The 61,549-nt window shown below is 42.5% G+C and overlaps 2 protein-coding genes across 2 annotated transcripts; both read left to right on the top strand.

The window, feature by feature from the left end:
* The first annotated feature begins 1,793 nt into the window (after positions 1-1,793).
* Positions 1,794-27,873, top strand: LOC103699261 (dynamin-2A-like). Its single transcript, XM_008781304.5, has 22 exons — positions 1,794-2,393; positions 2,580-2,630; positions 2,738-2,858; positions 3,081-3,188; positions 5,100-5,161; positions 5,430-5,547; positions 5,702-6,044; positions 6,973-7,120; positions 10,933-11,034; positions 11,124-11,243; positions 11,947-12,030; positions 12,167-12,294; positions 15,064-15,148; positions 15,351-15,489; positions 15,855-15,931; positions 16,038-16,094; positions 22,340-22,487; positions 22,597-22,760; positions 23,446-23,559; positions 23,642-23,709; positions 25,621-25,793; positions 27,247-27,873. The coding sequence occupies exons 1-22, from the start codon at positions 2,256-2,258 to the stop codon at positions 27,495-27,497; spliced, it is 2,799 nt and encodes a 932-aa protein (XP_008779526.3). The 5' UTR covers positions 1,794-2,255; the 3' UTR covers positions 27,498-27,873.
* Positions 27,874-47,197: 19,324 nt separating this feature from the next.
* Positions 47,198-50,563, top strand: LOC149768342 (uncharacterized). Its single transcript, XM_089929033.1, has 9 exons — positions 47,198-47,335; positions 47,464-48,249; positions 48,654-48,827; positions 48,916-49,160; positions 49,239-49,442; positions 49,545-49,637; positions 49,724-49,825; positions 49,912-50,229; positions 50,330-50,563. The coding sequence occupies exons 3-9, from the start codon at positions 48,662-48,664 to the stop codon at positions 50,411-50,413; spliced, it is 1,212 nt and encodes a 403-aa protein (XP_089785159.1). The 5' UTR covers positions 47,198-47,335; positions 47,464-48,249; positions 48,654-48,661; the 3' UTR covers positions 50,414-50,563.
* The last annotated feature ends 10,986 nt before the right edge of the window (positions 50,564-61,549 follow it).

The following is a 61,549-nucleotide window of genomic DNA, read 5'->3' as shown; positions in this document are numbered from 1 at the left end:
GCTATGGTCCATCAGGCTTCCATATAATTAACTCACCAGTTCCTGTTACCGCTAGTTTTTGGATGGTAATATTTTGATGCACCTGTCAATCTATAATGGGTTTGACCATTTTGAATGAGAGTCTGTAGTAATCAGGTTAGATTTTGATTCAAGAGTAACTCAGTTATTAGTGAATCAAAACTTAATTTGGTCTCTAATAGATGTGTAATTGAAGCGAGCCAAGTCGAGCTCCGCTTCAATCAAGCTTGATTTGTGTATCATTGCTTCGAGCTTAATTTTGAAGCCAAAAATGTTGATCAACTTGATAATCCAAATTGAGCTAAAATTAATTCAAACTTGAATCAAGCTCGATTAAAATTTCAATTATAACTAGATTCAAGCTTGAAGCTTGAGCCCGAGTTAACATTTAATTGATTCCAATAACAGATTTCTGATTAAACCCTTGATCCAACAGTATATCCATAATTCTATGCATACAATATATATGATTGTAAATACATCGAGCTTTGTCCAACTAAACTCGACAAATTCAGGGTAATTTATGACCACTTTAAAATTAATTTCGAGGGTGCTTTACCTGTTTAGTTTTGAGTGACGGAGTTCAATTAGAGCCCTGAGCTCATGGATCCGAGAGAAAAAAGGCGCAATAAGCGAACAAGAGTTTCATCGCTATTCACGAATCATGACACCGAGTGCAAACCGATCCTTTTGCTGTCTGCTTTCCGGTTCTCTGCCCTTTTTCCTAATGCACTATGGGATGACTGATGAGTCCATAGGTCCGTCCACGCATCATCTTAAACTAGCTTTGCTTTATATTTACTATATTGGGTAGGGGGGGATATTATTTTTTTATACACTTATTTTTGTCTCTGCGTACGTTATGAAAGTATTCATGTTGTCTTCACATACCTAATGAAATGAATATGAATAATTTGAGATTAGGCCAAGTTGCTAGTGAGCAGGTCAAGTCATGACTGGTTTCAACTTGATCTATGAACGGCAAGAAATAAATCGAGCTTGACATTTAACCTATATTTGGTTGGGTCCTTCAGTGGGATAGTTTAGGCCAAAATTTGAGGCCCATGCTTGTTTCTTTTGATTGGATCCTTCGACACGTCCGTCGTCAGTGCCAAACTCAGAACCGTATGGGAGTGCATTATCTATGCGAGACATGTGTTGGTTGCCGACTGGATTCTCCTCAAGAGGGACTCGACCAAGGTAATAGAATGGATTCGGGGTCGGAGTTGTGCTGCTGGTGGAAGGCCGCTGCTTCTCGACATCTACAGACTCTTGGAAGAGTGCGGCTCCTACTGGGCACATATGTTTACAGGAAGGCAAATGTGCTGTTGACTAGGTTGCCTTTTTCGCGATTCACCATTTTGAAAGCTTCATCTGGAAAAACCTCGTGAATGCGCCTTATCTTTTGTACTATATTTTTTTTCTGATTTCATTGCCTACAGTCAAGTCCGTCGTATGAGAGGCGCCGTCATAAAAATAAGCAAAGTATGCGAATTCCACAAACAAAACGGAGTCCGGGTCTACAACGTAGAGACCGCATCCGCTTCAAACATGGATTGGGCTCCACCTTGCCACTTTCGGTCGGTTGGGCTGGTCAAGGGCAATCCCAGCCGGAGGATGTCGATTTGATGATTAGATATCGGTTAGCACATTCAAACTCAAAAATCGGAAAACCCTACCTCATGCATGATCTCTCAGAGGGTAAAACTGTAAATTAAGGACAGTTTCAGATTCCCTCTTCGCGAAGCGACCGAGAGGCGCCCCCGCACCATAAAGTTTGAAACCCCGTAAACGACCGGCCTCCGACTAGGTAGTCGTAGGCCTCCAGTCTTATTAGGGGGAGTGTGTGTGCGTGCCGTTTAATAACCCCTCCTCACGCTCTCTCTCTCTCTCTCTCCGTCTTTACGCCCCTTCTTTTCCGCCCCTCCCCCTCCCCCTCCCCCTCCGTTCAATCATCGCCCTGCCGTCAAGGAGACCCCTTAGGTCGGTGCGATTGCGCGTCGGTGACCCGACCCCTCTCCCTTCTCCTATAAATTCCTCCGATCTCTTCCGTTCTCTGTCGTTGGCCCTTCTTCTTCATCGAGGTCGTCCGGCCGGCGATCTCGTTGGAATTCCAGATCCGGATCTTTTTTCCCCGATCGGACTCCTCCCGGGGCCGTTTCTTGGAGGACCTAGGTCGGCGCTCGGATCGGATCGGTGTTCCCTGAGATCTAGATCTTCTCTCGTCTTCAGGAATCATGGAGGCCGTGGAGGAGTTGATCCAGCTATCGGACTCCATGATCCAGGCGGCGGCCCTCCTCGCCGACGAGGACCCCGATGAGCCCTCGTCCAAGAGAACCTCTACCTTCCTCAACGTCGTCGCCCTTGGCAATGTCGTAAGCCCGCTTCTGACCCTACTTGCCCCCATCTTTCCCTCTTTAATTCGTGGTTACGCTTTCTTGAAAACCTAAAACTCTAAAACATGGGGTGCTTTCTTGATGGATTCGGTTGTTCTTCTCTTCGTCTGAATTATGTTTAATCTTGTTGGACATCTCGTTCTCATCGCTCTAAGATGTTCCCAGGGCGCTGGAAAATCTGCAGTCTTGAACAGTTTAATCGGGCACCCTGTTCTGGTGGGCTTTCTTGGAAATTAACTACCAAGTCTTTATTTTGTTTCCTTATGTTAAATCTTACCTATGAATGTGGCCTGTATTGATTGGTGGTTGTCATCTTGGTAAAGCCAACGGGAGAAAACGGTGCCACTCGAGCGCCCATCAGTGTTGACTTGCAAAGAGATGGTTCGCTGAGCAGTAAATTGATCATCTTGCAGATAGACAACAAATCTCAGCAAGTTTCTGCAAGTGAGATATCTTATAGCCCTGATGAATGAACGGCTTTTATTTATGTACTCCTCGTGGTTTCTTTTCTTCTTTTAGTACTATCAGCTAATTAGATGCTTTCTTTTTTTCTTTTTTCTATTTTTTTTTTCTAACCATTCTACCGTGGTGACTTGATGAGCCTCTACTGCTGTGTTCCTGCGACTTGATTATGATAGCTGTCACACGTTTTTGTTTTTGCTTTAGGTGCTCTTAGACATTCTCTTCAGGATAGGCTGAGCAAGGGCACAGGAGTTCATAGCTCAGGAAAGAGCCGCTCGGATGAGATATACTTGAAGCTTCGAACTAGTACAGGTTTGTCGATCTTTTTTCCCCTCTCAGATACAGCTTTAGATGCCACTGACCTTGTCACTGTTGTATGCTTCTTAACACTGAAAATTAGTTTTTACAAACTTATGCCTTTTCTATTCACTTTCATGAAAATATGGAGGTTTTGATAAGATTTTTTTTTTTTTTTTTTTTTGGGGGGGGGGGGGCATGAGAGAGAGGGAGAGAGTAAAATTCAAAATCTCTAACTTACCATGACTATAACTATTGATGATATCATGCATATTATTATGATCAACTGCTTGCCTTCTAATTTTCTTGTGTGGAGAGCAAAGATTATAACTCTCACCCTCATATCATAAGAAGCTTATCAAGTTCCATACTTGTCTGTGGCTTATTATTGTCTTTCCTGCTTTACCTCTGTTTATAACATTGTCAACAGCTCAGTCATGATGTACAAGTATACTTTGCTTATTTTTAAATAAAGAAGAAAGGTAGACAAAATATCGCTGCTTTTATGGCTGGTGTATATCAGAACCTGACTTACTTTAACACTATTAAGTCAACAGTTAATAGAGTTTTGTCAACTCAATTTTTTATGGAAACCAACAATATTGTTGGGCCCAATGGTTCTCTCACTGTGGGATTTGGATTGGGTTAGCTAGCCAGCCATCATACTTATTAATAGATTGGAAAATCCAGTGGTTGTTTCATCTTGGATGTTGCTGTTTTGATTGGTTAAGCCGTAAGGGTTATGTGAGTGAGTACCTGTTAGAGATCTTAGCAGTCAAGTTAAACTAGAAGATACGTGTTTGGCAACAGGGTGTTCTCACTTGATATCTTTAAATTTACATCTCAAGGCTGCTTTTAGGAGTCTTTTGGAGCTACAGTAGAATGACTATGGTTTTAATTCAAAATCTTAGAGATACATCTATTATAGAGATGATAGCAAACTGCATACTTAGCTTACAAGCTTTTGCCCCATCCTTCTTTTAATATTCATACAGTTTTATACCAATTGTTGTGGGTCAGTCCTTAAAACTTGACATCTCTTGCTTTATTCATTGTTGGACCTCAGCTTTATTTATTCCACATCAATAGTGATTTCTTCTAAATTTTTATTATGGATTTCTTTATCAATTATTGTAGTGTGCAAATAACCACCCAATTTCCACATCTGCATACTTTGTTTTCCCTCTTGAATGTCTAAATGGTTCATCTTATCCTCATTCATCCTCTGGTATCACCCCTTTTCCTTTGGTTTCTAGCATCTGTAATTACAAAAAAAATGTTGTTTTGCCAGACTTACTAGCAATATCACTTGATAATCCGTACCCCACAGCAAATTTTTCATCACTAGATCTGCTTGTAAGCTTGCCACTTAAATTTCAATCATCATTGCCCATCTTCATGTTCTTAAATTTCTGCTCTAGCTTTAAATGCACTAACTTTAGATATTTAGGAGGCCTCTTAGTGTGTTAATGTAATATGATTTTCATTGTCGAGACTAAAAGGAGGTGAACGCCAAATTGTAACTTTCAGAATATAATTGGAATAAAACATGAATACATGGAATGCAACTTGAGTGGGATTATAGGTAGAATGAACTATCATACTTTACTTGGGGAACGCTTGCTTCTTCAAACATATCTTTTTTAGATGGCTGTTTACTTGTGCACTTTGACCTTAATTAAACTCTCTGTGCTGGTCTTCTTTTCATGAGAAGGTGCATTAGAAGTAGATTTAAGTGCATGCTTTATAATTGCCTAAGACTACAAAACTTCAAAACTAATATGCAATGTTTATATTGCATTACTTGCTTTCAGGTGGTTGTTTGCTTTCTTTAATGTCACTGTTCAGCTGCGGCATACTTTGATTTCCATTAATTTTTCTTGTATTGGTCACTTCTACTGGCTAACTTGCTTTTCTTTTTACCAGCTCCTCCTCTGAAATTGATTGACCTTCCTGGCTTAGACCAGCGGGCCATGGATGAGTCCATGGTAAGTAGCTATAAACACTTACCTTCATTCCAATAGTCATAGATGTTGTTGGATAATTAGCTATCTTCCTACTGACAGCTGCTAAATTCTTGATAATATGTATGATATGTGCCGGATAAGAGTAATTGGCAGAATAGAAATCAAGCTGAATATAAGCAAAATAATGGTTTTGAATTTGCTTGATGTTCTTTCTGAACATCTGTTCTGGCAGCACTAATTCCTTTCTTGTCTGTATTGGGGGATGTGGTGGTAACTTTTATTGTTTCAGATCAGTGACTACGCGGCACATAATGATGCAATTTTGCTAGTTATTGTACCAGCTGCCCAAGCACCAGAAATTTCTTCATCTCGAGCTCTTAGACTAGCTAAAGAATTTGATGCAGAAGGTTAGTACTACTCTATAGCTAATTGCCCATCTCCACAGTTATAACAGTAATCCTTGGAATGATATTTATGTGAAGCTTGTTCGCTGATGTTTTTGTTTGTTGTCATCAATTGATTTTGTTGTCATTGTTGTTGTGGTGTTTCTGTGTGTTGCAGGGACAAGAACAATTGGTGTTGTTAGCAAAATTGATCAAGCAGCGGGAGATCAGAAAAGTCTTGCAGCTGTTCAAGCTCTTCTTTTGAATCAGGGACCACCAAGAACTTCTGATATGCCATGGGTCGCATTGATTGGACAATCTGTTTCTATTGCTTCAGCACAAGCTGGATCTGTGGGATCTGAGAATTCACTTGAAACTGCTTGGAGAGCTGAGAGTGAAAGTCTTAAATCTATACTTACAGGATCTCCCCAAAGCAAGCTTGGCAGAGTAGCATTGGTGGATACCCTTGCCAAGCAGATTCGGAAACGGATGAAGCTTAGGCTTCCGAACCTTCTTTCCGGGTAAATCTTTTTACAAGTTTTACATACTTTTAGCTGCGCAATAGTTTTATTCTATCAAATATTATTTTACACAGGTTAAAAAATTCCAAATGTTTGTCTGGAGTGTCAGGTGTTTGGATGAAAATTATGCTAGACAGATTAAATTCTCAGTATGCTTTTCATCTGTTCATCCTTATTTTCCATTTGATTATGAGTTACCCAATTTAAGAGGCATACTTGATTCACCATAACAAAAAGGTTATTTAATTGGCCCAACATCTTCAATAGACCTTTGTATTACTCTTCTCCCTAAAATGAAGCATTAACATGGTCTCGGTTTTTGGCTGTGTTAAAATTTCATCAAATGCGGTAATGCACAATTCCTATGTTGAGATGTGGACCATCCATGCAGTTTTGCACTTTTGCTATGTGGACACAGCATGCTGGTATTGATGGCACTTGGTAGTTGTTGTTTCAAGCACGTTGGAGATATGGACTGATACAGAAATTATCTAGTCTAAGGGTGTTTGTTCATATGCTGATTCTTGTATATCATGCCATCTTCGATATTTGAGGGGTCATTACATTTTCTCCTTTTAAGTGCATTACTAGCCTATGAGACTATTTTCCCTCCCTTGGTGGATGTGTTTCATTCTTGCAATATGTGACACTCTCTCTCCTCAAGCAACATGATTTCGGAGTAGAAAATTGCATTCCAGGTTTGTTGTTATAATTTCGATGATTTAAATGTGAGATTTGGCTTAATCTCTGCTAATTTACATCAATGTTGTAATTGATTTGCCTGCTCCAAGAGACAGTATATTTGTCAAGAATGTCACAGGCTGAAGTTGATCATCTCATAGATATTTTTGCTGGCTTACATTTCTTAAGTTGAGGGAAAGCCAAGTAAAATTTGAATAACCATCATTGTTCAAATGAATCTTTGCAGGTTACAGGGTAAGTCTCAGATAGTGCAAGATGAATTGGTAAGGCTTGGTGAACAAATGGTACAAAGTGCAGAAGGTACTAGGGCTATTGCTTTGGAGCTTTGCCGAGAATTTGAAGATAAGTTTCTTGCACACATTGCAGGTGGTGAGGTCAGTAGTTCCTTATGTTTGTGGTTTTATCCCGAACTTTTCTTTTTACGGCATATGAAACTGATATGCGGTTGCAAACCTTCTGGTAGGCTACATCATCATGCGCTTGCATTTCCTTATATCTTTTTACTTAGGAAAATAGGTTGGTGAATGCATATCTCACTACACCACATTGCCATTTGATTTAAGAATTAGGGTGCTTCCACATTCCAACTATGCTCTAACTTGACGGCATCTTGATTTGGAGATACCTCACTATAAGTTCTGGGCAACATGAGTAAATACTGAAGAAAATAGAGCAAATAACGGACATACGTAGCAATCCTTCTCCTGTAATGTGTGGTTGGCTATAAAAATCTTGCTTTCTAGTAAGTTTACATATTAGATCAGTTCATTATGACATGGAAGGTATTCTAAGCCACTTGTTACTAGTTCTGCTCAAGTGCATATAAATATTATTCTTATGGGCTGGGAACCTGATAGCTTCAGAGGAAGTGGGGTGCGCTCAGCTGGACATCTAGCTAGATTCTTGATTAGAATAAGACTAGAAAATTCGCAATTAGTTGAAAGAAATTAAAGGTTGAAAGTTTAATTGGGGGAAAAACCTTTTACGTGCACCTGAGGACCTATTTTTGTATAATATGGAAGTCACCGTTGTAAGTTCAGTTATGTTACAAATTAATAAATATTACTTATTCATAAAAATTCAATTCAAATATTGTGACAAGCAACTGTATCAAGTAATGAATGATCAACAGTCTCAAATTTAGAGATAAACAGTTCGGAACTTTTGATGAACAAACAATAAGGGCTGCAATCAGCATTTTTGACACTCCAAATGCTGCAATGACCCTGACAATCCTGACACATCTTGAGTAAGCTGCCTGGGATAAGTGAGCTGCTTGATCACGTGCTAGATGGCCTGTTTCATGCATGGGTCATTTGGTTGGTTGGGCCCAAGTAGGGTTATTGGAGGATGCCTAAGCCTAGGTGGATCTGATTAAAAGAGGAAATAGGCCTTTGGAAAGACCCCATTGAGAGTAAGGAGTGGATGGCTAGGTGGGGCAGCGAGCCTTTGTTCTTGCTTTTCTTTCCCTGTCTTTCTTCTTCCTTTCTTTTTTCTCTTTTGTTTCTTTTGTTCTCTCTCTCTCTCTCTATCTATCTATCTCTTGGCCTCTCCTTCCCTCCCTCCCTCCCCTTCATCTTGTCCTTCCTTAGTCCAGACCCTTGGTTGCTGCTTCCTTCATGCTGTTGTAAGATCAAATGGTCGTCATAATTCTGAACTGCTGGAGATGGCCCTGCTCAAGTCAGCTAGTTGGCCAGTCCTCTAGGCTGACTTGGGTAAGTTTGGGGCCTCCCAACTTGAAACACCGACTACAGGACATGATAAGGGCTATAGTTAATCTTTATTCTTGCCTGATCTAAACTCAGAAAAGAAAATGGGTAACCATCTAGAAAAAACTTAGTCATGAATCCTAAAAGAAATTCTAAGACTTAACAAAATATCATGCCTTCTAATGAGCTTTTCCACACCCATATTAGCCCCCATTCACCCTTAAACTTGATTTCCTTCTGGAATAACCTAAGTCATTGGTAAGGTGAATGTGTATTTGTATATGTCAAGTACTTCATATGATTGAGGTATAATCTCGAGGATATTGGAATGAAGAGGGTTTAGTGTGAGGAAACTACCATTTTGTTATGTTAGATTTGTGAAAATCTTTGGAGATATTTTATAATTTCAACTCAAGGATTTGTCTGGATTTTTTGTGGCTTTTTAAGATTGATTTCTGTTATTTTGAACTTTAGTACCAACTATGAGCAAGGATCTAGTGAAGTCGGATGAGCCATCTTCTATATAAGTTGAAAACACGAGTTCAATAGTTGAAAGCGGAATCGTTTATAATTAGGTATAGAACCATCTTAATCCGCTACTCTCTTCAACTTGTTTTTATTTTAATAATTTGAGCTTATTAGTGTTTATAGTATTGTGACAAATTGAAGTCTTTTCAGGCTCTCCTAGTCTATTACAAGCCTAGTTAATCTCCTTTGGTGCATTTGACTCTTAATGTAACCTGTAATCAAATCAGTAAGCCATGACAAGTTACAAGATTGTGAGGCCTTTGAATTTCATGGCCTTCAAGGGATCAATTGTGAAAGATACACATGCAGACTGCATGGTAATTATACTTTAGTAGTCCTCACGTGAAGGCAATAGTCTCACTATTGGAAAGATGACCCGGTCATTTGGATCTCCCTAGCAGAATGTTATGATTTCATCACACCTCAATTAATCAATGATGCTTATGTTCAATCAAATTACTACTTAAGGACTCAATCGATGGATATTCCAACAAGAAGGTCCAATGATCAGATTTGGTCCTTTTGGGTAATGAAGCATGCATGGAGAGCTTGTGAGAGTGCAACAAACTTATTCTATTCTGGTGGGTTATTTTTTTGTCGTAATTTAACAACTTTTAGTCATGCCTGAGGCTCGATAGAACCTTCATAGTTCATAATGTGTTTTTTTTTGAGTATTCATCTTAAAATAAAGTTTAGAGACAATGGCCGTGTCATTCTATTGGTGCAATAGTAGCTGTGACTGATAGCTACTGATAATCCTACAAGACATTAAGCGGCATATTTGCAACTACCATCTGGAAGGACTATCAAGAAAGTCTTTTCTGAGTGCACCCATTGAATGATTTCTGTTGGAGGAACAGGAGCAGACAGAATGGTGTCAATGGTGTCAATGGCTGCATTGAGATGAGGATCGCAAAGAGGGAACAAGTTGGTAAAACTGCAAATAGAGTGCTTGTTGATGATGAGACCAGTCAATGACCTTGACAACTCCTTTGTTGTTGCAGAGTAACATGTCAAAGTAGGCGCAGACAGACATTTATCTTAAAGTCATTTGATGATATTTGAATTTCTTTCTTGCTTAGCAGGATACTAGTGCTCTCAGATCATGTGAGCTAAGGGTATTTAAACATTGAGCAACAATGTTCTTCATATTTTCAGAAGCACCAGTGACTTTCTTTATTAGAATGTCTCTGAAGCGTTTTCTTGTTGGGTGGGACATTCTGGTCTTCTGCACCCTTTCTGTTATACTCCACTTTCAACACGTGCACTACAAGAAGAAAGTAATGAACACCTACACCATGCTGGTATGTCAAATATTGATATTTATTGTTCAATTCGACATGATAAGTGTCATACTTGAATCCGTGGTTAAGTATGCTGCAGAGATGAGGGATATTTCTGAGACGATCTGCACCTAGTTGCCTAATTTTGGTGCCAGTGCTGGAATGGATTTCATTGCAGGTGGCAACGTGGATTACTAAGGAAGGATCTGTGTTAGCAAAATAGATCCATCTTGCTACTAAGGTCTCCACATCTGAGGAAGTCCCAAATTAACCACATTATGGAATTGAAAGCTGATGAGGCTAGACCAGGCTATTTACCTGGTGTTAAAGGCTGTGGAAATCTTTCATTTGGGTCAGAGAATCATAAGAGAAGTTTTCAAAAGACCATAATGGATGGAAATTATTTATGCCTTTCAAGCATTACATTTCGGGAATTAAAGCTTGCACTGCTTTGTAACAACGAACAACATTTTAATGCTATATCCTTTGTATGGTACAAATATTTTGTTGTATTTGCTGGCTGTCTTGTTGCAGTTGTTTAGACAATACTTAAGGCATGTAATTCTCAAATGTCCACTAGTTGTCTAATTTCAGCAGTCGATTGATTTCTGCTCTTTGCTCTTTGCTCTTTGCTAGATACTCCTAATCCATTCATTTCATTTACAGGGTGCAGGTTGGAAAGTTGTTGCAAGTTTTGAGGGAAACTTTCCTAACAGAATAAAACAGCTTCCACTGGACAGACATTTTGATATCAACAATGTCAAAAGGGTAGCTTATATATATTTATTTATCAATGAGCTTTTTTTACTCTGATCACCAGTTTCTAATTGCTTCTTTTATCTGATTCTGCAATCTAGATTGTGCTGGAAGCTGATGGTTATCAACCATATTTAATTTCTCCTGAGAAAGGTTTGAGATCTCTGATAAAAGGAGTACTAGAACTTGCAAAAGAACCAGCACGTCTTTGTGTGGATGAGGTATTTAAAATATTTGTATGTAGCCCGTTTGCTTAGTTGAAAAATCTACAGTTACATGTTGAATTTCTTCATTGCATGATATACACAAGCCATCGTGCATGTTTGCATTCTACATAATTTCCTGCAACTTGTACATCTTGGATGTTGATGTTAGAATATATGTACTCTATCTTTCAAAGTATTAACTGGTCCTTGGTTGCAGTTCTGCTTTGTTACGAAATTTGTTCATTTGTACTTTACAGTGTTCATCAGCATGTTTCTCATTTCTGAGCACAGACAGGTCTTAGTAAGGATCAGTACCCTTATATGCTCATTCTGTTCTCGTATTAATCTTTATTGAAGTTCATTTCTGTGTTTTTTCACATCCTCTCCTTATCAGAGACTGAAGATGTCCTCTCTCTCTATCTAATGTTTGCTTATAGTTGCTTGCATTAATATCTTCAACTCTCTTCAAGAACCACCTTCAACTTTTTAAATGGGGGCTCGGCATAATTTTTGAATATTTGTATTTCTCTTCAGCAGGCCTATTTGTATTTGAATGCCTCCTTGTCAAGGACATAAAACCTATCATGTAAAATTGACAGCCTTTTTTTTAAACATAATCTTAATATGTCTTTTTGTATATAATATATATGTTGGATGCATCTTTAAATTTGGAGTGCATATCTTCTATTGGTACCTAATATTTCAAATGCCCAAACAGGTTCACCGTGTTTTGATTGATATCGTTTCTGCTGCTGCCAATTCTACCCCGGGACTTGGCAGATACCCATCATACAAGCGTGAGGTAGTTTCACTGTCAATACCGATCTAACAGTGACAATTTTTTCCCCTATTCTTTTCTTTCTGACTAGTACATATAACTGTCCCCATGGTAGTTTTCTATAGAATTTCAGCATCATAGTGTTTTTTTTTGTGGCAAGGTCATTGCAATTGCAATTGCTGCACTGGATGGTTTTAGAAATGAAGCTAAAAAGATGGTTGTTGCATTAGTTGACATGGAGCGTGCTTTTGTTCCTCCTCAACATTTCATCCGCCTAGTGCAACGAAGGTTTGTTTTTGTGTCCTGATGATTCTATTGTTTGATCAGGTTAGGCTGATAAATTTTACATTCATGATTGATGGGCTTATATCTAATAGATAGATTGCTACAATCTGCCCAAGCAATACCTCCAACCCCCCGAAAAAAGATATGTTACTGTACTGCCAATTATGTTCCTCCTTTCCTGCATTGACACCTGATAGCTGCTGCAATACCACTTCTGTAGCAAATTACTGACTATTCTTTCTGAACTCAGCTGCTTATGGTTCTGTTTATTTATTTTTGGGTGAAAAATTGTTCCTACTACTTTTAAGTTGTTAATCATTTGTGTAACCTGTGAACTGTGAAGTATTATCGAAGTTCCCTTTTTTAACGCTTTTGTGGATTATTTTATGTTCTTGACTTCTATGATTTTTTAAAGATTTAATCAGAAATGCAGGCCATTGTGAGTTTGCAGAAATCTGTATTGATGTTATTTGTAAACCCAAAGTTATCATTAGCTAGAAGATATTGCAGATTAAGCATATAAATATCTGGACAATTGAGTTACACTGCTAATGTTTTGGGAGAACATAGACTGAGGATCTCAAAGTCTTTGGACTTTGCATTCCTCCTTTCTTTGAGTAACCCATTTAAGATATTACTGTTCTGCTGGGACGAAATTTATTTATATAACTATTACGTATTTAGGTAACAAATTAGGTTATTCATTCTTGATTTTGCCCAAATGGCACTTTTGTTTTTCTTTTTGCAGATTCTCACCACCGTTTCTTTTTGCAGGAAGATCCTAGTTTCAAAATTTTTTGGATGCTTTTGGCCTTGGCTCCAGCAGATACTCTCCAGACATATGTGTAAATTAAGTTGAGTGCACATACTTGAGTATGTAATGCAAATTCTCTGGCTGGAGTCCATCAGCGGGGCAAGGGGCAAAAGCATCTGAAAATTTCAGGATTGGGTCATTCCTGCTGTAGAAGAAGTTGGACAAATCTGCAAAAGCAAAAATAAAGCGAGCCTTTTCTGCAAATATTTACTTATTTTTTTACTCATTTCTACCGGTATAGATCCAAGCATTGCAGAATCTTGAAGATTCATCTTAAGGGCAATGGAATGACTCACGTTAAATTCATAAGATCAAATTCATGATAAATTAATCTCACCTAGCATCTGAAATAATAACATCTATACTTAGAGTCATGTGACCACATTAAATCCTGTTTAGCCAGAGTTTAAGACACCTGTCAAGTTTCTACCAAATTCTTACCACAGCTTTCTGTGTACTTCGCGGGTGTATTATTTTGCCATTAGTCCACGTACCTAGATAGTATATACATAAACACATATATTCTTATATATATATTTTTGTTTCAATTAATATCTTTTGCAATATTTTTTTTTTTGTATTTATAGCTAATTTCTACTGTTTCTGACTTGTCGACGGTTTGAGCAATTTTAAACAATTTAACCCTATTCACACATTTGTGGCAATTGATAAATAAGTTTCCAGCAATTCATTTCATGCATTTCTGATGGGCTTAATGCATACTGATGCGCACTGAATGGACTTGTTAGGTTCTACAGGTCATGTCAGGTAGTTTATGATACCTTGACTATGCATACATTAAAGTTATAACATGATGCATGGATCAGTTGTCATAAAAATGCTGTCTAAATGTTTTCAAAACATTAACTTTGACTACTATAATAAACAAACACAGGAAACAGAAAAAAGTTATAATAAACAAAAACAGGGAACAGAGAAAAGTTATGGTAAGTCCGTCTTATATTATAGTCATTATCTGTCTCATTTGTGGTCTTTAAATAGTATTGAATTTGTATTTGATACTTCCAAAGTTATCAGTCGACGAATCTCTTTGCTGCCTCCTTATATACTGCGACAATTTAAGAAGTACTTTGGCATATACTAATTCATGAGTGTAATGATGCTCTTTAGCAAATTTTCTAGTTATGTGGATGAGTAAAGAAAGAAGATGAAGCAAACAGTATTAATGTGGATGGAGATGGCAGTCGACCATTAGAAAAGTTCTTCTGAGGAGGCTAGGGTCTGATCTTTTTGCCTTTGCATTGTTGTTTGCAAGCACTAGGTGCATATTAAATCAGTAGATATGCATTGTAAAAACTTGGGTTTCTTCTTTCACTTCCTTCTTGCTCTCTGGATTTGTGTGCTGCTGAGTCCTTTTTTCCATGTTGTCTAGGACGTTTTAAGTTCTTGTTTGCTACGCATTTTGACCCTGATAATATTTTAATTAATCTCATAGAATGTCTTCCTGGTGTACAATTAAGGTTAAAATTTTCTATTATTGCTTCATTTTTTTTTAAAAAATAAAAATCTTAATATCCTACAATCCTCATTCTTTTGGCTTGGACTGATGGTAGACCTTCCCTTCCATGATGATCTTACTTAGGAACTTCAGGAACTATGGAATTGTTCTCATTGAGGTACTTCCACAAATTGCCCACTGGCATAAGCCAGGAATCGGCAAAATTTGCAGAAATTATTGAGATCACGTTGAGAATTGTTAAACAATTTTCACCTTTTTTTAAATATATCCACATGCGCATATATTTGGTTGTCTTCTCATCTGAGTTGTGTGCAATAAGCAGTCCCTAGTCATTGGGAAAAGGCTTGGTTGTTATTCTTGATATGAATGGATTCAGATGTGCTGTCAATTTAGTCAGGAGTTTGGTCATTCTATGAGAGATTTTCAAACTACTATATCAGATCTATTTATGCAGTTCCCTAACATGAAATTTTACCAGAATGGATAGGCAACGCCGTGAGGAGGAACTGAAGAATCGATCGTCAAAGAAGGCGCATGAGGCGGAGCAAGCTATATTGAACAGAGTTAGTTTTTCGTCCTTTTGTATGCAATCTAAAAAATTCATGTTAGGAATAAATGGCTTACATGATTTTTGAAATGTTTGTATTTCCATTTTCTCTCGATCAAAAAATTGGAAATGTTTGCGTTGCTATTTAGATAGTTATGCAGCATTAACAGGGTTCTTCTGTTTCATATTTTATGACCTATTTCTATCATATCAACTAGGCAACAAGCCCTCAACCAGGTTCCCAGCCAACAGGTGGTAGCATGAAATCGATGAAAGAGAAGTCTAATCAAACGGAGAAAGATGCAAAAGAGGGTTCTGCCTTGCAGGTTGCTGGTCCTTCTGGGGAAATAACAGCAGGTTCATTCGCTAACAGTTGGATGCACTACTTTTGCTGGTCATGTGTTTTTTTGGCAGTATATTTTATACCATATTAATTACCTGAGTTTTATGCAGTCCTCTGATCGCCTGCATGTATTATAACTGTCTTTTAGAACACTGATAAGGTCATGACAGAGAAATGGCTCAAATTGGTTTCCCAGTGGGCTATCTTCTTTGAGTCACTCATATAAGTTACTTTGATAACCGTTCACCCACTTTTAATTACCTTCCCCCACATGTACATCTAATGTTGGTATATCTTGAGCTAGGTTTCTTTCTTTTTCCCTGAAGATCATATTGGACTAACTTAAGGCTGAACATTATGCGTTCCATCTATCTAAAAGGGTATTTGTTGAAGAAAAGTGCAAAAACAAATGGCTGGAGCAGGCGATGGTTTGTTCTCAATGCAAAAAGTGGAAAAGTTAGTAGTATGATCTTTCTATATTTTTATTTTTTTCCCTTTGATTTATATAGGATGTCTTTTGTTGGAATGATAGAACCAATCTGACAATGACTTGCTGTTTCAGCTTGGTTACACTAAGAAACAGGAGGAAAGACATTTCCGTGGTGTCATCACTTTGGAGGTATTATTTGCTTTCCTTTTAATTTCTCTGGATATCATTTTCCAAAAAAAACTGGAAAGGCTGGTATGGGATTTCATTTCACAGCAAGGTTGCTGTTTTTTGGTATTTGTTGGATCTTGGAGATACGTTATGATGAACCTGAAAAGTGTGCTTAATATTCAAATATTTTAAAATCATAATTAAGTTTGCATAATGACTTTCCAAGTAACCTTAGTTTTGGTAATAATGCAATTTTAGCATTCCATGTTATTGTTTCTAAGAACCAGGACAGTAGGAAACCTTGCCGAAATCAGGTGAGAGTGGGACTTGAACCCAGGTCATTGGTTTGGTACTCCCAGTGACTTTGCCAATGCATTCCATGTTATTTTGAGAGGGTTTGGTTATAAAAAATTGTGCAGTTTAAATTCACCCAGCGAGTTAGCATCCTCCTATAAGCACATGTGCTAATGTTTTTTTTTTTTGCCTGACTTTGGTATTTACAAGTGTCTATGTGATTTGATTATTTAATATCTTGATCCTTGTTAAAGTTACATGTACAGACATAAAGGAGACATCCTCCTATAAGCACTTGTGCTAATGTTTTTTTTCAATTTTTGTGCCTGACTTTGGTATTTAAAAGTGTCTATGTGATTTGATTATTTAATATCTTGATCCTTGTTAAAGATACATGTGCAGACATAAAGGAGAAATCTTTCTGTTACCATTTGGTTTGGCACACAAATTTCCAGTTATTTTTCAGGACTTACTGAATTAAGTTTTAGCTAGATGTCCGCTCAACTTTTTTACTGAAAAAGGTAGATTGCAAATGAGTAACAGATTATTATATGCATATTCTAGACTCATGTTTACTTCAGTAGGAACTGAAATTCTAAAAGTATTGCAAGCGAGGGATTTCTCATTAGTCAGAGGTGCTTTTTGAGAAGTAGGTAGGCGGAATTGTCAAGAAGTCTTAAACTTTACAGCTACCACTTGCTATTCAATTCACAGATCTAATCAATGTGAGTTATGTTTGTTGTTGGTGCAAATGGGCTGAGCATGGGTGAGGATTTTCAAAATTTTTAACAAGGCTGTCCTGACATTTTGGTCCAAATAATATGAATTTGGACCACAGGCTGGCTCATTTGCTTCCCTGTTGCTAAGGGCTAATATATTCAATATTAATAATAATTGGATACATTATCCTAAAAATGACTTTATGCGGCTGCACGCACATATTCAGCCTCCTGACTGCCCCAGATAATGTTGTTTAAAAGGCAGCTGTGATGTTCAATATGCGGCTGGCCAAGAGATTGCATAGTGCATATGTGATATGTAGACCGCATATATGGATGCTTATACAATCACTATTTTTAAACTATTTAAAAATAAATATAATATATTAATATGAGAGTCACAACAATCATGTTAGTAATTTTTTTTTGTATTGGAGGATAATAACTAACAATCAGTGCTTATTGCTCAGTATCTAATAACTTAAAGTAATAATTATATTACACTCAATATATTGATATTATTAATACCCTTGTTAGGTCCACCAGGAAGGCTTGAACTTGCTTCACTTGCACATGCCTATATAAGTGGGCTATATATGGCTCCTAAATGCTTAGCAGGCTCACAATGCAGTTGCACCAAGGATTGCTATGCCGAAACTGGGGCCTGGACTAGTTGCCCGGCGGCACGGGTCGGTATGCCCCTATGTCATTTCATGCCGGGCCCATACCGACACACTAGAGGAGGCGGGGGAGAGGAAGAACTGGAGAGAAAGAGAGAGAGAAGGGGGAGAGAGGGAGGGAGAGAGACGGGTGGTGGACATCCCGTGGAGGCCGGCGGAGGGCCGGGGAGCCGCACGGAGGAGCGGAGGAGGGGCTCTTAGGTTATCAGGGGTGGGGCCAGGAATTTCATTAATGGGGGCCAGCATTGTTAATTAATAAAAATCGTTAAATCTTAATCATAACTTTGTTGTTTTATCACAAGTGACTAATGTATGAAAACTTTAAAAGTTTAACTAAAAAATGTATTGATCAACATTTTCTCTTGGATATTATTTTTTAACTACAAGATGTGTTAGGCACACCTATTGCATTATTTTTTTTCATAAGATTTGAATTCAAAATGACTAACAAGTTGGGAAAATAGCATGTTCTACGAATCATGAATCAAAACACTGACAAATTATAAATAACAATTATATAAGTGAACGATAACACTGGAATATTAGAATGAATGAAGAAAATAAAGTAAACAAGTACCTACCTTGATACCCAGCTCAGTCCATTCAAAGGAAATTTAATCAATGGCAGATTTAAGGAATCTCTAATTGAGCAAAGAAAGCTAAGAAGGAATTGGTCCAATTACCCCAAAATTTTCTGTCTGTCACAAATAATAAAAAAAGAAAAGAAACTATAACAAGACATATTATTAAAAATAACCAGGTTTTCTAGTCTATTAAAAATAACTGTCTTTTAGTCAAGTAACTATTCACTAGTAATTTTGTAGCCCTAGGCCCATAAAGCATGCTTTGTATTCTTTTTTCTTCTCATCTTAAATCTTCATCATTAGATTAATTGGAATTGAAAATTCAGCATAAGCCTCTGTATCTTTAATGATTCATATTGATTCAGGCTTGGTAAATATTGGCTTTGAATAGTAAAGAGACCTTTCTTTTTTTGCTACGCTCATTTTGGGATTGTTATCCAAGATATTTATTTAGATCATGAATTTAAAAGCATCTGAAATTTATAGATCTTGAGCTGGTACTTTCAGAATAAATTTATGTTGAAATAAAAGACACTAAGGATTGGACGTATGAGCTATTTCGAAATTTCACTTAGATCAAACTAATTGTTCACATAAATGCACACTGACAAACACACAAAGAGAGAGAGAGAGAGAGAGAGAGAGAGAGAGAGAGAGAGAGAGAGAGAGTCACAACCATTGCTTCTTCTCTCTTTTTTTTTTGTCAGAACACTACTTCATCTCTATAGAATGCTGACCAACACCTGGGATTAGCTGGCTCAGGTTATGGGAGGGAAATACAGATATCAGAGGAGGGGGAAAGATATAGAGGGGGTAGAGAGAGGAGACTTGGAAAGGCATTCTCTGCTTCTATTGACATATATCAAGATTTTGAATCCTGCAATTTTTTTGCTTTGGGCATGGTCTCATACTAGACACATTTTACACAAAAAGGGGCTTGTGGGTCCGATTGTGCTGAGCTGGCTGCTTGATGGGTTTTACTTAGGGTCCAACTCGAGAAGGAGAGCCCCTGCTTGTGTGACACTTCGCGGATGAGAAAGAGGGTCCACTACACACTGGCTTAAAATAGACCATGAGTGAGGAAATTTGTGGGTTAAGCCACTCCTAGGATCCATCCCTGTAGGTTATTCATTATGAAAACCTTGTCATAGTGTTTTCTTGCTTATATGAAGGATTTGCAAATAATATTGCAAAATGCAGCCTTAACCTTGTCACTATAACCAGTGGCATCCTTGCCGTTAATTCTATAAATATTTAGATTTACATTATGTGAATCTTGCATTAAACGTTTTAAAGTCCTTGCTGATATATTTCTTATGACTTTCTCACCTAATCCAAGCTTTTTGAAGTAAATGTTGATTTTTTGAAGGTGGTAAACTAAACAGAACATTTTACATCCAATTGCTTCTTCTTGGACGGTGTAATTATTCTGTTAACTCCTGATTTTGTAGATGATTGAGGTGTTCACGTGGTTCATTGTTTGAGGGAAGTTCTTTGCATGCCAATTTGATAGGGGGAAGGAGTTGGACCAGGATTGCAACCTTGGTGGCTGAAAAATTGATAGCATATAATTTTCATAGATGCACACATGCGCACAGGGTCAGGAGATAGTTTGGGACTATTATAGAGTGTTCGTGTATCCAATATATTGCTTATTTGCATCTTATGTGATTTTTTTAGCCTGGATATTGCTACAATTTCGACCATGACACTGTCATTATTCTCTCTTTCCTTTTTCTTGACCAGAGATTGGGGAATAGGCATTAGATTTTTGTGTGTGAAAATTAAAAATGCTGTTTTTGTAGCTAAACGTACTAATATGGGAGTTGATGCAGGAATCTGAAATGTACTTTCTATATCTGAATGTAGTTGAAAGTATTTAAGTTGGGAATTGAATCCTTTGGTGGGCATGGAGGTTTTGTGCTTTGTTCTGTAGGTTGGCTGATGAGGTTTCTGTTCCTATCATTCTTCTGATGGATTGCTCAGTTCTTCATTTTTTAGGGATCCACTTTACAATTTTGGCACAAAAAGAAGCTCCAATCCCAAGGAATTGAAATTTCAGTTGAAACTAAAATGTTTGTCTGGATCTGAAGTTGCCCAGAGTTTTGCCTGAACTAACTGCTTCTAGTTTGATTTTGACCTGTTTTGGCTGCTTAAGTTGAAATCAACTAGTTTTTGAACTGACAATGACTTATGTAAAGGTCAAAGGTCTTATTTTTAAGCTATTTCTTCTTAATTTTTTTAAAAGATTGAACTTGCTCATCGCTGATGAGTCGATATTCTACAAAGCAGGGTCTGCGGAACCGATACCGGTTGCTGGCCGAGTCGATACGGGCCCACGCCGTGCTATGCTGTGCCAGGCCTGTACCGACACAGTAGAAGAGGCGGGAGAGAGGAATAACGAGAGAAAAATAGAGAGAAGGGGGAGGCCGGCGGAGAGCAAGCATGGGAACGGAGAGTCGCCGCATGGAGGAGGCGGAGGCTGGAGAGCTGCGGAAGAAGGGCTTGGCCTCTGTTTCGACTTTATCAAGGGCCCCTCCGGCCTCTGTTTCGAACGGAATAAGGGGACCGAAGCGAGCCCCTCTTCTGCGGCTCCCTTCTTTGCGCGGTGACTCCCCAGCCTCCATCAGCTGGCCTTGACCTTCCTCTTTCTTCCTCTCTCTCCCTCCCCCACTCTTTTTTTCCTTCATCTTCTCCTCCTTTGGCGTCGGTCTCGTTTTTGTCGCCGAAACCGGCTTGGTCTGCGGTCGGTACAGCTCGGGGCACTCCGAACCGGACGGTTCAGAACGGTTCTGCCGACCTTGCTATGAAGCATCTTGACAAAATTGGACTCAAACTAAGCATGCTTGAGTAGATTTGATAGCGCACGTGTTGTATGGACCAAGGTTTGCAATCTCGATACAGGATACCGTATCGGTACCTTATCAGCTCGGTATGGTATGGTACGGTACTGTATGGTATACGTTTGTACCGAAATAACTAACCATTTTTTTAATTTTTATCTCGGTATGGACTAATACGCATCTCAGTCCGTCTTGGTACACTGGTACGAGATGGTACGCTTTTGTATGGGCGGTACAAAGATTGTACCATCTTGAAGGTAAATTTTCTACTGGTTTTCTTTTTGTATGGTACAGTGCGCCCTATATCGGGCGCCCAGTATGGGGCGGGACGGCAGGCCATGGTATGGACAAGGCTGTTAGCTTTTGCTCACATTTCATGTACTTCGCATGATGCATATATTTGGTGTATAAAAATTTTGCCAACTACCATATCAAATTTGCAAATGTATCTAATCACTTTCAAAAGTTGTATGGTAATTTTTATTTTTGTATTTTCTTGATTTTTTGAAGTTTTAATCTTTTAATTCATTTGGACAATTTTAAAAAGATATCAGATGCTGAAACTATATGTTATCTATTAATGTATCCTTTTGTTTTTTGTTTTTCTTTATGATTATTATTTTTTTGGTTTTGTTATTGTTTTATATCCAGAATTTCAAAGTTTGAACAAAAACTAATGCAACTAAAAACTCTTGTGGCTCAACGGAAATCAGATCTGAAACCAAGTTGTCAAACCTATAGCCCAATTCTTTTATCGTTCATGCTATTCTCTCTCTCTTGTTATCAATTTATTCTTTTATTTATGATCTTTCTGAAGAATAAGAAGATTTAATGCATATTAATTGTGATTGGGTACCTTTGCAAGAAACTCAGTTGTCTCTGAAACATAGTAAAGTTGTAAGGTAGTTTGCAATTTTTGCATCAGTTTCCATTTTTCTGAGAAGATTGTTGCTTATAAATCTACATATGCCCTCTCATTCTTGATTGACAGGAAGCATGTAACATTAGCTTTAGAATCTAAAAGCATGTAACATTAGCTTTAGAATCTAAAAGCATGCTATTTTCTTTAGTTTACTATTCCACAACTTACACCAAACTGGTTGGTGTCCTCCAATTGTTTTCTTAATTAGTTTATTAGTTCTGCAGGAATGCAATATTGAAGAGGTCGCAGATGAGGAAGAACCTCCTAAAAGTTCCAAGGACTCAAAAAAAGTAAATGGACCAGATTCTGGTAAAGGCCCAAGTCTTGTGTTCAAGATAACTAGCAAGGTTCCATACAAGACTGTTTTAAAAGGTAACTTCTGCATGCATACATTACTGCAAGGCTAATTGTTTCTCCTTGTTGTCTCTCCTCCTCTTTATCTGGTTAAACATTTAATTGAAAACAATTGTTGAGCTTGCAGCACACAGTGCTGTTGTGTTAAAGGCTGAGAACATGGCTGACAAAGTTGAGTGGGTAAACAAGATACGGAATATCGTCCAACCTTCAAAGGGATCACCACCCAAGGGCATGCCTGGTTCTGAAGCTAATCCCTCCATGAGACAAAGCCTTTCAGATGGCTCTCTAGTAAGTCCAAACTTTGTGAATACCATCATCTTGAACAAAGCTTGGAACTAATTCCCATACCCTAAACATTCCTAGGTTTCATCGTTTTCCTGAAAAAATCTGGGTTTATTGAGTTAGCATGAAGAAGTTGGTTCTTACAGTTCAAGTTAAACAGCCCCAACCTTTTCATTTTCCAGGGGTATATTTAATGTGATTGCAATTATCTGGAAGTGATGCTCCCTGTGCTGCTACATAAATTGATAATTGTAGTTTTCCAAGTCTCTGAGAGAACTTGCGCAGTTTTCAAATTATGGTTGTTCTTTTTCTATTTTTTAATGATAGACCTTTTTTTTTAAAACATGAATAGTGATCTATCAACCATCGTGCCTCTCTCTCCCACATGCGTGCACATGCACATGCACAAAAAAACACACTTTTTGCTTCTCTTGATTCTAGTTACTTTCGTTTTTCTGGGGTTTCTACTCCTTGTGACTACAAGTAAACATGCATGCGTGCACACCCATGCACGGCTCACAAACAGAGACATGCATGCATGTGCACATTTTTGTCTAGGCATTCTGGACCACCTTCAGTTGGTGCTGATGAGACACCAAAGATGTGCTGAAAACTTATCAACATTTCATTGTGCTTTTACATAGTAGATCTGCCAAATTTTAGTACGATAACTAACTTGATTATTCTCCAGGAGACGATGTCTAGAAGGCCTGCTGATCCAGAGGAAGAACTTAGATGGATGTCTCAAGAAGTTCGTGGTTATGTGGAGGCTGTTTTAAACAGTCTTGCTGCAAATGTTCCAAAGGTAACTCTGAATTATACTTTGCTGGGCCTTATCCACCTAATTGGCATATTGTGAATTCTGAGTTCTACTTCTGACTGTTCAGGCAGTTGTGCTTTGTCAAGTGGAGAAAGCAAAGGAAGACATGCTGAATCAGCTATATAGTTCTGTAAGGTTGGTTGCATGTCCTTTTTTTAGACGAATAAATTTAAGGGTACAGTAATGTTATCAGGGTGGGAAAAGAAAATAGAATTTTAGAGCCTACCAAATTCAAAGATGGGGTTGCAAAATGGGACCTACACCATAAGATGTGATCTATAAATGCCTGTAAATTAAAAAAAGAAACGGTCATTTTGGAGAAACTTTTTCCTTTGCATCATGTCAGCTCAATAGTTCTAATTCTAATTGCACGATACAATATTCTGCTTTTGGGATGATTTAGTGAATAGGCAAGGGTCGTCCAGAACCTATGATTTTTTGCTTATAGGCATTTTAAACCATGTATGATGTGGATTGCATCCAGTGTTTTAGAAGTTCATTTTGCAAACCCCATCTTTGAATTTGGTCAGGTGCGAGAACTCTTTTTGGCACCTTGACTGATTTATAACTCTACCTATATATATATATACACACACACACACACACACATACATGTATAGATATGAGAATTCATGAAAATACAATTTTGTTATTGCATCCTCGAAGCATTCAATGGAATCTGTTGTTCTCACCAGCCCACCCCAAATGTTACCTTTTATAGGGCAGTCCTGACTGTTGGTTTGGGGTCTGATGATCACCTTGCACATGTATATCCTGGGTGGGTGAGTTTGGAGGCATGTGTATAAGCTGTGTTTAAATGTGTATATTACTTTGCACTGTTTATGTACTTGCGGTACTTCCTGGCTTCCCTTGAGCTCACTGTAGGCGAGGCTGGATGAAGTTTACACGATTTCATAATATAGCTAGGATTGTAGTGTGCCGATATGTATCGGTCTGTACCATCCGTTCCTGATTGTACTGTTAAGATACAGGTATAGGTACAGCCCCTGTGTGGTACTATACCGACACATTTAGTACCCTCATTTTTGCTGTGTTTGCACAGGGAAGCATCCTGTGTGCCTGTATTGTTCCACATAGTACCAGTATGTGTGCCAATGCTGGTAGTTTAAACCCTTACTCTAGTCTATATTCTTTCACATTGTTATGCCCTTTCTAACTTATACTAAACTTTGATGATACCTTGCTTGAAAAAGCTAAAATTTTATCATGATTGACATTTATGATTTTTTCAACCAGTTTGAATGTTATCAGAACTCTTGCTGTGTCATAGAAATAATTGCACACTAGAAGAATACATGCATTCCTTTGTTTTCAATTTTGTTATGAGAATCTTAGCTGTCATAATAACCATATCGCATTTAATAGTAAAGAAATTACAGCATTGTTTGCCTGTCCTTCTTAGTTTTAAAGATAGAAATCATCCACCAAAGATTTGTGACTAATTGTCAGGCACTGTTTATTGCCATGGTCTTGGAATCTCAAATTACAGTAGTTATTGAAGAACCCAATTCCTCTTATATCATTCTGGATATTATCTGCCCAAAAATATATAGAGAGTCTTCCTTAATTGTTGTTTGTATGTTCCTTGTATTTAAAACATTATGTTCTAAATAATTAAATCATTGATTACATGTGATTTTGATGTGTGCAAGTTATTACGGATGTTACTTCGTATGAGTAAACTTATGGACCTTTCAGTTGTACCTTATTCATCTTAGCTAAATGATACAGATTGCGTGATTAATACAGTTCTTTGCAATGAGAGGCATTATGGCTGATGGTGATGATTTACTGAGTATATGTAAAAACTTGAAGATAACATTATTTGAACTATTATTTTGTTTGAGGTAGAAAATTGATATCATGATGTGAAAGATGGTGATACCTTTTATGCTGTTTCTTTCACACTAAAAAGGATGACAAGATTGCATTGTTTGCATCTAGTTTATGCCTTTCCATCACTGTGGTGAGTTTTATCAATTTTATAAACTGTAATCAAAACCTTGTTTTTGTTTGCTTGTCTAGTGCTCAAAGCACAGCAAGGATTGAAGAACTGCTCCAGGAGGATCAAAATGTCAAGCATAGACGAGAAAAATTTCAAAGGCAGTCTTCACTTCTTTCTAAACTTACTCGTCAGTTAAGCATCCATGATAATCGAGCAGCTGCTGCTAACTGGTCCAGTAATGGGACTGGTGCAGGTAAGAATTTTGTGACTTCTATAACACTTATGTTGATGTGATCCATAGATTCATCATTCTTATCTGGAGTATAAGCTTTTTCTTGGAGAAAAAGCAATGATAGCTGATGCTTGTATACACATTTGACTGTTTGGTAGCATAAAACTAAGCCATTAAATCTTGTGACAACAAAATTAAGTTTAGTATCAAGAGGAGTATTACTAGTACATCATTGGTTTTAGGCAGTTCCTATTTCGATCACCTGGTGGTGATTTGTGAATTGACATGTAACAGCGCCAAGTTGGTTTGGCATAATATGGATGTTAGATGACTCATGCTAAGAACTTCAGATAGAAGTTTATCCAATTAACTTTCATAACCTTTCAGCTTTCTTCTTTACACTCCTTGCGGTAACAGTTATATTCACATCTCATATGCTATGATAAATACAAGCCATGTTTTCTTATTAAAAATACTGTCCCATAAAAAACGAAGAAAAAAATCCCAGTCTGTCCAATTGAATACAACTTCTGAAGAGCAGAAATTGTTGTTGTGAAGCCAAGCTAAAACCAAACAAATGGACACCTGTCTCACAATTTAATGTAAATTAATGATATTTTGATTTTGTTTGATAAACTGTAATACTTTGACTTGCAGATTCTTACTGTTAGTCGTGTCATACAGTAATATCTGCATATTTTTGTATTGTTGTTGTTTCATATGAATGATCCGGAATTGACATATTTTCTTAAATTAGAGTGGGAGTTCGTTATGTAGCTATTCTGGTTTGATAAATTTCTTTATCTGAAAAAAAACACATATAATCAAAAGAATGGAAATCTAGTTTACTGACTTTGACATTGTCTCAGGGATAGGTCAATCCAGAGTTTATGATGTATTTATTCAACACTTTGTAGCTCCCTGTAGCAGACCAGATTAGATTTTTCTCATTCTCTTATACATTTTCTTTTGGTGCATTTAATATCGCTGCTTTCTAACACAGATGATATTGTTTCGCATGAAATATGAATAATTATTCTCCAATATTCCATAATTATCTCAAGCGTCAAAAGTTTCACTTTCATAAACTGCACAATAGAAGTTCATAAAACAAATCTTATTTTGCTCCATGTTTCTGGACAAGAGGCAAGCTTTATGTTTGTGTTTCTAACTAAGCTGGCTGTGTTCCAGACATCACCTCTAACCTGTGCAGTTCCATTAGTTTTTTTTACCTTTTTAGCACGGACTGCATGGGGATGGAGGTATATATGCATGACATGTATAGGCCCTTATCTATGCTAGGATTCCACCCCTTGCATCTTTTTTTCTGGATAATGGTGTGACTTGTGTTTTACCTGGGAAAATATATGCATGATGCATGCTCCGAAAGAGAACTGTAAAGCTGATTAATTTCTGTTTGGAGTGCCCAATTTAGTCTGGAAATATGATGTGTTCTGATTTTAATGTCCCGCAGAAAGCAGCCCAAGGGCCAATACTTTGGGTGATGATTGGAGATCAGCATTTGATGCTGCAGCAAATGGACCTGTGGACCGCTCCTTTGACCGATCTAGCAGCAGATCTAGCAGCAACGGCCACAGCCGTCGGTACAGTGACCCTGCACAGAATGGTGATGCCAGTGCAGGTCCGAATTCTGGTAGCCGTCGGACACCAAATAGGTTGCCGCCTCCGCCACCGCAAAGCAGTTCATCAGTGTATAGATACTAGGCAGCGAATGGCTTGAATGGCAGCTAATATTCTATGTATTCTTGCTGGGTGCACATCTCCTTGTGCTTTTCTCATTTTGGTGAGCTGATTCAGGCAACAGTAGAGCAGAAACAGCAGTGTACTCCGACCTGGTAGACCATTCCATTCCTTATAGAAATATATTTCTATTTTTTTTTTTTTTGAAAATGGGGAGTACAAGATGTCCGTTCTCTTGTCATGCCATGCCTCAGCAAGGAACCACTCCGTTACGAGTTGTAGCAATTTTCGTTTGTGACTTTTTTGTTAATAGAGTTAATGATACATTGAGATGTATTTCTTTTCCTCTTCCAAGAAACTCCGTGTAAATGCATACTGCCAGATGGATGAGTTGCTTCCATGTCCATGTTTTTGGTAGCCTCTCTGCTCTTGTTAGCTTGATAAAATTGACTACTAAACAGTAAGCAATTTGCTGGGGGTGTAAAATGACGCTTTGCTGACAGACCTCCCAATTAAAGAGTTCTTGGATAATCAATCGGAATGTTGGAGGCATGAAAGGCTATACCACTGTCGTGGTGCTGAGCTAAATTTTTTTTTGGTACATCGTCTGCTCACATTAATTTTGTATGAGCACAGCCAGCATTATCAAAAGAAAGAAGACAGTTTAGAAGAGAAGAAATAGTAGTTTGTCAAGTCCAAAAAAAACTCTTTGGAGTGATGTGTTGTATAGGAGGCAATCTAGTCAGCAATTTTATTCATCTCTCGGTATACATGCACGGTCTGGAATGCCTCTCAGTGCACATGCACGATTTGGAAGGCCTCATATTTCCTCACAAGCCATTGGATATTGCCTAGAGGTGGGTGTTCTGATCCCCTCCTCTCCTTTGGTATCCACTCAATTACCACGGTTGAGTCTGTCTCAAGGATGATGCGTCCAGCTTCTAACACCTGTCTCGTGTAGGAAATTTCCTTCCACGTTGCCTTGAGATTAGCCCAAATAGCTGATGCCTCGAAAGAGCGTCCTTCCTGATCACAAATGCTGCTCCAACTCTATCGCTACCAATTGGTAGGCTCCCATCGAAATTTACCTTGAGATGGCCAGAGGGTGGAGGCTTCTAAGAAACAAGGACAAATCTAGGCGTTGTAGTAACAAAGAGGGGGTTCCAAATTTTCCTAACCATCCCATATGAAGCAGCCATGGTAGCCTCAGTGACCTCTACAATCTGATAGTGTGCCCTGTCCACAATGGTCCTTAGGGGTACCCTTTGATTCTCGAAGATCCTATCATTCCTATCTAGCCAGATGTGATTGGCCAAATAAGCACAGGTGATACCGCCCTATATGGCAATGTTCGGCGACCGCATGGTAGCCCTCATGTGGCGAAGGAGATCTTCTACTGTCTCAAAGGACCTCGGTATGAGGAACAGAGCCCTCCTCTAGATCTGTGTGACTCGTGGGCATACAAGCAATGCATGACCAACGGACTCCACCGACTCAAGACAATCCACACACACCAGAGGGACCCTAACCCTCCTCCTAACCAGTATACTCCTAGTTAACAGACAGTCACAGACCACCTTCTAGATGAATAGAGTAACAGGAACAGCGAATAATCCTTCGCTTAACCCATTCCTCCGATACTATAGCACCTGCTAACAGATCTATGTATAGCTCTTAGGATACGATCATCCTAGTTGGTTATTCTATTAACCACTCTCTCCTCTCTCTCTTCTATATGTACCTTATTCCTCTATCATGAAATATACAAACTTCCAGTTCTTTATGGTATCAGAGCACCTCTTCCTCAAACGAGAAGAAAGTGATCATTTTTCACTTCTATATGGCCTCCAGCGACTCCTCCAACGCTACGATCGCTATCAGTAATAACCCCACCACCATTACCACACAACTGATCTCGATCAATGCAGCAACCCAGCTTCCGTTGAAGCTTACGTCATCTAACTTCACCTCGGGTTACGTTGACGGCACAAACCCATGTCCGCCGAAGGAAGACTTCTCTTCCTCCGCCTCTACGTCTCCTTCTCCAGTGTATCTTCTCTGGTTTCGGCAGGACAAGCTCCTGCTCCATGCAATCTTGGCTTCCGTTTCCGAAGCCGTCATCCCACTGATTGCTACGTCGGAGACGTCTCATGCTGCTTGGTTGAAACTATCCTGGCTCTATGCCAATCGTTCTCGTACTCGAGTTATGCAACTCAAAGAGGATCTCAGCCATATACAACGTGGTTCCCGATCTATCACTGACTTCCTGCACACTGTGAAGATCATTGCTGATGAATTAGCCGTCATTGATTCGCCTCTCTCGGCAGATGACATCACTCTCCATGTCCTTAACGGACTCGGACCAGAGTACCGGGATATTGCTGCTCCCATTCATGCTCGTGAGACTCCTTTCACCTTTGAGGAACTGCATGATCTGTTGCTCGGCCATGAGAGCTATCTCCGTCGTCTCGAGACGTCCATGGCTACTCTTGTTACCACTGCGAACTACACCCTATGCCGAGCGCCCAACCACTACAAGTATTCCAACAAGAAGACCTCTCGCCCACACTCTGGCAAGTCCAGGCCTCATTGTCGTCCTAATACGACCTCTCTCACTTGCCAACTTTGCAACATTCCAGGTCATTCTGCTAAAACTTGTCGTTTGAAGCAGCGGCCTAGCGTATTTGCCAACTGTGCATCTCCATCATCCTCCTCTTCTTACAAGAAATGGCTCGTTGATTCGGCGGCGTCCTACAACGTCACTTCTGATCTTGCCAACCTTTCCATCCACTCCGAATATGATGGCACTGACGAGGTCGTCATCGGTGATGGTTCAGGTTTGCGTGTAACTCATGTCGACTCTATGTCCATTCCTTCCTCTCATCGCTCCTTCAAACTCTCTAATACTCTTTGTGTTCTGTCAATTAACACAAACCTGATTTCAGTTCATAGCTTCACTAAAGACAATGATGTCTTCTTGGAAATTCATCCATTTCACTTTCTTGTGAAGGATCGGAGAACGGGGGCGATGCTTCTTCAAGGTAGATGTCAGGATGGAATGTATCCACTACCGTCATCCATGAAAACTACTTCTGCTACCTCCCTGGTATGCAAACGAACCACCATTGACGTTTGGCATCAATGCTTGGGCCATCCCTCCTTCAGAGACCTTTCCAGAGTCCTTAGTCGTTTTTCTTTACCTACTATGTCTTCCTCCCAAGAGAACTCCTTATGTATTTCATGTCAGTATAATAAAAGTCATCGTCTTCTTTTTCACCGAACGTCTTTGACGAGTACTCGCCCATTGGAATATCTTTACACGGATGTTTGGGGTCCAACAAAACACAGCTCCATTGATGGCTATCGCTACTATGTAATCATTGTTGATGACTATAGCAAGTATTGCTGGTTCTTCCCACTCGTTAACAAATCTGATATTTTGTCCATCTTTCAGAAACTAAAGCAATGCTAAAAACACAGTTTGGTAATTCTATTGCTAATCTCTACTCTGATAATGGGGGTGAATTTCTTAAACTCCAACCCTATCTTCTCCTTCATGGCATCAGTTGGTATACCACTGCACCCCATACTCCCCAACAGAATGGAATGAGTGAACGCCGTCATCGTCAAATCGTTGAAACGGGGCTTACTCTTCTCCACCAAGCCTCTCTTCCATCGTCGTTTTGGTCTCATGCTTTTCAAACCGCTGTTTACCTCATCAACCGACTACCTACTCCGCTTCTCGCAAACAAATGCCCATTTGAAGTCCTCTTTGGTCGACCTCCCAATCCGGCAAAACTCAGGATCTTTGGTTGTCAATGTTACCCTTGGCTCAAACCCTACACATCCAGTAAACTTGATCCCAAGTCTCGTCCTTGTCTATTTCTTGGCTACACTACATCTCAAAATGCCTACAAATGCATGGATTTGGACTCCGCCAAAATATACATTTCCTGGCATGTTATCTTTGATGAGGCTCTTTATCCGTTTGCCACTACTCGCTCCTCTTTCTCGGTCTCTCCACGGGATGCTTTAGCAGATTTTCGGGTATTGCCGGTTTCAATAGTGGTTGCAACTTCACCTGACATCTCAACTCTTGTGGGATCGCCGTTCACCACTTTTCCTGCAGGTACTTCTCTCGCACAACCCGAGTTGCTATCTTCTCCGGCTGCACCTGCCTCCTCCCCGACTATTGCCTCAGTTCCCGCTCCGCCTTCTCCACCTCATTCTTCTCAACGTATACATCCGATGATCACCCGTTCTCGCAATCATATCTTTAAACCCAAGAAGCTTTATCTTGTCACCAAGCATCCTCTTCCTCCACCCATTAAGCCCACCTGTGTTACACAAGCGCTCAAAGATTCCCACTGGCGACAGGCCATGTCCAATGAGTTCACTGCTCTCGTTCGCCATGGAACCTGGGATCTGGTACCTCGTCCGGCTTCCAGCAACCTTGTTGGGTGTAAATGGGTGTTTCGGGTCAAACGACACCCTGATGGTTCACTCGCTCGGTATAAGGCCCGGCTCGTTGCCAAGGGCTTTCATCAACGTCCGGGGATTGACTACACCGAAACCTTTAGCCCTGTTGTGAAACCAGTTACCATCCGGACAGTACTTGCTATTGCGGTCTCGAAGGGTTGGCAACTACGGCAACTCGATGTTAACAATGCTTTTCTTCATGGGACACTCACCGAGAAAGTGTATATGGCTCAACCTCCTGGTTTTCTTGACTCTGCGTTCCCATCTCATGTCTGCAGGTTGCAAAAATCAATCTATGGTCTCAAACAGGCTCCCCGTGCCTGGTACCAGGAGCTCCGCTCGTGTCTACTTCATCTTGGCTTCTTCAATTCAAAGGCAGATTCCATATTGTTTATATATCGCAAGGACTCCATCATCATATACATCCTTGTATACATGGACGATATCATTATCACTGGGAGTAACCCAGCCGAGATCTCTCATGTTGTTCACCAGCTAAGCACTAGCTTCTCTCTGAAAGATTTAGGCCAATTGTATTTCTTTCTTGGCGTTGAGGTACTTTCCACTGCTCAAGGTCTGTTTCTTTCCTAGCACAAATATATTCGAGAGCTTCTGGATCGCTCTCACATGAGTGGTGCAAAGGCTATCACCACTCCTCTTGGTACCAGAGAGCACCTATCTTTGGATAATGGCTCTGGTGCCGTGGACGACACTGCCTATCGCCGCATCGTTGGAGCTCTTCAATATCTCGGCTTTACCAGACCGGACATTTCCTTTGCTGTTAACAAGCTCGCTCAGTTCATGCATAAACCTACCATGCAGCACTGGTCAGCAATGAAGCGAGTCTTGCGATATCTTAAACATACCATTCATCATGGCATTCATTTTCGTCAGGGCACCAGCCTTTCTCTTCGTGCATACTCAGATGCCGACTGGGCGGGGAACTAGGATGATCGGACTTCTACAACGGCTTATATCGTCTTCCTTGGTGATTGTCCGATATCCTGGAGCACACGGAAGCAACAGACCGTTGCCCGCTCTTCTATAGAAGCAGAATACTGGGCTCTGGCTACTACATCCTCTGAAGTCGTCTGGATCCGTTCTCTTTTCACGGAACTTGGTCTTCAACTCCCTGCTGCACCAACGATCTTCTGTGACAACATTGGTGCTACGCAGCTTAGTCTTAATCCCGTTATGCATTCCCGCATGAAACATATTGCCATTGATTTGCACTTCGTTCGTGATCTCGTCGCCAAGGGAGTACTCACTGTATCTCATCTCAATACCCTTGATCAGCTTGCTGACCTGCTCACCAAGGCCCTTCCTCGCCGGCGGTTTCTTCTGCTTAGTTCCAAGATCGGTGTAGCTGATGGTACACTCGTCTTGCGAGGGCATAACAGGAATAGTGAATAATCCTTCGCTTAATCCATTCCTCCGATACTCCAGCACCTGCTAACAGATCTATGTATAGCTCTTAGGATACGATCATCCCAGTTGGTTATTCTGTTAACCACTCTCTTCTCTCTCTCTTCTATATGTATCTTATTCCTCTATCATGAAATATACAGACTTTCAGTTCTTTATAGAGCCACTCAGAGGTGGACCCGCATCCTTTAGATCCATTCTCCATCAATTCGGCGGGTTACCTCACCACCCATCAATGGAAGACAATATTGCTAGTCTCATTTTTGGGATTTTTAGCAGTGCAGTGTATTAGTGAGATTCAATATTTTTTGTCCTGAGCGTTCCTCTTTTCATTAGTTGATTGGTGAGCTGTTTACCTTGTTAGCTTTGATGGCTCCTAGCCACATTAACTGAACGTTTGGGTTTCCAACATGTTTGCTCCTTAATCATTCCTGAGCCTGGAGACATGCAACTAAGATTATGTCCTGCACCACGTTTCAAGAAACTCTTTTAAACCTTCATGTGACCCCACACTATGACTACTGTAGCTAGAGCCACTTGGTCCATAAAATAGATGCTATTCTAAATATCAGTTCTAGATTAAATTTTTTCTAATAATCAACTCTAGATTAAGTTTTAAATGCATTCACATGTGCCATTATCCTTTGAAACATGTTTCATATGACTCGTCAAAAATGGAAGCAGGGTTCCGACATCCATTGCATTTTATCCTTTTGACCATGTAATAACTGGACCCCTGTAAAGCTGGTACCTGGATGGGATGCTTATTTGCTTACACACCAGCTTAAACCGAAGCCTAACTAAGAAGGCTGTGATGCAGTGATGAGAGCGAAGGCGTATAGAGGATTGTGGTTCATCTAACAAAAAGCAGAATAGAGTTCTCAACTTTCACTCATTCATCTATCTTTCAACACATTTGTTGAACAGATTCTAGAGCTTCCAGCCTACCACCGCATTTCTATAGACGAATGACACGAGAAAGGTCATCATGTAAATGTTTTGTAAAGAAAATATAATACTCCCTGCGGTAATGCATATATTTGATCCTTAAACACAGGCCATATTGATCAGAACATGGATTCTCATAATTCACACCCCGAATTCCACTGCCCCGTGTTTACCATCGGACTCCTGAACCGCTCCAAAGACATCCTTATTTGTCATCACACAGCTCTGCTCATATGAAGTCTGGGACTGCAGAGTACTGCCGGTGGTGATGCAGGTACTGCTGCTGCTGCCTCTTCTGTTCCTGGAGTTCCCCATCCCAGCTATCAAAATAAGCCCCTCCCTGTCGTAATTGGTGGAGCTTCTCAGGGTCCTTCGTCATGAAAGCATAGGTCTTACGTGGGATGGACGTCCTTGCCTCCACTGGTGGTGGCTCTTCTTCTGGGACTCGAAAGCTTTCTTGCACCGGCCATGAGTTTGCCTGGCTTTGTTGCCGCTGCTGATATTGGTTTTGGTGCTGATGATACTTTCCTCTATAACCTGAGAAAATTCCTACAAAGATTAGCGCTATAGATGAGCCAGCACCTGCAACAAGCTTCCCAATCGAGGTGAAGAGACCACCTTCTTGCTTCTCTGATTCATCCTCAGTTGGGATTAGTGGTGGTCTAACTGAAGGTCTCCTTGGCTGCCGATGTGGACTAGGTGTTGTTGGGGGAGCGCAGCTTCCCCCCCCCCCCCCCCCCCCCCCCCCCCCCCCCCCCATGCCCGACCCCGGAACATCCGACCCGAAGAGCTTCCGACCTCGGAGGTCCGCCCTCGCCGCCCACCTGCCGCGGTCGCATCCTGCCAAAGTCTGGTCAGGGGCCATACCCCGCCACCGCCTCCGGCATTTAATGCGCATGACCTCTGCAAACCCCCGACTCACTCAACAATTAATGTGTATCTCCGACTCACTCAACAATTAATGTGTATCGCCGGCTCACTCAACAATCAATGCGCATGGCTCCTGTTATCTACGGATCCTCAGTCCTCCACGGCAAATCGGCTCGGCAACGTTCATTCAACCGTGACAACTCTCTGATCCCGGCCTCACCTCCGACATCGAAGCATTAATTCACCTGATTGCGCATCAACTCGAGTGACGTGCTAAGCCGTACGGCGACCTTGCCCCATCACATCACAGGTGATCCGACCCCCCTATAAAGAGGAACCCCTCCTTCTCAATGGGGGTTGGACTCAGGAAAAAGGAAGCAGAACGCTTCTTCCCTCTTCCTCTCTCCCAAATTTAAACCCCTTCTAACTTAAGCATCGGAGGGCCGGTGCCGGAAACCCCGGCCACCGGCTTTTTGCAGGTCCCCCCTCCACGGAGGACGCCGCTCGCCGATAGATCGCCGCTCGCCAGAGTTCGCCGAAGCTCCTCCTCCTCAGCCGACAGCCGCCCCTGGGTCCAATTTCCAGCAACAGTTGGCGTTAGAGGAAGGGCCCGAGTCGCGGTCATGAAGTTGAGAAGTAAGGGAGCCTCCAATGCTTCCCGGCGTCCCCCGCATAGTCCTGGACACTCTGTCCAGAATTCGCCTTCTCCGGCTGATCCGGATCCCCAAGTTCTGCCGGAACAGTTCAACGCTCTGGTACAACAAGTCCAGGCCTTGGACGCCGCCGTCCAAGGCCTGCGGCGCGAGGAAGCCCTACCTACGCTTACCCCGCAGGCCTAGGTCCCACCGGTGCTTCCTCCGAACGGCCCGATTTTCCAAGGCCAGAACCTTCACGGCTCTTCCAGAGCCAACAACGAAGATCGAGTGTCTCCCCGGAGAGAGCTGCTGGAGGGATCTTTAGATAGAAGACCCCAGCTCTCCGAAGCTGAGTCAGCACCGGACCACCGCGAGCTGGAACAAACTACGGTGACAATTTTTCGGGCTGGGGAGCTCGACAGGAAAGTCGAGAACCTGGAGCGCCAGATTGAAGCGCTCCGCAGCAGAAAGGCAAGACATGAGGGGGACTTTGAATTCACCACCAAGTCCCCCTTTTTCCGCCAGATTGAGGACGAGCCGATCCCCTCGAGGTTCAAGATGCCTCCAGTGGAGCCTTACAGCGGAACCACCGACCCGCTCGACCACCTGAAAAGCTACCGGGCTCTCATGGCACTGCAAGGTTCCTCGGAGTCTGTGCTCTGCAAGGCCTTCCCAGCGACCCTTCGAGGGACAGCTCGGCTCTGGTTTTCCGGGCTGAAGCCAAGCACGGCATCCTCTTTCGAGCAGCTCGGCAGACAGTTCGCCACCAACTTTGCTGCCAGCCGACGCCAGCGGCGGACGTCGGACTTCCTCCTAGATATTAAGCAGAAGGAGGGGGAATCTCTCAAGGAGTATCTTGACCGCTTCACCGCCGCCACATGGGAGGTTCGCGAGCTCGACTAGTCAATAGCCATGTCGGCACTAAGAACTGGGGCTCGTTCCTACAGATTCCTCTTCTCTATCGAGAAGAGCTTCCCTGCCGACTTCACCGAGATGCTGGCCCGAGCTCGGAAGTATGCTAAAGCTGAGGAGGCTATTGCCTCCAGGCGGGGTACAACTGAACAGGCTTCAAAGAAGCAGAAGAAACGCCGCGAGGAGCGCGGCTGTCAAAGAAGCCGGTCCCCCCGCCGAGAGAAGAACCTCCCCCGGCTGAGAAGCCCGCCTCGACAGCGGGGACAGCTTCGACCAAGGTCGCCGCCTCGGCCGGGGTCCCCATTACGACCTCGAATGCACCTGGGGAGGTACAAAAATTACACTCCTATCAACGCACCCCGGGCCGAGACCCTGATGGAGATTGAAGGTCGGGACTTTTTCCGACCTCTGCCTCCTATGCGGGATACAGGAATTTCCTGCAATCCCAGGAAGTACTGTCGCTTCCACCGAGACCACGGGCACGACACGGAGGACTGTTTTCAGCTCCGAGATGAGATTGAGGCGCTTATTCGCCGCGGGGTACTCAATCGGTTCGTAAGGAACCGACGTGAGGAAAGAAGGCCGGTGGGAAATGCCATACCACCCGAAAACCCGAATGACAACAGGCCCATCGCCGGCACCATCAATGTAATTGGAGGGACCTCGGCTGGAGAGCCAGCCCGGAAAGGAATCCCCCCAAAGCGCCAGCGCACTTCTGAAGCCATCTCATTCTCGGATGAGGACTTGGAAGGGGTTGAGACTAGAGTTGGGCAACGGGCCGTGCCGGGCCGGCCCGGCCCAGGCCCCCCGGGCCCAAATTCTAAGCGGGCCGTGCCTGGCACGGCCCGTGAGGCACGGAAGGCCAGCCCGGCCCGGCCCCCGGCCCCTCTATTGGTGGGCCGGGCCGGGCACGGCACGGCACGGGCCGTGCCAGGCACGGCCCGTAACGGGCGCAAACGGGCCGTGCCAGGCACGGCCCGCAACGTCTCTAAACGGGCCGTGCCTGGCACGGCCCGTAACGGCTCCAGACGGGCCGTGCCTGGCACGGCCCGTCTGGAGAAGGGGAGGGAAAATAGCCGTTTCCAACGGCTATTTTCGTGAAAATGACCCTTTTACCCATCCCAACAGTCCAATAACGGCTGAATTGAGGGGTATTTTGGAAAAAAATTTTTTGGGCTTCTATAAATAGCCCATTCCTCCCTCATTCTCACCACACCAAACCTCTCATTCTCTCCTTCTCTACTGCTATTATTTCTCTCTTCAAAGTGCTCTTCTAGCAATTTAATTTTTAGTTTGTTCAAGTGCTACACAAGAGGAGGTTCCTGTTGAGAAGAGAAGGTCGCTTCTGTTGAGAGCACAAGAGGAAGCTCGGAATCTCGGCTCTGCCTCTGCCCTCCGACCCTCTACTCAATTCCTCCTTGCGGTTAGTTTTTATTTTTTGAATTAATCATAGATATGTCATCTTTTGAGGAAAGTCAGTTTGGCATTCCTGTTTCTGAGGGAGAAGAAACTAATCCCCAACCCCCTGTTCCTAGTTCCTCTAGAACTGGTGAACCGAGTGAAGGTCAAACCTCTTCTCGTAAGAGGACTAGTACTGTATGGAATGAATTTGATAGAGTTATGGTTGAGGGAGTCTGGAAAGCTAAATGTAAAAAATGTGCCAAACTTTATAGTTGTAGTAGTAGTGGGGGAACAGGGCATTTAAAAAGACATCAAGAGAGTCATAGGATGCATGATTCTCATGCTCAAACTCAAAGTAGCCTTAATATACAAGGGGGATTACTTGTAGGTAATTTTGCATATAATCATGAAAATCAAAGAAAAGCACTTGTAAAATGGATAGTTAAGGATGAATTACCTTTTAGTTTATGTGAATCTTTTAATTTTGAAGAATATGTTCAATTAAACCTACAACCTGCTTACAAAAGAACTAGTAGGCGTACATTTAGAAGAGTAGCTATGACCAATTTTTTAGCAATGAAACAAAATTTAATTGAAACACTTTCTACTTTAAATGTAAAAATTTCATTAACTTCTGATATTTGGTCAGCATCTGTAGGTAGTAATTGTTTTATTGCCATTACTGCTCATTATATTGATAATGATTGGCAATTAAATAAACGTATTCTTGCTTTTCGTGCTTTTGATTTTCCACATTCTGGGCAACAAATTTCAAATATAATTTATCAAACTGCATGTTCATATAATATTAATGATAAAATTATGTCTATTACTTTTGATAATGCATCTAATAATAATTCTGCTGTTGTATTATTAAAAGACTCATTGCATCCCATATTAGATGGAAATTTACTGCATATTAGATGTGCATGTCATATCTTAAATCTTTCTGTTCAAGCTGGCATGGGCATGATTCAAGATGTGATTTCAAAAATTAGAAATGCAGTTTCTTTTATTCATGCTTCTAGATCAAGACTTCAAGAATTTAAGGAATTATGCATAAATCATGGTAAACATTTAAAAAAATTTAAACTTGATGTAATTACTCGTTGGAACTCCACATATAGCATGATACATGATGCATACCCATATAAAAATTTATTAAGTGCATATATTAATGATCGTGGATTAGAATTTACATTGACTGAAACTGATTGGAATAAAGGAAAAATTTTGGAAGATTTTTTGCTTAGTTTTTATAATGCTACCAATGTTCTTTCTGGTATTTATTACCCTACTTCATGTTCATTTTTACAACAAGCATATATAATTAGTCAAAAATTTGCAGAACATAGATATGATGATGTTTTAATGCCTATTATTCACCTAATGGAATCTAAATGGAATGAGTATTGGGACAGGATATGTCCTATGCATAACTTAGCTGCTGTATTTGATCCTAGAGTTAAATTAAATGGCGTGCTAATTTTACTTGATGCATACGCTGAAAATATGAATCAAGATGTTGAATCTGCTAAAGATGAGGTAAGACAACTTCTTTATGATATTTATGCTATATATGATGAAAAAATTCGTGGATCTAGAACACAAATACAAACCTCTATTCCTCCTTCTAGTAGTTCTCGTTCGTCATCTATTTTTTCATTCATTGCACAGAGAAGACACACACATGCTTCAAGTTCCTCTTCATCTTCTTCATCTTTAAGTAGTGAACTAGAATTTTATTTACGAAATGATCTTCAGTCTGCATATGATGAAAATCAAATAGAGAATCTAGATGTATTATCTTGGTGGAAGAGTGTTAGAAATCAATATCCTGTTATGTCTGCAATTGCACGCGATATTTTAGCTGTGCCGATGTCCACGGTAGCATCGGAATCCGCTTTTAGTGCAGGTCGGCGTGTTCTTAACGAAAAGAGAAGTAGGATGACGGGCGAAACGGTGGAGATGCTTCTCTGCTTCAAGGATTGGCTGGATGCTGAGGCAAGACTTCAAGATAAAGGTGGACATAATACAACATCCTCTGATGATGATGATACAAACACTACTGAAGACTGAAGACTGAAGAGTGAATACTGATTCACTGAATCACTGATGATTAGTAAGATTTCTTAATTTTTTATAATTGTACATTTTTATTGTATTCTGGAGGTCAGACCAAGATCCAAACCTCGGCCCTTTCTTAGTTTCTTATTGTATTCTAGAATCTAGAGGTCAGACCAAGGTCCAAACCTCCCTTCATGTACCATTTTGATTTAAATTAATAAACTGGTAGGGGTCTATGCCAAACCCCCCACCATTAAGGTGGCTTTATATTCATAAATCAAGATTTCTTAGTGTTCAATATTTATTAATTTATTAAAAAAATTTTATCGGGCCGAGCCGGGCCCAGGCCCGGACCGTGCCAGGCTCGCGTGCCAGCCCGGCCTAGGCCCTTATGGGCCGTGCCGTGCTTGGCCCGCGGGCCTAGACCGGGCCGTGCCGGCCCAGGCCCGAAGCGGGCCGTGCCTGGCACGGCCCGCTGGCCAGGAACCTCTAGCCCAGCACGACCCTATCAAAGGGGCCGTGCCAGGCACGGCCCGGCACTGTAGCTGGCGGGCCGTGCCAGGCACGGCCCGCTTCGTGCCGTGCCGTGCCAGGCACGGCCCGCTTCGTGCCGTGCCGTGCCGGGCCGTGGGCGGCCCGGCCCAGTGCCCACCTCTAGTTGAGACCCCTCACGATGACGCCGTGGTCATCTCTATGATTGTAAATAAGTTTGATGTAAAACGTGTCTTGGTTGACAATGGAAGCTCAGCTAATGTTTTGTATTACCACGCCTATCAAAAAATGGGGTCAACAGGAAGCCAGCTTCGGAAAATAAATGCCCCGCTGGTCGGATTTACTGGGGACTCGGTCCCGGTCGAGGGCGAGATCAGCTTTCTTGTAACAGTCGGCCTCGCCCCCCGAGAAAGTACAGTAAGGATGGACTTTCTTGTGGTCCGCCTACCCTCGGCCTAAACGCCATCCTCGGACGACCAGGGCTAAATGCCCTTCGGGCCGTGGTCTCAACTTGTCACCTACTCGTGCGATTCCCCACCAACCAAGGAGTAGGCGAGGTCCACGGGAACCAACTGATGGCTAAACGGTGCTACATGGCGAGCTGTAAAGCAAAGCAATCAACTGAAGGGTCGGGTCGGCCGGAGCTATCAGCCAAGGCGCCAACTCAAGCAATGGGCCACTCGTTGCCCATAGAAACCTTGGACGCGAGGGACGACCTCTGGAAGAAGCAAGTAAAGCCCGGTGAGCTTCTCAGTCAAATTCCTCTACGAGAAAATTTTCCCAAGCTAACCGTGCAGGTCGGCTCTGGCCTTGGTGCTCGCGAGAGAGATCGCCTCATCAGCTTCCTACGGGACAATGTTGATGTCTTTGCCTGGTCGCCCGCCGACATACCAGGAATCAACCCTGAGGTCATGGTCCACCGACTCCAGGTGAAGCCGACCTGCAGGCCTGTAAAACAGAAAAAACGGGGCTCTGCCCCGGAACGGCAGCAAGCCGCTGCCGAGGAAGTGAATAAGCTCCTTGAGGCCGGCTTCATCCGGGAGGTCTCCTACCCAGTCTGGCTTGCCAATATAGTCCTCGTGAAGAAGGCCAAAGGGAAATGGCGCATGTGCGTGGACTACACCAACCTGAACAAGGCCTGCCCGAAGGACAGTTTTTCCCTCCCCAGCATTGACCAGCTTGTCGATTCCACCTCGGGACATCAGCCGTTGACCTTTATAGATGCCTTCTCGGGGTACAATCAGATCCGAATAGCGCTAGAAGATGAGGAGAAGACGGCCTTCATCACCGACAAAGGCACCTATTGTTACAAAGTGATGCCATTCGGGCTGAAGAATGCCGGAGCCACATACCAAAGGTTGGTCAGCCAAATCTTTGAAGACCAGATCGGTCGAAATATGGAAGTCTACGTGGATGACATGCTGGTGAAGAGCCGAGCGGCGGAACGCCATGTGGCCGACCTCAATGAAACATTCTCCAAGCTCCGAAAATATCAAATAAAGCTCAACCCCGCAAAGTGCCCATTCGGAGTTACCTCGGGCAAATTCTTGGGCTTCATAGTAACCCAGCGTGGAATTGAAGCCAACCCCAAGAAAATCAGAGCGCTGCAAGAGATGACACCTCCAAGGACAGTTAAAGAAGTGCAGCGGCTCACCGGGCGAGTCACCGCCTTGGGGAGATTTGTCTCCCGGTCTGCCGAGCGCTGCCTCCCTTTCTTCAAGATCCTTAAGCGGCCAAAGAACTTCCTGTGGTCGGAGGAATGCCAGCAAGCCTTTGAAGGACTCAGGCACCTTTTGGCCTCTCCCCCGCTACTCACCAAGCCTCGGCGGGGCGAGGTTCTTTATTTATATCAGGCCGTCTCTCCGGTCGCAGTGAGCTCAGTCCTGGTCCGGAAAGAGGACAAGCTCCAGAAGCCAGTCTACTATACCAGCCGGGTCCTCAGGGATGCCGAGACTCGATATTCTAAGCTTGAGAAGATAATTTTTGCCCTAATCATTTCAGCTCGGAGACTCCGGCCTTATTTTCAAGCACATACCATAGCCATACTGACCGACCAGCCTATGAAGCAAATACTGCAAAAGTCGGATCGTGCCGGAAGGGTTGCCAAATGGGCGGTTGAGCTCGAGAAGTTCGACCTTGAATACCGCCCCAGACCAGCCATTAAAGCTCAGGTACTTGCCGACTTCATCGTGGAGTGCACCTTGCCGGACGACCCCGAGCTGCCACTCACGCTCGCAAAGGAGACTCCGAGGCTGCCATGGGTCCTATATGCGGACAGCTCGTCGACCTTGGGGGGTAGCAGAGCGGGACTCATCCTCACCAGCCCGGATGGGGTGGTGGCCGAGCAAGCCCTACGCCTCGAGTTCCCGGCCTCAAACAATGAGGTAGAATACGAGGCGCTCATTGCCGGACTCAAATTGGCGAAGGAGCTGAAGGTGGAAGACCTAAAGGCCTTCAGTGATTCCCAGCTAATAGTAAGCCAGGTCCAGGGAGACTTCGAAGCAAAGGAGCCATCGATGCGGAAATATCTCCAAAAGGTGTGGGAACTTACATCCGTCCTAGGTTCCTTCAGCATCCAGCACATTTCCAGAGCGGAGAATCTCAGGGCGGACCAATTGTCTAAGCTGGCGACCTCCCACATGAGTGAGCTCTCCAAGGCAACGGTGTTCGAATATCTCCGAACACCCAGCACAGAGGAACCTGAACCAACCATGTGCATCGACTTCGAGCCAAGCTAGATCGACGGATTCGTCCGCTATCTCCAGGATGGGACCCTCCCTCACGACGAGCTGGAGGCCCGCCGGATCAGGCGTCAAGCTTCCCGGTACGTCCTATATGAGAACAAGCTCTATCGTCGGTCATTTACTTCTCCTCTTCTTAGATGTCTCCGTCCCTCGGAGGCAGACTATGCCCTCCGAGAGGTCCATGAAGGGATTTGTGGAAACCACCTGGGAGGCCGGACACTAGCCCATAAGATCCTGCGGCAAGGATACTTTTGGCCCACGCTTCAGAAAGACGCAACGGACTTCGTCCGGAAGTGTGACCGGTGTCAACGGAACGCCAACATCCAGTGCCGACCTTCGGCCCCGCTGACCTCAATTATCGCTCCCTGGCCATTTGCCCAGTGGGGAATTGATATTCTGGGGCCCTTCCCCCTAGCCACCGGGTAAATAAAATTTCTGGTCGTCTCCATCGACTACTTCACCAAATGGGTCGAAGCTGAACCTGTGGCCCGGATCACCGAGCAAAAAATGTGGGACTTCGTTTGGAAGTCCATAATATGCAGATTCGGACTCCCCCGTATCCTTATATCAGATAATGGCCGCCAGTTCGACAACGTCCACTTCAGAAAATTTTGCTCCGAACTCGGCATCGATCACTGCTTCACCTCAGTCGCCCATCCGCAGACAAACGGAGAAACTGAGGTAACTAATCATACCATTTTGCAGGAGCTCAAGGCTAGGCTTGACCGGTCCAAAGGACAGTGGGTCGAGGACCTGTATAACGTCCTCTGGGCTTACCGGACTACGTTCCGATTACCCACTGGTGAGACCCCCTTCAATCTGGCATACGGCACGGAGGCTGTTATCCCGCTGGAAATCGGCCTTCCCTCCTCAAGGGTGGAACACTACGACGCCAACTCCAACTCTTTCTGGCTCAGGAATAACTTGGACCTCGTCGAAGAGACACGAGAGGTCGCCCGAGTCCGCATGGCAAGGTACCAGCAGAAAACGGCGCAGTGCTACAACTCCAGAGTCAAGCCCAAGCTCTTCAAGGTGGGAGACCTCGTCCTCAGGAGAGCCAAGGCTTCTCAGCCTGCCGAGCAAGGAAAGCTCACCCCGAACTGGGAAGGACCGTATCAAATCGCTCGAGTGCAACGACCCGGAGCGTACAAGTTGAAATCTCTTGAAGGAACCCCCATCCCGCGAAGCTGGAATTCCGAGAATCTACGGATGTATTATCAATAAAATCCCAAGGAATTCCGGGCGATCGGAAACATGGTTCCTGTCTCCTCTTTACAATGATTTGTCTCCTTACAATGATTATGATTATGTCTCCTCTAATATTGGGTCGTTTGTGATCCTCAGATATCCCGACTAAGGTCGGAATGCCCCGTGCGTCGACCATAGAGTCCCAAACTCCCTCGATCTCGGAAAACGTCGCAGGTCGATAGAGCGTTTTCAGACCCCTCGACCTGGCGCACGATTCCTCGACCAAGGTCGGAATGCCCCGAGGGTCGACGTAGAGTCCCAAACTTCCTCGACCTCGGAAAGCGTCGCAGGTTGACAGAGCGTTCCCAGACCCCTCGACCTGGCGCACGATTTCTCGACCAAGGTCGGGATGCCCCAAGGGTCGACCGTAGAGTCCCAAACTCCCTCGACCTCGGAAAGCGTCGCAGGTCGACAGAGCGTTCCCAGACCCCTCGACCTGGCGCACGATTCCTCGACCAAGGTCGGGATGCCTCGAGGGTCGACCGTAGAGTCCCAAACTCCCACGACCTCGGAAAGCATCGCAGGTCGACAGAGCGTTCCCAGACCCCTCGACCTGGCGCACGATTCCTCGACTAAGGTCGGGATGCCCCGAGTGTCGACCGTAGAGTCCCAAACTCCCTCGATCTCGGGAAGCGTTACGGGTCGAGAGCGCGGCCCTAGACCCCTCGATCTCGTGCACGATCCCTCAACTAAGTTTGAGATGCCCCGAGTGCCGATTGTAGAGATCCAAACTCCCTCGACCTCGAAAAGCGATGCCAGGTTGATAGCAAACCCAAGCTCCCTCGACCTCGCGCTCGATACCCCGACCAAGGTCGGGATGCCCCGCGAGTCGACCGTAGAATTCCGAACTCCCTCGACCTCGAAAAATACTGCCAAGCTGACGGCGAGCTCACGGCCCCCCCTAATACGAGGAAACCGGGGACGGTGCCTTGACGGTCCTCCGGGACATTCAACGGCAACAACGGAGCAATGCTCGCGAAAGCTTTCGACAATGGAAATACCCCCTGGTTCGATTGGTATTTCTGAAATAGACCCCGAGCTAAAGGGTGACTCCGAAGGCCAGCCAGGAAACAAGGCGATCCACTCCACTACGAAGCGCGCAATCTCGGAGGTGCAAGAGGTACATCCTACTTGACATCCGCCTTGTTATATTCATCTATCTATGTATTGCCAACAAAATCCCGATTGAGATCGGGACCTCATCCCGGCCAAGGCCGGGTCGCCCCTACGAGTCGATCCAAGACCGACACTACAAGAAATGTTGGTTTTGCCGACTGACTTTTCCCGACGCTAGGGGAAAGCGTCGGTAAAGTTTGGCTCAGCGCCAACCTTTGCCGACGCTTTGTGTTAGCGTCGGAAAATCTCAACAAACAACGACGCTCCAAAGCGTGGTTAAAAGTTTAACAAACAACGACGCTTATACGCGTCGTTAGAAAACTTAAAACCCCCAACCCCTCGCTCGGCCCCCTCTCTCCTCATTTCCTATCGGTCGATGCCCTAGCTGCGAGCGCGCCGACTTCCCCGCTGCCGTCGACCTCTCCTTCTGAGGTAAGCCACCTCCTTCTCCTCCTCCTCCTCCTCCTCCTCCTCCTCAAACTTATCTCACCTCCATCCCTAGCCCCGATCGGCGATCGAAGATTCCGCTACTCCGCCGTCGTCGACCTTGCCGTCGTCTGAGGTATGCCTCCTACTCCTCCTTCTCTTCCTTCTCCTCCTCCTCCTCCTCCTCCTCCTCCTCCTCCTCCTCCTCTTTGTTTTCTTCTTGTCTTTAACTCTCGCCCGGCCCCGTCTCCTCATCCTCTGCCGGTCGATGCCCTAGCTGCGCGCCGACATCTCACCTCCATCCCGAGTGAGCCGTAGCTACTCCGCCGCCGTCGACATCGCCGTCGTCTGAGGTAAGTGATTCTCATACTCTCTGTATAGAAATTTTCCAAGCCATTCAAAGAATATGCCAATGTTTAATGCTCAATAACCATTGTTCTTAGCTGCATTGCATCTCATCATCGAATCTTGTGATCAGGTAGAACAAAAAAAAAAAAACTCCATCTTCTTATAGACCAACAAGCCCATGGGTTAGGGTTTAGACTCAGGACTTCGGCGAACTTTTAAAGGATGCCGAGCTAGGTAGGCTAGTAGGTCTTATTCGTGCAGAATATTTCTGCTGGATTATCTAAACAAGTCCTAAATAATATTACATCCATGAGTTAAAGAAAAGGCAATAGCTGAGGTGGTCGACTCCCATCAATCATACCAAGCTCTTCAAATTGTAACACTGTTACAACGTAAGCCCTTCAAATTGTTTGATAGAGACATTGAATTGCATGAACTTGTAAGGCCAGCAGAAACATTTGCAATGTTATTGATTTGAGATTGCTGTACTCCTTCCCACTTAGGTGAGCTAACTCCAGCCTTTATTGCTTGATGACTAGTTGGAAGAGAGACTAGGTGAGAAAGAGGGGTCATATTATAAGACACAGGGAGGTGACTTGTAATAGGAAAAGGAGGACCTGATGCACCTTTCTCAGACTCAAACACTTCATCGACAACAGATGAAAAACTTGGCACATCCCCAGAGCAGATTCCAATCCAAGCTCAGGAAGAAGACCATGTTCAGAAATCTGATTGCAAGCCCCTATATTTGGTAAAGAGTGTAGCTTCTCCCAGTCAAAGAGGCTCATATTCAGTTCATCTTCAACTATTTTGCAATTTATAAATTATTTATATACTTTTAATATTTAACTAATATTGATTCTTTTTTGTGCATACTAGATTACAATATGCCGCGAGGAAAACGTTTCAGAGATATTAAGTTTCAGCACACATCTGTGGGACCAAAGACTCATATACAAAAATTAACAAACAATTGGCATTCTTTTTGATCAAAAGTCCAATTTTGATCTTTGCTTTTGGGTGTTTATTCCGGATTTTCAGATATCGTAACTTTTTTGCTTATATTGTTGATTGAGTTCTTTATTATGTGTGACTGCAAGTACAGGCAACCTAACAAATGACAAGGAGAGCTCTTTCCTACATCATTCTTTATCACGTATTGTCAATTTATGCTTCTAGTGGCTTCACATGTTTATCTTTCATTGATGTTTTGCTTTTTTTCTTTTTTCTCCTTTCCACATATAAGTTTATGTCTCTTATTTTCTTATCATCAAATAATATTCGCAGAACACCTCCTTGTTAAATGGCATTCCTATTGTTTATATCAAGATTCTTGTACCTTTCGAAGATTAAAATCTGTTGCTTTAAGAGCTAATATTTGGACCAGCTTAGATAATCATGTATTGTAGCAATGTGATGTTACTGGTTTCTTCCCTCCATAGCTTAGACTTATACCTTGCTTGTTCTCTATTTATGTGCATGTTCTCTATTCATGATCATTTTTTTGATTAATGTAGCATAAAAACCATCTTACTTTATCTCAGTGGACTTTTGGATGGCTGATTTCCTTTTGAAGTGCAAGACCGAGGGTTGCTGTAGTTACACAATCCTGAGTTCTTAGGGATGCCTGGTTCTTTGTGAATGTGACTGCCAGTTTCCGTGAAGGTTGAGGATAATGCATCAAATGCTTCTCTCAATCTGGTGGCTTTTATTTCTTTACAGTTCTACACTTCATCTCTACTTATCCATGCGGGAGATATCTCATGGACATGTAATGGGGGTTCCAACAGTGCCATAAACTTGTTTAGTATTGACAAATGTGATAAATGCAATTGCAATTAAAGAAAGTCCCTTTAATTGATGATATGTGAGATGAAGAAGAAACAAATGAAACATGTGATATTTATTAATTGTGAGAGAATAAGGAATTTGGTGCGGGAATACAATATAGTTGAGAAGACTATCTTAAATATTCTCAATTCAGAAGAGGATGGTGGCAGTTATAAGAATATTAAAAGTAATGTACTTTTAATATTTAACTAATATTGATTCTTTTTTGTGCATACTAGATTACAATATGCCGCGAGGAAAACGTTTCAGAAATATTGAGTTTCAGCACACATCCGTGGGATCTACTTCTGATCGTTCCCAGCAGCCCGATGAGCCCCATACTCAGTCCGGGTCCCAGTCTGAGCACGCCCCACCTGCAGATCGTCCAGACACGGATGACGTGGACGTCCTGGGTAATTTGATTTATAGTTTTTATATTAATTTCTCTTACAATCTAACTATTTTAAATCATTTACCTTTAATGGACTTGTTATTTTATAGATGGACTGGGGAGAGTGAGGAGAACACGAGGGCCCACTCGAGCACGGGACGTATGGAGCCTACCTGAGGATGAGAAGATTGTCATCCATTGCAACGAACTGGGGCAGCCCATCAAGAATGCTGCAAGCATTTTATCCACTTTTTTAGGATCAGTTGCGCGGAAGGGACAATTGTGTCCGCTCAACTATACGAAATGGAATGAAATGCTTCCTTCGTATAAGATTGAGCTTCTTAGAGTTGTTGAGGTAAAGAATTGAAGTTGCTTACTATCTTCAATTATTTTTTGATTTAACATTAATATAACATTTTTGACTTTGATGTAGACAAAGTTTGTCCTTCCTGCAAATAGCCATGATTGGGTGCTGAAGTCCGTCAACCGCAAATGGAAAGAATATAAGGCAAAGCTAAAGGCGGATTGGAAGCACGAGGGCATGACTGAAGAGGAGGTGGCCCGTGTTTGTCCTCCAGATGTAATCTTTCATCAGTGGAGGGAGCTTGTCCACTACTGGTTTTCCGAGAGAGCTCAGGTTGTGTATATTTTTTCAATACCTTAGATTGTGTTTAATATTATTATAGATTAGAAATTTATACATTGTATAAATTACATTGTTTATTGTTTTTTGGGGAAGACATATTCCAATATTGGTAGAGCTGCTCGAGCATCGCAGACTGTTTCTCACACTTCAGGCTCCATGAGTTATGCGAGGCGTAGAGCTGAATTCGTAAGTTTTTTTGAAACTCTTTAAATTTATCTTAAATTATTCTATCATATAGCATGTATACTCGTGAAATATACTTTTTGTTGTAGATGGATGATAATGGGAGGGAGCCTGGTAGGGTGGAGTTTTATAAGATGACTCACACCCACCGAGATGGCAGCTTTGTCCGGGAGGAGTCAAGAGATATAGTTGTATGTATTCATCTTTGACTTGTGCTGTATTTTTTTTTGTTCTATTATTCGCATACATTAATTTGATTTTTTTTTGAGAGATATAGGATAGGGCAACAAATCTTATTTCAGAGCGCGTCGGGGGGTCATCATCATCCGACGCGAACAATCATATTGAAGCTCTAGTGCTTGCTGAATTGATGGGTCCAGAGCGTTATGGTCGAGTGCGGGGTTACGGCGTTGGAGTTACCCCCACTCAGTTGTCTTCAGTGGGCACATATACAAGAAATGCCAGAGAAGGTAGTAACACTGCAGAAGTTCGTCATCTTCAAGCAACTATTGAAGAGCTGAAGCAAAACCAAACAAATTTGCAGTCTCAGCTTACAAATATTACATCCATGTTACAACGATTTCTACCTTCTCAGGTAAATAACTATATATATTTCAATACTTTACATATTATGATATATGAGTTAATGTATCACATTATTCCTAACTTTTAAGGTTTCTCTTTTTTTTGTGTAGATTCCTGATTCTTCAAACGCTTGTAGAGATGATGATGATGGAGCTGAATCCCGTCCCTGTTGCATTCTAGATTATCTTTTATGAGTTTGATATGTATATGTTTCTTATTTTTCAGAGTACATTGTAATTTGAAGTCTATTAAGCAAATTTATAATCAGATATGACAATATTCATATTTCGAATGATCTGAGTGTTTGTGTCAATGTATCAATTTAATACAGGTTTATATTGTTATAATGACTGTATTGTAATGTGTGTTATATAATATGAATTCGTGTTTTTATTTTTTATTTTTAAAAACAATTCCCGAAGCTTTTAAGCATCGGTAAAAGACCCCGTGGCACAGTACTGGTATGCTTTCGCCGACGCTAAGAAGCTTTAAGCGTCGGGGAAAGACTTCGTGGGACAGCACTGGCATAAGGATCTACCGACGCTTAAAAGCGTCGTAAATTGTCGACGCTAAATAGCGTCGGCGAAAACCAGAGAATTTCATACCGTCGAGTTATTGCCGACGCAAATGCGTGTTTTTTGCCGATGCATATAAGCGTCGGCATATCCCTGTTTTTGGCGACGCGTTCGTCATGCGTCGGCAAAAAATTTTGCCACTCTGGTATAATCGACGCTTTGGCGACGCTTTAGATTGCGTCGGCGGTATTTAGCCGACGCTTATAAGCGTCGCTATAGGTCAAAAAAAGCGCCGGGATAGCTCAGTTTTCCTGTAGTGCGAGGTCCTACTGACCTCGTGCACGTTTCCTCTACCGGTGACCCCCGTGACAACTCATGCAAACTTTTTGAGTGAGGGCCTGATTCGGCCCCCATACGTTGAGACATCGATGTCGACCTGTGAAGATGACCTCGATCACGGGCGTGCTGATCGAGATCAAGAGGGCCGAGGTACCCTTTACAGGTTCCGACTCCGCTTGCCAGAACCTCGGCAGAGCCCGAGGGCAATAACCATGAAAGCCCCGATGACAGTTTGACTATTGGCTCATGCTCCCCTTCAGGGAACGACCCTAACATTTTTTCGAACCTACGCTCCAAAAAGCCAAACTCAAAAGCTTGGCCAAATACCCCGATAGCGACCTATGCAAACCTAACAACGCCCCCTCTCGGGGGTCCGAGGCCCGAGCCTGGTGCCTCAGAAATCCAAAAACCAAACCCGGCGACCTCTATGAGCTTCAAATCCGAGCTCCGAGACTTGGTGAAGTTTTCTAAAATCCAAGCTCAGAGCCTCCCCTAATCAGCGTAATCGGAACTTAGACACTTAAACAAGTTAGGGAAAAGAAAAGCAAAACACAGCCGAGAAGCATGTCTTCATTGGCAAGCAGCCCAAAGGCTAGGATACAAAGCCGAGGGTCGGTAAGACAATAAGTTGAAGTACCGGCCTCGCTTACAACTGAAGAAAATAAAAGGGAAAAATAAGCGCAGAAGGGCGAAAGAAAACCTTTTCATTAGTAAAGTGCCGGGAGGCTAAGTACAAAATTGGAGGTCGGCCGCTCGACAAATTTGAAGGCTGACCTCATTTACAACAAAAGGAAGATAAAAGTCTAAGTCCTAAGGGACGGCAGTTGCGTTGGCGTCACCCTCGGGGTCATCTATGGCGATGACCTGGGGACCTTCGGCGGACACGGGCTCGGGGTCTGCGGCGGGGACCTCGGCGGGCGCCTCGGGAGCGTCCTCAGTGATTTTGCGAGGGAGAGCCTCCGTCACCGTCGGCGCGGCTACGTCCGCCTCAGCCTCGGCAGACCCCTCGGATGCGAGGGCAGTAGGAACATCGTCGTCGGAGTCGGCGCCCAACCTCATCCTTGGACGAATCGTTGAGAGATCGAGCTGGAGGCAGTACCGAGCCATCTGCCTTCGAAAGTTGTCGAAGCCACGGAGGAACCCATCCACAGTCTCCTCCTCTAGCATGTCGCGGAATTCGTCCGAGTCCTTGAAGAAGTCCACAGCATGCTCAGCTCGCTCGAGTGCCCTCCTTTTCCGGGCCTCAAGTTGCTCGACCTTCAGGAGCAAGACCCCGCCCTCGTATTTGAGGCCTGCAACCTCGGACTGAGCCTCCGCCAGACGCACCTCCGATGCGCGCAGGGCCGACTTGGCCATGGAATGGGCAGCCCTTTCCTCCTCGAGCTCCTCAACAATGGCCAGTCGCCCAGCCTCCGTCGCCTCCCTCCGCGCTTCGGCCTCAGCCAGCGCGGCCTCCAACTCGGCGACCCTCTTCTTGGCCGGCTCCAACTGCCGGCTGAGTCGCCGAGTCTCCTCCTGACATCCTTAGGCGATGAATACCAAGGTGTCGACTTCATGAATATGCTGCAAGAGAAAAGAGAGAAAGCGATTATAAGTAAAAAACACACAATACGTACACTAGTAGCCGAAGGAAGATTAAGAGAATGACTTACCCGAACTGTATTGCGATAGGTACCGTCGACGATCTCTTCCAGCGATAAGTTCCGGAACTCGGCCCGGTCTGCTGGAAGCATAGCGCGCCGAAACACTGCATGCGCGACGTCGGCATCGTGGAAGGCCGAGCTCCCCTCAAGGAGTGGGGACCCTGGCTCGGCTGATTCCCCCCTCTGGCCCCTTGAGGAGCTCGGCTCGTCCGAGCTGGGGACCTCGGGGCCCCTGCTCAGCTCGGGCCCCAAACGCCGCGGCTGGATTACCGTCGGCCCTCCCCGCTGGGCGACAGGGACAGGACAGGATGGGGCCGCCGAGCCCGCATCACCGGCAGCCGACACCCGCCCTCGAGTGGCTGCGGAGACCCCCGCCTCCGGGCCTCCCATCCCGGCTGAGGTAGAAGCGGCGGCCGACTTCGACTTCTTCCGAGGCTGGGGAATAGCCCCGCCGGCCTCGGCCTCCCGCCTTTTCAACCGGGAGAAGAGAGATGTGTTGCTGGTTAGCTCGTGAGGAATGTCTGAAACAAAAAAGATTTTTCCTAAGTATCAGACCAACGTTAGAGGAGCAAGAGGAAGGAACAGATAAAGCAAAGACGAAGCAATGCGACTACTCTTACCCTCTGGACGCGCCGAACTCAAGCCAACGCTCGCCAAGGCGCTCTCACTTAGGAGCTCGGTCAGGTTGAACCCCTTTCCGAGGCCCCGCAAAGCGTCAAGGACCCTCTGGTCCCTCCCCGAGGGCTCGGAGAGCCTGTTAAGGGCCTTCAGCCGGAGGTGCCCCCACCTCGGGTCAAATCCCCACGGCACCTCGGACGCAAGAAAGAAAAACTTCCCCTTCCACTCATGAATAGAGGAACGGACACCCTGAAAAAGCGACATACCGCCCCGAAAGGCGAAGTATAGCCACCCCCCATCCGCCGGGTTTGTCTTTAGTAAGAAACACCGGCGAAAAACGCTCACCGAAGTCGGAATCCCATGTGCAAGACAAAGGGACAAAAACCCAACTATGGTCCTCCACGAGTTCGGAGCAAGCTGTGCTGGGACGAGTTGGTACTCCACCAGCAAGCTGTTCACGAACTCGTGTAAGGGGAACCGCAAGCCAGCCCAGAGCGTTTCACGATGAATCGCGATCCGACCTGGGGGCGGCCGCGTCACCCAATCCTCCGGCCCTGCAGTTTCGAGATGAAACCCGGGCTGGAAAAAGAACCGGGAGCGGATTAACTCCAGCTCCTCCCCCGACAGACTAGATCCGACTTCCTCCGGACCAAAACCCATTTTGGAGAAAACCGAAGCAACCTAAAGACGAAAAAGACGGGAAAAAGGAGAAAGAAGGAGAACCCCCTAGCTAACACAAGGAAGAAACCTACGGGGGGAGTTGCCGGAAATCGCTCCGAGCGCCGCTGGCGAGGTTCTGTTGAGAAAGAGGACGAAGGTGGAAACGGCGAAAAAGAGAAGGCAACCACAAGGCTCCTCTCAGGGCTGGTTTGGGGGGTTTATATAGACCCTTCTAACGGCCCAGATCGGCGGATTCGGTTTCCATCCCCCCATCTGGATTACGCCACGTGTCGGCCTCGGAAGCCGAAGCACCTCATTCATTCCGGACCGATGCCTCGGGCGCAGAACCGAGGCGCCGTCCCATCGAATCTCGCAGCCTCATCACAGATCCGCTGCGCCAAATCGCTTCGAAAGGCGAGCAGATGCCGCCCCTGCTCCCCTCATTTAAGAAGCCCCAGGACGCGTGGAGCGCCGATGTAATCTTAGCCTCCCAAATCCCCGTTCGGCCGATATAAGATTAAATGCGTCCGACCTCTAGTAATTGGCCTAATCCTCAATCCCGGACTACCGGCTCGGCTTTAAATCCCGAGCGGCTGATCCAACGCCCGACCTCAAGGCAATCGACCCAATAAACCTCTAGATCGCACCACGTGTCTACCTCGAAAACCAATACAGCATACTTATCTAGGGAAGACGCCTCGACTGTAAGATCGAGGAGCCACCCCATCGGATCCTGGGACCCCATCATGAGTTCACCATACGAAACGACCACGAAGGGCCAAAAGGCGCAACCCCCTGTTATAAATGCTTCGGGATGCGTGAGGGCGCCGACATAATTCAACTCTCCTCGATCTCAGTTACCGTAATAAAGACTTCTACTTCCCGCGCCCGAGCTCGCAAGCGGCTCGAACTCGGAAGTCGGGGGGTAGTGTTGGGGGAGTGCAGCTTCCCCCCCCCCCGAGTGCATTAGAACCTTGCCGTCAGAGGACCGGATGACGGCCGACCTCGGACGGCCGAGCTCGGTGCCCGACCCCGGAACATCCGACCCGAAGAGCTCCCGACCTCGGAGGTCCGCCCTCGTCGCCCACCTGCCGCGGTCGCATCCTGCCAAAGTCTGGTCAGGGGCCATACCCCGCCACCGCCTCCGGTATTTAATGCGCATGACTTCTGCAAACCCCCGACTCACTCAACAATTAATGTGTATCTCCGACTCACTCAACAATTAATGTGTATCGCCGGCTCACTCAACAATCAATGCGCATGGCTCCTTGATGACCCAAAGATTGATTTAAAGATTGATTTTGATGATCACAAAACCTTGAAGTATAAATACTAATGTTTATGTTGCAAGAAGAAAGATTATTTATTTTGCAAGGAACATAGCAAGTTGGAAGAATTCAAGAAGGCCTCCAAAGCTCTCAAGAAAAGTTAGAAGAAAGCCACACCTCATTGGCCCAAGATTCTAGTTCAAAGGCTTCAATTTAGAAGAGCAAGTTTTTTAAGAAAAATTCAAAGGAAAGGCACTCGAGTCGACTCCTACAGTTCCGAGTCGACTCCAAGGAGCAACAGACAGCCGGACAGAAAGATTCATCTCAGAACCTGTCAACGAGTCGACTCCTGAAGAGCGCGAGTCGACTCCGATGTTCACCGAGTCGACTCCAGGGTAGTATGAGTCGACTCCTAGGAGTCACAGGCAGAAAAGTCTGAGAGCAGTTTTCGGGTCTGAGATTCGAGTCGACTCCAGTGGAACGCGAGTCGACTCCGATGGTTGGCAAGTCGACTCCAAAGAAAGTGAGAGTCGACTCTCAGAGAAATACAAGGCAAAAAGTCAGAGAGCCAATTTCAGACACTGAGAGCCGAGTCGACTCCCGCAAAGTCCGAGTCGACTCCAAGACAGCGCAACCCCAAAGACAGAAGACGGTATTTTCGTCTCTGAGAGGCGAGTCGACTCCAAGACAGTTCGAGTCGACTCCAAGGCAGCGCGACCCCAAAATACAGAGGATCAGTTTTCGGGCTCTGAGAGCCGAGTCGACTCCAAGAGAATCCGAGTCGACTCGAGGAAGAAAATCAGAAAGTATGTCCTCTGAATTCATGGGATGAGCCGACTCCGAAGATGCCAAGTCAGCTCCAGATGTTGGCGAGTCGACTCCGGGTTAAGACGAGTCGACTCCCAGTCGAGGATGCACAATAATTCAAATTTGGAACAGTGGCCGAGTCGTCTCCAGTAAAGCACGAGTCGACTCCTGATCGCGCGAGTCGACTCCGATCCCAACGGTAATATTGTCAGGAAGTGCAGACTGTGTCCAACGGCTCTATTTTTGTCTCTAACCGCTATATTCTTGTTTCCACGCCATCTAAAGCTATAAAAATAAGAAGAGGGCTAGGGGAGAACTGATGGAAGTGGGAAAGAACATTTAGAGAAGAGATCTCAAAGAGATTACAAGAGAAATCTCCCATAAGCACAAAAGGGCCATCCAAAGTGAAATAGAGAGAAGAAGAGCATCCAAGCGAATCCCAAAGCTTCCTCTCCATCCGTGTGCTGCCTCAATCATCCTCTACCTCGTGCCAAATCAGAAGAGGGTCAAGTAAAGAAGAAGCCGAGTTCCTTCATCTTCAAAATTCGTTTGAGAGCTTCTCTTTACACTATTTTGTTTATATTGTTATATTTGCTTATTTAAGAAGCTTTGATTTGTTTTAAACCTTGGTTTTTAATATCTTGTAACTTGATTCAATCAAGGGATTGAATCAAGGGGTTAAGGTTTGTTGGTGAGCCAAAGGGAAAACCAACGGTGAGAGGTTTGTTGGTGAGCCTAGGTTGAAACCAACGGTGTAAGGGTTTGATTGTGATCCCGAAAAAACAATCGGGGTGGTTCTAGTCGGTGAGCCTGGAAAAACCGACCGAGTTCGTTGTGCGCTCGTAAAACAACAAGTTGGGTTGTGAGCTTGTAAAACAACCAGCTGTAATCTGTAGGATTATAGTGAAATTCCCAAGAGGTCTTGGGGAGTGGATGTAGGTGCTGGGGTGCACCGAACCACTATATGTTTGTTGTGTTTGTAATGCTTCTTGTTACTGTCTAACGTACACACTTACTCACTTAGATAAATTGCATGCTCAACTATTATCCGCGAATTCTTTAGTAGCAAGCATATTCAATCAAGTCACATTCTATACATCAAACTGTTGCTAAGTTTAACTTTTACTGTGCATCTATATAACTTAGCATAATTAATCAAAAACTTTTAGAAGTAGGTTAAAAGTTTTAAAAGACCCAATTCACCCCCCCTCTTGGGTTGTATCTACTGGGCAACAAGTGGTATCAGAGCAGGTGCTCTATAGTTTCTTGCCTTGTGTTTTTGACCTAACCGTCAAAGAGCCAAAGATCATAACAACTCAAATAGATAGTTTTCTAGGAGAGGGACAATTAATTGATAGACCTCCACTATTTAATGGCATAAACTATACACATTGGAAAGCACGCATGCGCATTTTTATACAATCACTTGATTATAATTTATGGAGCATTATAGTCAATGGAACACACACAAACACTAGTCATAATGAGAAAATGGTTCAACAAAATTCAAAAGCCATGAACCTATTATATTGTGCATTAGATAGGAATGAGTTTAATTGCATATCTTCTTGCATGACTGCTAAAGAAATATGGAATATGCTTGAAGATAAATATGAATGCACTAACAAATCTAAAACATCATGTGTAGAAGAAGAGCAGTATCATATTGCAAATTCATGTTTCATGGCACATGAGGTACATGCTGAAACTGAAAGCAATTTTACATTTGATGAACTTCACGATGCCTTTTCTGATTTGTATTTAGAATATAAGAAACTTGTTTGTAAGAACAAGAACTTGAAGAATGAAAATCAAATTCTAATAGATGAAAAACTGAAACTAACTAGTAAAACTGAAATCTTAATTAAAGAAAATCAAGAACTAAATCAGAAAAACCAACTTCTCACTGAAAGCCATGATAAACTTAAGAAAAATAATGAATTGCTTTCAGAAGATAACAAAAGATTAACTAAAGAAGTTGACAAATTAAAACCTGTTGTTGAAAGATTTACTTTGAGCTCTGAAAAGTTGAATCTAATGATAAATAATCAAAGAGCTGAATTTGATAATATTGGATTGGGATGTCAACCTTGGTACACCCAAAAATCTTTCAAGAATATGTTTGTTAAAACAGTTTCTAATCATTTTAAAATAGATTCTTATAATGCTGATAAACAGGAACAAAGGTTATGCAAAATCTCTTCTGTTCCTAAATCTGTACATTACAAATTTGATAAACCTAAAAGGCAAAAACAGAAAACTGAAGGATTATCTACCACTCATGTTAAATCCATGTTTGTTAAATTTAATAAGAAGATGCAGAAATACACTTCTTGTAGTCCAAAAATCTGCAAGCCTATGGACAAAATAGCTATTAAGAAAATATGGGTTCCAAAAGGAACAATAATAGCTAACCTGCAAGGACCCAAAAGAGCTTGGGTTCCTAAGTTGAAAATCTAAATATTTTCTGCAGGTGTGTCTAGCACTCAAGGCTCCAACAAAAGATGTTAAATTGGACATTGGGTGCTCTAGACATATATTAAAGAATAAAACTTAAATGTAATCAAGAAAAATAATTAAAATAGAAGAAATAACTTCAAATTTCTTCATCTTTCTATATTATACTTTACTTATTGTTGGATAAGTTGCTAGATGATTAATCAATTTATTAAGAATAACTCTATGAATTCTCTATATGCTTGATTGAGAGCTTTTATCCATGGCATTATTGTTTATTGATCATAGATATGAAAATGTGTACTTGGTATGCCTTTGAATATTGCACTATAAATACCAAGATTAAAGAAACCATCTTTGGCATATAATATCAACTCATGCGAGTATGGATTTAATTTCAAAAGACTTTGGCATTGGCTTACTTAGAGTATCTTCTGAAAGGTCAAAGTTTGCTATGCATGTTAACTAAGGAAACAAACAAGAATCAATTTCTAAATCTAAAGATGTTGTTTCTATCACTGAGTTTTCAAAAGCTTACATTGGATTTGTTCTTGGCAAATAAAACTGAAGTATTTTCTATATTTGCTAAATCCTGTAAAAGTGTTTCAAATGAAAAAGGTTTCCAAACTGTGAAGAGTATCATGACATAGTGTTGAAAACCAAAATCCTGATAAAGTTTATACAGAAATTAATTATTTCAGCACCAAGGACACCTTAAGTAAAATAGGGTTCATAGAATTCTTGAAGAAATGAAAAAGACAATTGTGTATGATAGTCATCTACTTAAATAATTTTTAAAAGCTATCATCACTGCTTGTCATACATATGATTTCTATTAGATCTATTTTTGATGAAAACTCCTTTTGATCTTCTGAAAAATGGAAAATGAACCATTGCATATCTTTCATATTTTTCAGTAGCTTATGATATGCTTGATATGGTCTTTTGAAAATAATGCCAAATCTGATAAAGATATTTCTATCCTTGGATATCATTCATCAAGCAATGCGTATAGAATATTCAATGAAAAGATTCTAGTTGAAGAAATATCAATTCAGTTTATTCTTTATGAGACTAATGATTTATTATCAAAATACTAAAATCAAATTATATATGTATATGGTTAATCTTTTACATATAACAATCTGAAAACTTGTTAATAATCAGAACCAAATTGAGTTTTTCAGAAATGCACTTAATGAAGAAAAATTGATAACTACTAAAAGACTAAATCAAGAAAAGATGAAATAAATCTTGATGAAATTCTTGCATGATTAGAAGTAAAGATCACCATTATCATTTGATTGCTTTATGAGCTTTATATTCTGTCAAATGAATGTGTAGAATGCACTTCTATGTGATTATTTCAGATCTATGTAAAATAACCACCTTATTTGAAAACATTCATTACAAATATGATAAAGCAATTTGTGATTTGGAACAAGCATCAAAAGCATGATAGAATAATTATTTTATCATATACCTAATAGACCAGATTGTGTGATCATTATGTGCCCTTGTGCAAGACTTCAATCTAACTTTAATGAATCATATTTTATTGATAACAAATAAATCACAATCTGAATTTTGATAGAAACAACCATTTAAGATAAGTTGATTAAAACTTAGCTAACATGTCTTATTGATAATTATCTTAAGCAAATAGAATCTAAGCTAAATTGATTCTGAAAATAAAAAATTGATTTGACCTTGATAAATCTTTCTATTGCCTCACATGCTTGTCCTTGAACCATCTTGGTTAATGAAACTATCTCTTTAGTTCAAGTGATATGTGCTTGCTTATATTTAGGCAATCTCTTGAGTAAAGTGACTCAACATGCAACTATTGTCATATCTTATATTGAGTCATCTAGTCAAAAAAATATGTTGGATGAATGTTTTGTATCTTGAAGAAACTAATGACTTTCTTTCAAGAAAGAAAAGGAGTTTGTTAATAATGCAGGATCCTTAAGCAAGAAAATGAGAGATCTCAACTTGAAGGATATCTCCATGTAAGATACAATAAACATTCACATGCAAACAAGAGAGAGGACCTTCTTCAGCCAAAAGTTCATACATAAGAAATCTAGTAGGTATTTGACTGAAGAATGCAGAATGAATTGGTAATTCTAGATGCTTCTCTCATAAATTAATTGAGCAAAGTCAATAACTTAAATCTTATTATGGTATGATTAAAGTCTTTAATTATAAATTTTTGATATCATGTCTATATATATATATATTGATTGACTTATACTTTTAGAAATTGTTTCATGGTTTGCCCAAACTAAAATATATCTTTGCCTATGTCATAACCATGAAATACACAAGTTTATGCTTAAAATTTTGATTTAAAATAACTTGTGAGAAATTATGAATCCTTGAGCACAATGAAAATGTTGTTTGCATGATATACATCTATATGATACATAAGATTATTTCTTTATTCTACTCTTTCATGTAAATTACTTGAGAATAACAAAAAGAGAGAGAGATAAAGAAAAGAAAATGGATATTATTCAAGAGATGTAAAATCTAAGCAAAGGCAAATACTTCAATCTTAAGGAAAAGAAAAACAAGCATAATATATTCGGCACATTTGGAAGGGATAAAATTCGTAATTAATTACACTTAAACAGGGAGAGTTTGAAGTGAACTTTATAAATTTTCTATATTGCTCATCATAGGGATGGTGCCAATGGGGAGGCTAGTGGTAGTACCCGGCACTATTTGACCCAACTAGTCGGTGTAGGGTATATTAGGGACGGCACAAGAGGGAGGCTAGTGGTAGTACCTCGTGCCCCTTCCAATTCCACCGGATAGGGAGCAAATAGAGTATAGAGCATAAGAAAGTAAAAAAAAATATGAAAGACAAAATAAATGATAGTATATAAGAAGAATCAAGTCATTTTTTTTATCACTTGAAAACACACTTTAAGGATGAAATCAATGCAAGATTATATTTAAATAGGGGGAGTTTATTTAAAAAGAATTGATTTTGATCCTTAACATGCTTGTTCTTA

Source organism: Phoenix dactylifera, chromosome 2, assembly GCF_051530095.1.
Source record: "Phoenix dactylifera cultivar Ajwa chromosome 2, Ajwa_hap1_PhDact_Kaust_v1.1, whole genome shotgun sequence".
NCBI lineage: Eukaryota > Viridiplantae > Streptophyta > Magnoliopsida > Arecales > Arecaceae > Phoenix > Phoenix dactylifera.
This window is presented reverse-complemented; position numbering and strand designations above follow the sequence as displayed.

Coding starts and splice junctions, on each gene's coding strand:
- LOC149768342 (XM_089929033.1), top strand. CDS start 48,662: ATGCCGCGAGGAAAACGTTTCAGAAATATTGAGTTTCAGCACACATCC. Junction 48,828..48,915: donor GGATGACGTGGACGTCCTGG/GTAATTTGATTT, acceptor GTTATTTTATAG/ATGGACTGGGGAGAGTGAGG. Junction 49,443..49,544: donor GGTTTTCCGAGAGAGCTCAG/GTTGTGTATATT, acceptor TTTTTGGGGAAG/ACATATTCCAATATTGGTAG.
- LOC103699261 (XM_008781304.5), top strand. CDS start 2,256: ATGGAGGCCGTGGAGGAGTTGATCCAGCTATCGGACTCCATGATCCAG. Junction 2,631..2,737: donor TAATCGGGCACCCTGTTCTG/GTGGGCTTTCTT, acceptor ATCTTGGTAAAG/CCAACGGGAGAAAACGGTGC. Junction 22,761..23,445: donor GCCTTTCAGATGGCTCTCTA/GTAAGTCCAAAC, acceptor ATTATTCTCCAG/GAGACGATGTCTAGAAGGCC.